The sequence below is a fragment of the Aegilops tauschii genome, chromosome 7 (genome assembly GCF_002575655.3).
Source record: "Aegilops tauschii subsp. strangulata cultivar AL8/78 chromosome 7, Aet v6.0, whole genome shotgun sequence".
In the NCBI taxonomy this organism is placed as follows: domain Eukaryota; kingdom Viridiplantae; phylum Streptophyta; class Magnoliopsida; order Poales; family Poaceae; genus Aegilops; species Aegilops tauschii.
The window spans coordinates 575976193-576048281 of NC_053041.3; the positions used below are offsets into that span (position 1 = coordinate 575976193).

Consider the following 72089-nt stretch of genomic DNA (forward strand, 5'->3'; position numbering starts at 1 on the left):
TCCTAACTACTCCTGGTCGTCGTCAGCGGGCCGCACGTAGTAGTACGCACCTCCAGTGTCGTAGGAGTCGTCGTCGACGGTGGCGTCTGGCTCCTGGACTCCAGCATCTGGTTGCGACAACCAGGTAGAAAGGAAAGGGGGAAAAGAGGGAGAGAAGCAACCGTGAGTACTCATCCAAAGTACTCGCAAGCAAGGAGCTACACTACATATGCAGGGGTATATGTGTAAAGGGCCATATCAGTGGACTGAACTGCAGAATGCCAGAATAAGAGGGGGATAGCTAGTCCTGTCGAAGACTACGCTTCTGGCCATCTCCATCTTGCAGCATGTAGAAGAGAGTAGATTGAAGTCCTCCAAGTAGCATCGCATAGCATAATCCTACCCGGCGATCCCCTCCTCGTCGCCCTGTTAGAGAGCGATCACCGGGTTGTATCTGGCACTTGGAAGGGTGTATTTTAATAAGTATCCGGTTCTAGTTGTCATAAGGTCAAGGTACAACTCCGGGTCGTCCTTTTACCGAGGGACACGGCTATTCGAATAGATAAACTTCCTTGAGGGGTGCACCACATAACCCAACACGCTCGATCCCATTTGGCCGGACACACTTTTCTGGGTCATGCCCGGCCTCGGAAGATCAACACGTCGCAGCCCCACCTAGGCTCAACAGAGAGGTCAACACGCCGGTCTAAATCCTATGCGCGCAGGGGTCTGGGCCCATCGCCCATTGCACACCTGCACGTTGCGAGGGCGGCCGGAAGCAGACCTAGCCTAGTGGCATTCCAGTCCAATCCGGCACGCGCCGCTTCGTCGCTGACGTCAAGAAGAGCTTCTGTTGATACCACGACGTCGAGTGCCCATAACTGTTCCCGCGTAGCTGGTTAGTGCGTATAGACCAAATGGCCAGACTCAGATCAAATACCAAGAACTCGTTAAGCGTGTTATGTTGAAGTAACCGCGGACGCCGTCCAGGGCCAGGCCCACCTCTCACCTAGGCCATCTCAACCTGCCCTGTCGCTCCGCCACAAAGATCCACTTGCGGGTACTCCTACGGGCCGACCCGACTTTAGTCACCACAGGTATCATGTATAGAGTATATAAGTATATACCCGTGATCACCGCCCAAGTGATCACGGCCCGATAGTATAGCACAGCAGACGGACAAGAATGTAGGGCCACTGATGGAAAACTAGCATCCTATACTAAGCATGTAGGATTGCAGGTAAAAGTAACAACAGTAGTAGCAAGGACATGCTATGCATCAGGATAGGATTAATGAAAAGCAGTAACATGCTACACTACTCTAATGCAAGCAGTATAGAGAAGAATAGGCGATATCTGGTGATCAAGGGGGGGGGGCTTGCCTGATTGCTCTGGCAAGTAGGAGGGGTCGTCAACTCCGTAGTCGAACTGGACAACAGCAGCGTCGGTCTCGTAGTCTACCGGAGAGAAAAGGGGGAAGAAACAGTAAATACAATGCAAACATAAGCATGATGATGCGTGACATGACAATGAGCGGTGCTAGGTGTGTCCTAACGCGGCAGTAGGTGGTATCGGCGAAGGGGGGGAACATCCGGGAAAGTATTCCCGATGTTTCGCATTTTCGGACAGGTGAAACGGAGGGGGAAAGTTGCGAGTTCGGTATGTTAGGGATGTGTGGCGGACGAACGGACTACGTATTCGGATTCGTCTCGTCGTTCTGAGGAACTTTCATGTACAAATTTTTCCATCGAGCTACAGTTTATTTTATATTAAATTTGATAGATTTAAATCATTTTTAGAATTTAATAAATTAATTTAATTCGAAATTTAATTAATGCATCAGCATGACGTCAGCATGACGTCAGCAGTCAACGTTGACCGTTGACTTGGTCAACCTGACAGGTGGGTCCCACCTGTCAGGGGCTGTTAGCTAATTAACAGTAGTTAATTAGGTTAATTAATCTTAATTAGTTAATATTAACAGGATTAATTAAGTTAATTAATTATCTTTATTATTTATTTATTTTTATTAATTTAAATTTTTTATATCATTTTTTTATTAAAACGTTCTCTGGGCGGGGGGCCCACCTGTCTGTGGCCCAGGGGGTTCGGGCCCAGGGGCAGTGGCTCAGGGGCGCGGGGCCCCACCTGGCAGTGGCCTAGGGGCCACAGGCGAGCGCGGGCGCGGGCGCACGAGCGTGGGCGTGGGCGACGGGCGCCCGTAGCCTGCCCGGGGCAGGGCGGGGCCGTGGCCATGGCGGGGGGTTGCCGCAGCGGGGCACGAGGGCCACAGCGGGCGGAGGTGGGGCGAGCGGCGAGCGCCGTGCGGGGCGGAGGAAGTGGCCGAGCGCGGCCACGGCGGGCGCGCGTGGTCGCTGGGGGAGCCGGGGGAGGGGGTGCGCCGCCCGCAGCGACGACACCGCGCGGTGAGCGCGGACGGGACGAGGGAGCAGCGGGACGGTGCGGCGACGAGCGTGGTTGTGGCCGCGCCGGCGCGCGCGTGCACGACTGCGCGAGGAGCTGACGCGGGCAGGGGGAGAGAGGAGGAGAGGCCGGGGCCTCACCGGCGGTCGTGGGGACAAGGCAGTGGGGCGTGAGGGAGAGACGGGGACGACGCCGTCGGTGGTGAAGCAGGCCGGCGGGGGAGCGCTCCGGCGACGGCGTCCAGGCGCGTGGCGCGGCTCGATCCGTCGGCTTCGGGGTCGGTGACGAGGCGAGGCGCCGGTGTCAAGGAGTGGGGCGGCGCGGTCGCCGGGGAGAGGTGGCGGGGTCGGGACGAGGCCGACGGGGGGGGCGCGGGGCGTTGGGGACGAGCGGGGCGACGGGGTCGTCGGGGCGGCGTCGCCCCAATTGGATCGAAGGAGTGGGGAGGGGAAGAGAGAGCGAGAGGGGGTGGGGGAGTGGGGGGTGGATCGGGCTAGGGTTTGCTGGGGGGTGGATAAGGGGAGAGTGGGGGTGGGCCGGCCGGCTGGGCCTTTGCCCAGTTGGGCTGGCCAGCTGGGCCACAGTTGGCCCAGTGGGGGGGGGCTTCTCTTTTCTTTTCTTCTGTTTTCTGTTTTGCATTTCTTTTATTTATTTCTCTTTTCTATTTTATTTTATTTTAAATTATCTAGGCATTTTATAAAAATGTGTTTATTACACCACATTTACTTATCCAAAATATGGCACCTCCCGAACATTTTGTTTTAAATTTTGAAAAACTTTTATTGTTGACATTAATTGAATTTAAATTATGAAATGGTTTTGAATCATCGCACGGTTAACAACAGTAACCAAAGTGACGTGGCATGATTAGCGTGGGATTACTGTAGCATGATTATCCGGGCGTTACATGCACAAGCAGTATTCCCGCTTAGTACAAGTGAAGGCTAGAAAAAGACTGAGAAGCGACCAACTAGAGAGCAACAACAGTCATAAACATGCATTGAGATTAACCAACATTGAATGCAAGCATGAGTAGGATATAAATCACCATGAACATAAATATCGTGGAGGCTATGTTGATTTTGTTTCAACTACATGTGTGAACATGTGCCAAGTCAAGCCACTCGAATCATTCAAAGGAGGATACCATCCTATCATACTACATCACAACCATTTTAAAAGCATGTTGGCACGCAAGGTAAACCATTATAAACTCCTAGCTAATTAAGCATGGCATGAATAACTATAATCCCTAATTGTCATTGCAAACATGTTTCATTCATAATAGGCTGAATCAAGAACGATGAACTAATCATATTTACAAAAACAAGATAGGTCGAGTTCATACCAGCTTTTCCTCATCTCAATCATTTCATCATATATTGTCATAATTTCCTTTCACTTGCACGACCGAACGGTGTGGATAATAATAATAGTGCACGTGCATTGGACTAAGCTAGAATCTGCAAACATTTATTTCAAGGGAGAAGAGAAGGTAATATGGGCTCTATGTTAGATCAACAATAATGCATATAAGGGCCACTCAACATTTTCATCGTGGTCTTCTCCTCTCGACCCCCCCCCCCCCAAAAAAAGAAAAGAATTTCAAAGAAACACACTGAAATGTTTTTGGAGTTTTTGTTTTTCTGAAGAAAGTAAAACAAGAACGAGAAAAACTATTTACACGGGAAATCTCCCAACAAGCAAAAGAAGAACAAGAAATCTTTTTGGGTTTTCTTTAATACTATTACTAAGCGTGGAAAGAAATAAGCTACAAATAATATTTTGGTTTTCTTAAGGTTTTTCAAACACACAAGAAGAAAGTGAGAAAAAGAAGTAAACTAACATGGATAATACAATGAAAAAGTATGATCACCGACAACTGGAATGAGTGTGTGAACATGAATGTAATGTCGGTGAAAAATACATACTCCCCCAAGCTTAGGCTTTTGACCTAAGTTGGTCTACGCCCATGGATCAAAGTAGCCTCTCCGGTGTATTGAGGAGGATCCCGGGGTTCCACTGGTTAGCGAGCTCATGTGGCTCCCACTGATAAATAGACTCCTGATATGGATCAGGTGATGGCTCTGGCTTAGGAACTGGGGATCGTGTCCCCTCCAAGTATGCATGAATGTCCGCGGGGCGAGGAAGATTGTACTTGGGCTTTTCCTTCTCTTCATTTTCTTTTTCCTTCGAACCCCGGCTCGAAGAGCCTCTCAACAATCTCCTCATCATTTTCTTCCTCTCAACGGGAATATGCATGTCCCCAACAATAAGAATATCATATTTCTTTTTGACACTAGGAAGAGGGAATTCGAAACCTCCAACAGTAATAGTTGAAAATTTTCCAATAGAATTGATACTATGAACTTGAGGTTGTTTCTTCGGAAAGTGTACCGTATTCTCATTACCATTAACATGAAAAGTGACATTGCCTTTGTTGCAATCAACAACTGCCCCCGCAGTATTCAAAAAGGGCCTACCAAGGATAATCGACATACTGTCGTCCTCGGGAATATCAAGAATAAGAAAGTCTGTTAAACTAGTAACGTTTGCAACCACAACAGGCACATCCTCACAAATACCGATGGGTATAGCAGTTGATTTATCAGCCATTTGCAAAGAAATTTTAGTGGGTGTCAACTTATTCAATTCAAGTCTACGATATAAAGAGAAAGGCATAACACTAACACCGGCTCCAAGATCACATAAAGCAGTTTCAACATAGTTTCTTTTAATGGAGCATGATATAGTTGGTACTCCTGGATCTCCAAGTTTCTTTGGTATTCCACCCTTAAAAGTATAATTAGCAAGCATGTTGGAAATTTCAGCTTACGGTATCTTTCTTTTATTTCTAACAATATCTTTCATATACTTAGCATAAGGAGACATTTTCAGCATATCAGTCAAACACATACGCAAAAAGATAGGCCTAATCACTTCAGCAAAGCGCTCAAAATCCACATCATCCTTTTTCTTGGATGGTTTAGGAGGAAAGGGCATGGGTTTCTAAACCCATGGTTCTCTTTCTCTACCATGTTATCTAGCAATGAAGTCCTTTGATTGTGGGTTATCAAGATCAACAGCAGGTTCAATCTCTACATCATTATCATTACTAGGTTGAGCATCAACATGAACATCATTATTAACATTATCACTAGGTTCATGTTCATCACCAGATTGTGTCTCAGCATCAGAAATAGAAATATCATTAGGATTCTCAGGTGTGTCTATAACAGGTTAACTAGAAGCATGCAAAGTCCTATCAGTTTTCTTTTTCTTTTTATTACTAGGACTAGGTGTATCAGTATTAATTCCCTGAGAATCTTGCTCAACTTTCTTAGGATGTCCCTCAGGATACAAAGGTTCCTGGGCCATTTTACCACCTCTAGTCATAACCCTAACAACATTATCATTATTCTTACTATTCAACCCATTAAGCAAATCATCCTGTGCCTTAAGTAATTGTTCTACTTGAGTTGTAACCATGGAAGCATGTTTACTAATAAGCTTAAGGTCATTAACAGCTCTACTCATATAATCACCCAAGTGGTCAAGCATGTAAGCATTACGTTTCAATTGTCTACTAACATAAGCATTGAAGTTTTCTTGTTTAACAATGAAATTATCAAACTCATCCAAGCGTTGACTAGCAGACTTATTATGAGGAATATCACATTCATCAAATCTATGGAGAGAGTTTACCTCTACTACCCATGTTGGGTTATCAAGACCATGTATTTCTTCAATAGGCGGTAGATTCTTAACATCTTCAGCTTTAATACCTTTTTCTTTCATAGATTTCTTTGCCTCTTGCATATCTTCAGCGCTGAGAAATAGAATACCCCTTTTCTTCGGAGTTGGCTTAGGAGTTGGTTCAGGAAGTGCCCAATCATTATCATTACTCAATATATTATTCAATAGCAATTCAGCTTGCTCAACAGTTCTTTCCCTGAAAACACAACCAACACAACTATCCGGGTGGTCTCTGGAAGCATCGGTTAGTCCATTATAAAAGATATCAAGTATTTCATTTTTCTTGAGAGGATGACCAGGCAAAGTATTAAGTAATTGGAGAAGTCTCCCCCAAGCTTGTGGGAGACTCTCTTCTTCAATTTGCACAAAGTTAAATATTTCCCTTAGGGCAGCTTGTTTCTTATGAGCGGGGAAATATTTTTCAGAGAAGTAGTAAATCATATCATGGGGACTACGCACACAACTAGGAGCAAGAGAATTAAACCACAACTTAGCATCACCCTTTAATGAGAAAGGAAACAACTTAAGAATATAGTAATAGCGAATTTTTTCCTCATGAGCAAATAGGGTGGCTATATCATTCAATTTAGTAAGATGTGCCACAACAGTTTCAGATTCATAACCATAGAAAGGATCAGATTCTACCAAAGTAATTAACTCAGGATCGACAGAGAATTCATAATCCTTATCAGTAACAAAGATAGGTGAAGTAGCAAACATAGGGTCATATTGCATTCTAGCATTCAAAGACTTTTCTTTCAGCTTAGCTAACAGTTTCTTAAGATCATCTCTATCATTACAAGCAAGAAAGTCTCTAGCAGTTTCCTCATCCATAATATAACCCTCAGGTACAACATGCAATTCATATTAGGGGGAGAATCATAATCTTTAGTTTCAATAATATCATCAGTTTTAGTAATTTCATTCTCTCTAACCCTAGCAAGTTGTTCATCAAGAAATTCGCCTAGTGGCACAGTATAATCAAGCACAGAAGTAGTATCATCATAAGCATCGTGCATAGCAGAAGTGCCATCATCAATAACATGCGACATATCAGAATCAATAGCAGGTGTAGGTGTCGCAAGTTTACTCAAAACAGAAGGTGAATCAAGTGCAGAGCTAGATGGCAGTTCCTTACCTCCCTTCGTAGTTGAGGGAAAAATCTTGGTTCTTTGATCTTTCAAATTCCTCATAGTCAACAGATATAAATCCCAAGTGTCTCAGAGAATAGAGTTATGCTCCCCGGCAACGGCGCCAGAAAAAGGTCTTGATAACCCACAAGTATAGGGGATCGCAACAGTTTTCGAGGGTAGAGTATTCAACCCAAATTTATTGATTCGACACAAGGGGAGTCAAAGAATATTCTCAAGTATTAGTAGTTGAGTTGTCAATTCAACCACACCTGAAAGACTTAATATCTACAGCAAAATATTTAGTAGCAAAGTAGTATGGAAGTAACGATAACAGTGGCAAAAGTAACAGTAGTAGTTTTGTAGCAATCGTAACAGTGACAACGGAAAAGTAACTTAGCAAAGATCAATATGAAACGAGCTCGTAGGCAATGGATCAATGCTGGATAATTATGTTGGATGGCATTCATCATGCAACAGTTATAACATAGGGTGACACAGAACTAGCTCCAATTCATCAATATAATCTAGGCATGTATTCCGTATATAGTCATACGTGCTTATGGAAAAGAACCCGCATGACATCTTTTGTCCTACCCTCCCGTGGTAGTGGGGTCCTATTGGAAACTAAGGGATATTAAGGCCTCCTTTTAATAGAGTACCGGACCAAAGCATTAACACTTAGTGAATACATGAACTCCTCAAACTACGGTCATCACCGGGAAGTGTCCCGACTATTGTCACTCCGGGGTTGCTGGATCATAACACGTAGTAGGGGACTATAACTTGCAAGATAGGATCAAGAACACAAATATATTCATGAAAACATAATAGGTTTAGATCTGAAATCATGGCACTCGGGCCCTAGTGACAAGCATTAAGCATAGCAAAGTCATAGAAACAACAATCTTAGAACATAGTGGATACTAGGGATCAAACCCTAACAAAACTAACTCGATTACATGGTAAATCTCATCCAACCCTTCACCGTCCAGTAAGCCTACGATGGGATTACTCACGCACGGCGGTGAGCATCATGAAATTGGTGATGGAGGATGGTTGATGACGATGGCGATGATTTTCCCTCTCCGGAGCCCAAAACAGACTCCAGATCTGCCCTTCGAAGGAAGAACAGGAGGTGGCGGCGACTCCATATCGTAAAATGCGACGAATTCTTCTCTTTGGTTTTTTTTCTCCCCGAACATGAATATATGAAGTTGGCGTTGAGGTCGGTGGAGGTCTGTGGGACCCACAAGACCAGAGGGCACCCCAGGGGGGTGGGCACGCCCTCCACCCTTGTGGACAGGGTGTGGGTCCCCTCTGGTTGATTCTTTCACCAATAATTTTTATTTATTCCAAAAGTAATCTTCGTGAAGTTTCAGGTCATTCCGAGAACTTTTATTTCTGCACAAAAAAAACACCATGGCAATTCTGCTGAAACAACGTCACTCCGGGTTAGTTCCATTCAAATCATGCCAATTAGAGTCCAAAACAAGGGCAAAAGAGTTTGCAAAAGTAGATACGATTGAGACGTATCACCCACCACCTCTCCCACCGGTTTTGTTTCACGTCCCGCACAACAACAACAAAAAGTACACCCTGACACCTCCTCACCCTTCTCTCTTCCTCCCAACCCGATCAGGTTTCCCATCCCTCTCCTCCGCAATCGTTCCCTCCACCATGTTGTTTCCAAAGAGTCGCTGCCATGAGTTATGTCGTCGTTTGCCTCTCCTACCCAATCACTTGCAGCGATGGGTCAAGCCGCTTCCCCCTTCCCCGCGAGGCACGCCCAGATCCGTCCACAAACCGCTGGTGACGAGGCGTTGGCGATGCTATGGCCATGCTCGAGCGCCTCCAGGAACCCGCAGAGGAGAATCGAGACGAGGTGCCTCCTAGGCTCCGTCCATCGCTGCTTTGCCGATAACTCCACCACCGGGCAGGAGGTGTTCTTCCACGCCTTCAACCTCCATGTCCGCGATATCATACTCGACGCCCACTTGCAAGGTCACCCCCTCCCATCCCCCTGGTCCTTCCCAACACATCAATTTCGTAAGATTCGAATATTGATCTGGCCTTCAATGATGATTTAAAACTCCTGGGCTGTAGGAACTTTTTTGCTACCGAACTTTGTAATCGGTTTGTTACTGAACTTCGTAATTGGTCTGCATTGATTCTGACCACGGTCTAGCTCTTAGGTTTGTCATCCTCTCTAGCTCTTTGATTCGGACCAGCTGCCACGGTATGTAATCAGGCCTCCACGATTTGCGATAATATTGAAAGTGGGTTTGTTAATCCCACTATTTTGGAAGAGTGTCAACTTTGCATGCATGTGGATCGTGTTGAAAATATTTTATGTGATAGCTATTTTGTTGAATTTGCTTATGATCCCACATGTAATTATTATGAGAGAGGAAAATATGGTTGTAGAAATTTTCATGATAAGAAATTACCTCTCGTTATGTTGAGATTGCTATTGTTTCTTTCCGCTTCCTTGCATATGCTAGTTTTTGCTTGCTATGATAATTTGTTTGCCTATAATATGCCTATGCATAGGAAGTATTTTAGACTTAGATGTGTTTGTCACGTGTTTCATGATGCTCTCTTTGCGCTTCAATTCTTGTCTTTCATGTGAGCATCATCGAAATCTCAATGCCTAGCTAGGGGCGTTAAACGATAGCGCTTGTTGGGAGGCAACCCAATTTTATTTTTGTTTCTTTCTTTTTGGTTCTGTTTAGTATTAAGTTTTTGATCTAGCCTCTGGTTAGATTCATTTTTGTGTTTTAATTAGTGTTTGTGCCAGGTAAAACCGTTAGGATAATCTACGGTAATAGTTATTTGATCCTGCTGTAAAAAACAGAAACTTTGCGCGCACGAGATTAGTTTTCATAATTCACAGGAACGTGCTTTTCAGTTGATTCTTTTTGCAGTAGTTCAATAAACAAATTATCTAGGACTTCCTAATTTGTTAGAATTTTTTAGGTTCCAGAAGCTTGCGTTAGATACAGATTACTACAGACTGTTCTGTTTTTTGACAGATTCTGTTTTCCGTGTGTTGTTTGCTTATTTTGATGAATCTATGGCTAGTAAAAGAGCTTATAAACCATAGAGAAGTTGGAATACAGTAGTTTTAACACCAATATAAATAAAGAATGAGTTCATTACAGTACCTTAAAGTGGTGGTTTGTTTTATTTCGCTAACGGAGCTTATGAGATTTTCTGTTGAGTTTTGTGTTGTGAAGTTTTCAAGTTTTGGGTAAGGATTTGATGGATTATGGAACAAAGAGTGGCAAGAGCCTAAGCTTGGGGATGACCATGGCACCCCAAGGTAAAATTCAAGGACAACCAAAGGCCTAAGCTTAGCATGGAAGATACTAACTACCTCTTGTCGCTCTATGAACAATCCAGGCACACAAAAGGATATTTATTTGAAGTTTTTAGAGGTGGCACATGCAAATTTACTTAGGACGACAGGGTAATACCGTATATAGGTAGGTATGGTGGACTCATCTGGATTAACTTGGGTTTAAGGTTTTTGATGCACAAGCAGAGTTCCCGCTTAGTACAGGTGAAGGCTAGCAAATAGGTTGAGAAGCGGTCAGCTAGAGAGCAACAACGGTCATGAACATGCATTATGCATAAGTAATATTGGGCACTAGCATGAGTAGGATATGAACACCATGAACATAAATATCATAGAGGCTATGTTGGTTTTGATTCAACTACATGCATGAACATGTGCCAAGTCATGCCACTCGAACATTCAGAGGAGGATACCATATCATCATACTACATCACAAATCATTTTAACGCAATGTTAACATCCAAGATAAATCATTATCCACTCCTACCTACTTATGCATGGCATGAGAAACTATAATCTCTAATTGCCATTGCAAACATGTTTGATCATAATAGGATGAATCATGGATACTAGTTTAAACATATTTACAAAAACAGAACATGTTGAGTTCATACCCGTTTCTCTCTGCCACGACCAGTTCATCAAATATCGTCATTATTGCCTTTCACTTGCACGACCGAATGATATGAAAATAATAATAGTGCAAGAGTGCTGTGGACTAAGCTAGAATCTGCAAACATTTTATTCAAGAGGAGAAGACAAGGTAATATGAGCTCTCTGTTAGATCGACAATAATGCATATGAGAGCCACTCAACGTTTTCATCATGGTCTTCTCCTCAGCAAGACTCTATAAAAAGAAAAGAAATTCTGAGAAACACACTGAAATATTTTTGGAGTTTTTGGTTTTTCTTGGACAAGCAAATAAAAAGGGAAAAACAAAAACGAGAAAAACTGCTTACACGCGAAAGCTCCCAACAAGCAAAAGAAGAACAAGGAAATCTTTTTGGGTTTTCTTATTAGTGCTACAACAATTTAAACTAGGAAGAAAAATCAAAAAGAAGTAGGAAATATTTTTATATTTTCTCAAAGTTTTTTAATCACACAAGAAGAAAGCGATAAAATAAATCTAGCATGGATAATACAATGAAAGAGTGTGGACACCGACAACTGGAATGAAATATGTGAACATGAATGTAATGTCGGTGGAAATACATACTCCCCCAAGCTTAGGCTTTTGGCCTAACTTGGTAATCAGTCAGTAGCCTGCATAATGGTTGGAGTGATAACTCACGGAGGCTCTCGGTGCGGATGCCTAAACCCGTCGTGCAGCCACAACTGCCGTGTTATGAGCTCGGGCCTCGCTCTCAAGAACATAATATCTTCCCCTACTTTGAACATCAAAGAGAGCAGGTGCAGGCAAATATGTGTCCACAATGGAACTTTTATTAAACAACAGGTTATAAGTAAAATTATGAGGTTCACCACTAAGGATCTTATGACGTTTCATAGCATCAAAGTCTAAGTACTGCGTGGGTAAAATAGGGTCATAAGGCAAAGGTGAAACACCCAGCTCTCTTGCTAAGCATGTGGCATAGATTCCACCATAAAAATATCCACTACCAGCATTGTGTTGTAACCTGTATGCAACAATCGCTCCAAGATTTTAACTTTTGTCACCGGTGAGAGTGGTGTGTATGAGGCTCAAGTCTGGAGCACAAAGTGCACTACAATCTTGTTTACCCACAATACATTTTCCATTAAATAAGGCAAAGTACTGTATTGAGGGAAAATGAATGCTCTTTATTCTACCTTGCTTCACTCCCCTAGTCTCACCATAGCAAAGACTAGTCAAGAATATCTCAAACTCAGACCTTGGTGGTTTGTTAAGCGAACCCCAGAATGGGATTTTGCAGTGGTGAGCAAATCTCTCTAAAGATATGGTAAATGGATTTTCATACAATTTAAATGACACCCTAGACTCACGGGGATGGAATTTAAATCCTTTGGTAAATGATTTAGTGAGAGTGAGGTGTTGGTTGCACTTATCTGAAATGTAGGGACCGAGCTCGGCATTGTGAACATATTGCTCAAATTCTTCCTTAATGCCCACACTCACCATATAATCGTCGCATGGCCATAAGCATGTTTTGGTGGCAGCATCTAGTATGGAACTTTCACCTGGTTCAACATAAGACCGACGAGCGGAGCTGCTACTAGAAGATGCCTCCGAGGATCTCCTCCTCGAAGAACTCCTTCCAAAGAGGTTCATCATATTCACGTACAATTTTCTGAAATTTTTTGGCCACAAAAATTTGTTAAATAAATGCACAGAGGCCATAGCAAGCATTCAAACTAATTAGAACTCTAAGAATTCCACATGGAAGCTCATCTATATTAGCACCAAGAGTAGCTAATTATTCAAAATATAAACCACCAAAGCACAAACTAATTGGACCAACGGTGGAGTCACATACGAAGCAACAATCCCCTGAAACAGTTTCAAAAACGGAGCTTCGAGCAAAGAGATCGAAATCCGCGGGTTTGAGAGCAAGAACACGAGAGAGAGAGCAATGGAGAATTTTTTCTGGAGGTAGGTGGTGGTGTGGGATGAAGAGATAATTGAGGGGGCCCACGTGGGGACCACAACCCAGCAGGGCGCGTGTGGGGGTCCTGGCGCGCCCAGGTGCGTTGTGCCCACCTGGTGCACCTCCCTCTGATGTTATTTGCACCAAAAACTCTTAAATATTCAGAAAAAAACAGTATTGAATTTTCAGAGCATTCTGAGAACTTTTATTTTTGGGTCATTTTTATTGCACGGGAAATTCAGAAAACAGACAAAACAAGGCATTTTATTTTATTTAACTAATAAAAATGGAAACAAAAGGTAGGGATAGAAAGTAGTTCTCACTAAATTCATCACCTTCATACCTCTAAAAAATGACCCATTAATAAGGTTGATCAAGTCTTATTAACAACCACTTTCGATTAGCATGAAACCGAAGAACTTTCGTAAATCACTAAGCTACCTCAACGGGGATATGAATGTCCCCAACAACAAGCATTTGATATTTATTTTTAACAGTATGCAGAGGTAGTTGAAAACTTCCAATAGTGATTGTCGGAGATTTTTCAATAACATTAATACCATTCACTTGGAATTGTTTCTTCAGAAAGCGCACCGTATGCTCATTACCATTGTTATGAAAAGTGACCTTGCTTTTATTGCAATCAATAACAGCCCCTGCAGTATTCAAGAAGGGTCTACCAAGGATAATCGACATGTTGTCGTCCTCGCGCATCTCAAGTATAACAAAGTCAGTCAAAATAGTAACATTAGCAACAACAACGGGCACATCCTCACAAATACCGATTGGTATGGCAGTTGATTTGTCAGCCATTTACAAAGATATTTCAGTAGGTGTGAGTTTATTCAAATCAAGCCTTTTATATAAAGAGAAAGGCATAACACTAACACCAGCTCCCAAATCACATAAAGCAGTTTTCACATAGTTTCTTTTGATGGAGCAAGGTATAGTTGGAATTCCCAGATCTCCAAGTTTTTTAGGTACTCCATCTTTAAAAGTATAATTAGCAAGCATGGTGGATATTTCAGCTTCCGGTATTTTTCTCTTGTTGGTGATGATGTCTTTCATGTACTTTGCATAAGGAGGCATTTTTAAGATATCAGTCAAGCGAGTACGCAAAAAGACTGGCCTCAGCATTTCAGCAAAACGTTCAAATTATTCATCATCTTTCTTTTTAGCTGACTTAGGTGGAAAGGGCATAGGTTTTTGAACCCATGGTTCTCTTTCCTTACCGTGTTTTCTAGCAACAAAGTCTCTTTTATCATATCTTTTATTCTCGGGTTGTGGGTTATCAAGATCAACTGTTGATTCTATCTCAACATCATTGTCCGGTTCTTTATTATTTGTTTGAGTATCTTCATGAACCTCATCATTATCTTTTTCATTATCAGAAGGTGAGTGTTCACTACCAGATTGAGTTTCAGCATCAGAGATAGAAACTTCATTATCATTATCAGGAGTTTTTTCTACTTTAGGTTCACTAGAGGCATGCAAAGTCCTATCATTTTTCTTCTTCTTTTTCTTTTTAGAAGGACTAGGTGCATCAGTGTTAACTCTTTGAGAGTCTTGTTCAATTCTTTTGGGGTGTCCCTCAGGATAAAGTGGTTCCTGAGTCATTCTACCTCCTCTAGTCATTACTCTAACAACATGATCATTGATATTATTATTCATTTCATCAAGCAACTCTCTTTGAGATTTAGCAACTTGTTATAACTGGGTTTGAACCATAGAAGCATGCTTCCCCACACCTCTAACATCATTTGAGATCTAAATAACAAACCACTCAAGCGAGCAATCATATCAGAATCGTATTTCAATTGTTTCATAACATTTGCATTGAAGTGATCTTGCTTTCTAATGTAATTTTCAAAATCATAAAGGCATTGACTAGGATGCATATTGTGAGGATTATCATTATCATTGAATTTCATTAGAGAATTTACCTCTACCACCTTAGGTGGTGGTGGTGTATCAAGCCCATGTATTTCTTCCATAGGAGGAATTTTTGACATCCTCAGCTTTAATACCTTTTTTCTCTCATAGATTTCTTTGCCTCTTGCATATCTTCAGGACTGAGATATAAGATACCCCTCTTCTTCAGAGTGGGTTTAAGCGGTGGCTCATGAAGAGTCCAATCATCATAATTTTTCAATATGTTATTCAATAATTCTTCAACTTGCCCAATAGTTCGTTCCCTGAAAACACAACCAGCACAACTATCTAGGAAATCCCTAGAAGCATCGGTTAGTCCATTATAGAAGATATCAAGTATTTCATTTTTCATAAGAGGATGATCAGGCAAAGCATTAAGCAATTGGAGAAGCCTCCCCCAAGCTTGTGGGAGACTCTCTTCTTCAATTTGCACAAAGTTAAATATTTCCTGTAAGGCAGCTTGTTTCTTATGAGCAGGAAAATATTTTTCAGAGAAGTAATAAATCATATCCTGTGGACTACGCACACAACCAGGAGCAAGAGTATTGTACCAAGCTTTAGCATCACCCTTTAATGAGAACGGAAATAATTTGAGAATATAATAATAGCAAATTTTCTCATCATGAGCAAAAAGGGTGGCTATGTCATTCAACTTAGTAAGATGTGCCACAACAGTTTTAGTTTCATAACCATGGAAAGGATCAGATTCAACCAAAGTAATCAACTTTGGGTCGACAGAGAATTCATAATCCTTATCATCAACAAAGAAAGGTGAAGTATCAAACTGAGGAGCATATTTCATTTTAGCATTCAAAGTCTTTTCTTTATACTTGCATAATAAATTTTCTAGATCATCTCTATCCTTACAAGCAAGAATATCTCTAGTTGTCTCCTCATTCATAACATAGCCTTCTGGTACCTTTGGAAATTCATATCTAGGAGGGCTAGTTCTAATAGGTGTTTCAAGATTTTCAGCTCCAAGCTCTTCATCAGTTTCAACAATTTCATCAGTTTCAACATTCTCAAAAGCTTTAGTTCTAGCAATTTGTTCATCGAGAAATTCACCTAGTGGCACATTATTGTCAAGCAAGGTACTAGCATCATCATAAATATCATTCATAGCAGAAGTTGCATCATCAATAACTTGCGACATATCAGGATTAATAGCATGTGGTGGTGTTGCAAGTTTACTTATAACAGAAGGTGAATCTAAAGCGGAGCTGGATGGCAGTTCCTTACCTCCCCTCGTCTTAGAGGAAAAAATCTTAGTCTTAGCATCCTTCAGATTCTTCATAGGGATAAATTGATAATAATCCCAAGTGACTCAACAAATATAGCTATGCTCCCCGACAATGACGCCAGAAAAAGGTCTTGATAACCCACAAGTATAGGGGATCACAACAGTGTCGAGGGTAGAGTATTTAACCCAAATTTATAGATTCGACACACGGGGAGCCAAAGAATATTTGTAAGTATTAGCAGTTGAGTTGTAAATTCAACCACACTTGGAGATTAATTATCTGCAGCAAAGTGATCAGTAGCAAAGTAGTATGGTAGTTTTGATAGTAGTAGCAACAACAATAATAACGACAACAGTGATAGCAATGATTTTGTAGCAAGTGCAACAGTAACAATAGTGAAAGCACAAGTGCTCCCTAGGTGATTTTGGTAATTAATGTCAACATATCTCTTGTTGGACTAATACTTCTACCTAGTATGTTTCAGATAAGTTCAACAGTGGAGTGGCATGGACAAGAGGATGTGGAACCCCTTCAAGATGCTAAGGACAAAAGATTGGCTCAAGCTCAAAGCTCAGGACTCTACATTTTCTATTTTAGTGATCCAAGATCACATTGAGTCCATAGGAAAGCCAATACTATGAAAAGGGGATGAGGTGTTGCTTAATGGCTTGCTTGCTCAAAGTGCTTAGTGACATGCTCCAAAGCCCTCAACCACTTTCTCATATCCACATATGTCCCAAACCAAAAGTCAAACTCGGCCCCACCGATTTGATCTATCCGGCGCCACCGGGTACAATAGACATAGCCACTGCCAGAAACCCTAATCAATTCAGTCTCATCGATGGGATCTCCGTCTCACCGAGATGGGCTTGCAAACTCTCTGTTGCCTATTGCAATAATTTCGGTCTCACCGAGATATGCAATCGGTTCCACTGAGTTTGCTTGGCTAACTCTCTGTTTCGCTTATTACCCAAATCGGTCCCACCGAGTTTGTGTAATCGGTCAAACCGAGATGAGGCTTTACCCTAACCCTAGCACATCGGTCCCACAAAAATGCCTAACAGTCACATTATGAACTAAATCGGTCTGACCGAGTTTTCTGATTCGGTCCCACCAAGTTTGGTAAATTGTGTGTAACGGTTAGATTTTGTGTGGAGGCTATATATACGCCTCCACCCTCTCTTCATTCGTCGAGAAAGACATCAGAACATGCCTACACTTCCAACATTCATTGTCTGGGAGAGAACCACCTACTCATGTGTTGAGACCAAGATATTCCATTCCAACCACATAAATCTTGATCTCTAGCCTTCCCCAAGTTGCTTTCCACTCAAATCATCTTTTCACCAAATCCAAATCTGTGAGAGAGAGTTGAGTGTTGTGGAGACTATCATTTGAAGCACAAGAGCAAGGAGTTCATCATCAACACACCATCTATTACCTTTTGGAGAGTGGTGTCTCCTAGATTGGTTAGGTGTCACTTGGGAGCCTCCGTCAAGATTGTGGAGTTGAACCAAGGAGTTTGTACGGGCAAGGAGATCGCCTACTTCGTGAAGATCTACCCTAGTGAGGCAAGTCCTTCGTGGGCGATGGCCATGGTGAGATAAACAAGGTTGCTTCTTCGTGGACCCTTCGTGGGTGGAGCCCTTCGTGGACTCGCGCAGCCGTTACCCTTCCTGGGTTGAAGTCTCCATCAACGTGGATGTACGATAGCACCACCTATCGGAACCACGGATAAAAATCACCGTGTCCCCAATTGCGTTTGCACACTCCAATCCCATCCCTTTACATTCTTGCAATTTGCATGCTTTACTTTCCGCTGCTCATATACTCTTGTCATGCTTGCTTGATATGTATTGTGAATGTTTAAACTTGTGCTAAAACTCCACCTCAACTTGAAGAAATTAAAAACTGCCACTTTTCTTGCTAAGAGTCTATTCACCCCCCTCTAGACACCTCTTCTCGATCCTTTCAATTGGTATCAGAGCATTGGTCTCCATTGCTTTGGTTTAATGACCATTAGAGGAAGATGGATGAGTCTACGTTGGGGAGTCTTAGACATAGAGTGCCTATACTTGATGGAGAGTTCTTTCATGAGTGAAAAAATGAGATGCTGGACATTTTCAATGAATATCACTTGAACAAGTACATTACCACCCCTTGTGCTCGCCTTGTTGACCCCTTGCATCCTACCCTTGATGAGTCTATTGACATGTTCCGCAATCTTAGAACTATAGATCTTATCACTAGAGGATTACCTAGAAACTTGATTGCTAGCTTTCCTGCTCTTGATTGTGCCTACACCATATGGAGATTTCTTGAGGAAAGATTTCCAAACTATTCCTTGCAAAATCTAGATGAAATTCTTCATAAGTCAACTGCCTTGAATAAGATGAGTACTAGTGATCCTAAGTTTGATGATTGCCTATTTGAGCTTCATGACCTCATGCATGCCAAAGGAGATGTAGGAATCATTAGCAATATCATCTCCGAAGCCATTAGATTTCATAAAGATGACTATTGTGATGATCATTTATCTAATGAATCACTCTCTCTAGGGATTGATCCATCATATGATGATGTTGAACATGGATACTATGATGAGGACGATGATAGTGACTTTATCTCGATGAGTCTATGAGACAGTTTGGTCTTATGGCTAATCTTCGCGGCTACATGGCTGGAGGAAAGGAATGGGTTCTTGATAGTGGATGTACCGATCACATGATCGGAGACAAGGATATGTTTCGTGAGCTTGCTGAAAACGACGGCCCTCGAAAGTATGTCACCTTTGGTGATAACTCAAAGGGTAAGGTGGTTGGCCTTGGTAAGGTGGCCATCTCACATGATAGCTCCATACAAAATGTGATGCTCGTTGAATCTCTTGGCTATAATTTACTTTCCGTATCTAGACTTGCTAACTTTGGCTTCAATGTCCTGTTTACTGAAGTAGATTGCCAAGTGTTTCGTAGAGATAATCATAAAATGGTCTTTACTGGTATACGTAGAGGTGATCTATATATTGTTGATTTCACTAAAAAGGCTCAACCTAGAACTTGGTTAATTGCTAAATCCTCTAAAGGCTGGTTGTGGCATAGAAGGTTAGGTCATGTGGGCATGCGAAATCTTGATAAGCTTATTAAAGGTGATCATATCCTTGGAGTAAAAGATGTTATATTTGACAAGGATAGACTTTGTAGTGCTTGTCAAGCAGGAAAACAAGTTGGAGGAAGCCACCCCGTGAAGAACATCATGACCACGAGAAGACCGCTCGAGCTACTTCATATGGATCTCTTTGGTCCCAATGCCTACAAAAGTCTCGGTGGAAACTCATTTGGTCTAGTTATAGTCGATGATTTTTCAAGATTTACGTGGGTGTTCTTTCTTGATGATAAATCGCAGGTCCAAAAGATCTTCAAAAACTTCGCTAGGAAGGCCCAAAATCAATTTGAAGTGAAGATCAAGAAGGTTCGCAGCGACAAAGGAACAGAGTTCAAGAACGCAAATGTGGATACCTTTCTTGATGAAGAAGGGATTTCACATGAGTTCTCGGCCACGTACACGCCTCAACAAAATGGAGTTGTTGAGAGGAAGAACCAGACTCTTATTGAGATGGCAAGAATGATGCTTGATGAGTACAAGACTCCAAAACACTTTTGGGCGGAAGCGGTTGAGACAGCTTGTCATGCAACAAATCGCTTGTATCTTCACAAGCTACTCGGCAAGACGGCATATGAGCTACTCACAGGTAACAAACCCCAAGTTGGATACTTTCGAGTATTCTGCTCAAAATGCTACATTCTTGATAAGCATCGTCGTTCTAAATTTGCTCCTAAATCTCATGAAGGTCTCCTACTTGGTTATGGCTCAAACTCTCACACTTACCGTGTCTACAACAATTTCACCCGAAAGGTTGAAGAGACTGTAGATGTGAAGTTTGATGAATCTAACGGCTCGCAAGTAGAGGAATTGCCAATTGATGTAGGAGATAAAGATCCTTCGGAAGCAATCCAAGACTTGTCTATTGGCAAGATCCGTCCAACAGGGGTGAAGGAGAGTACCTCGTCTGTCCAAGTGGAAGCTTCTACCTCACGACAAGGTGAACCAAGAGTTGATATGGAAGCATCCAAAAGTGGGACACACCAAATTGAAGAAAACGAGGAAGTACACCAAGATGAACCGCATCAACCTCCTTCTCCACCACGACAAGAGAACGACAACGTCAACAATGAAGAAGGCCAAGAAGAAGAACAAGATGATGAAGAAGATGTTCCACCCCGACCAAAACAAAAGCTCTCACGAGTTCGAGCAAGAGTCGCCAGAGACCATCCCGTCGAGCAAATCTACAATGATATCCAAACCGGGAGAATCACTCACTCTAAAACTCGTTTGGCTAATTTTTGTGAACATTATTCATTCATATCTAGCATTGAACCTATGAAGGTTGAAGAAGCATTGGAAGATCCGGATTGGATAAATGCCATGCATGAAGAGCTACAGAACTTTGAGAGAAACCAAGTGTGGACATTGGTCGAGAAGCCCGACAACAACCACAACATCATTGGTACCAAATGGGTGTTTCGCAACAAGCAAGATGAAGATGGACAAGTAGTTCGCAACAAAGCACGTCTCGTCGCCCAAGGCTACACTCAAGTCGAAGGTATGGACTATGGGGAGACATATGCCCCCGTTGCTAGACTTGAGTCCATCCGCATCTTACTTGCCTATGCAAATCACCATGATATCACCTTGTACCAAATGGACATTAAAAGTGCTTTTCTAAATGGTGAAATTGAGGAGGAGGTTTATGTTAAACAACCTCCCGGCTTTGTTAATCCTAAGAAACCCAATCATGTTTACAAACTTCACAAAGCTCTTTATGGTCTTAAACAAGCTCCTAGAGCGTGGTATAAATGCTTGACCAAGTTCCTTATTGAAAAAGGCTTTGAAATTAGAAAAATAGATTATACTCTTTTCACTAAAAGGGTTAATGGTGAATTATTTGTGTGCCAAATTTATGTTGATGATATAATATTTGGTTCGACTAACCCTCATTTTAGTGAGAAGTTTGGAAAGCTAATGTCGGAGAAGTTTGAGATGTCTATGCTGAGTGAACTCAAATTCTTTCTTGGTTTGCAAATCAAGCAAACTAAGGAAGATACCTTTGTCTCTCAAACAAAGTACACCAAGGACTTATTCAAGAAGTTCAATATGCAAGAATGCAAAGGTATGAATACACCCATGCCTACTAGTGGACATCTTGATTTGACTAAATATGGTGAACCGGTTGATCAAAAAGTTTACCGCTCTATGATTGGTTCATTGTTATATCTATGTGCCTCCCGTCCCGATATTATGCTAAGTGTGTGCATGTGTGCACGATATCAAGCGGCCCCCAAAGAATGTCATCTTAAGGTTGTGAAAAGGATAGTGAGATACTTAATACATACACCAAATTTTGGCATTTGGTATCCTAAGAGGTCTTCTTTTGATCTTGTTTTTGGCTACTCTGATTCGTACTACGCCGGAGACAAGGTTGATAGAAAGTCCACTTCGGGTACTTGTCAATTTCTTGGTAGATGTCTTGTGTTTTGGTCCTCCAAGAAACAAAAATCGGTATCCTTATCCACCGCCGAAGCGGAATACATTGCCGCTGGTTCATGTTGTGCTCAATTACTTTGGATGACCCAAACTCTTAAAGATTATGAGATATATGTGAAACATGTTCCATTGCTGTGTGACAATGAAAGTGCTATTAAGATTGCTCACAATCCCGTGCAACATTCTCGAACTAAGCATATTGAGGTTCGTCATCATTTCATTCGAGATCACGTTGCTAAAGGTGATATTGATCTTAAGCATGTTCGTACTGATAAGCAATTGGCGGATATATTCACCAAACCGCTTGATGAGAAAGTATTTTGCCGGTTGAGAGGTGAATTGAACATCATTGATGCTTCAAACTTGGAGTAGGAACTCCATGTGGATACATGCAAGGCTGCCTTTGACTAATTCTTGATATTTCTCCTATGATGGTAATCATAAGTCTTGGATATATTTGCACCCTTGCATACTATGTAACTCTTGTAGGTACTTGGATGAATCTAAATCCATGAGAATACAACTCACTCACATCTTGAGCAATCTCTACATCACCAAGTCTCTACAATACGGTGGTCAAAGACAAGGAAGCATGAAATCCTTCAAACATATCCTTTGACAATTTGTGTATATCAATTTTTTTGGTATCATATTCCATGATTGTCATTTTGGATACACAAGTGCCCTTCCTTGCAAAACTAACCCATGTAGGTAGATGAACTCCAATTACAAGTGGTGCTCCCAATTCTTGATGAGCTACATCAACCTTGAGCAACCCACACAAGTTCGACTACATGATCAAGATCAACACCACCACCCAAGGTATGTTATTCCATCTTAGAGAATCTTTATCCCAAGTCATGGGTCAAAACAGCTCAACAAGATTTGAATACATCAAAATGCTTAAACGAAAAATGGTAACCTCATTTTGAGCTTAAACGATGAGTATGACCTATGATCAAGTGCCTTCACTTGACTCCTAAGTCAATATACTCTAACATAGGTGACTTTGTCGCCGACCAATTCTAGATGAAGTTCTCTAGTGTTTCTCTGTGCTCTTGCATTTGTCTCATGCATATTTGTTTCCCCTTTCAAAAAAAACCTTCATCTAGATCTCTTTTCTTTCTGTTTTGTTCTGCATTCCCTGCATCCAATTCATTGCAAATCCTTCAGTTAATTCCTTGCAAATCTTCGTGAGATCTTATTTGCCTAGTGAGCTGAGGTGACTATTGCTCCTTCTCTATGATAAACTCTGTCACGCCGGTTTGAGACTTTCGGTCAAACCGAACCTGTTCGGTGCAACCGAAGAACACAACTCGGTGTCACCGATTTCACTGCAGAGAAGACAATTTGCCACTTGTTCCTGTAATTTTGTTCCAGCTCCACTCAATGATTCTTGTCCTCTACCAGCATCACATTCTATATGCTGCTTTGCTCTGTGACTCAAGGACCAAACCTATTTTGACTCACACTCCAGAAGATCCCTTCTTGGAAATTGATGTCAAAGGGGGAGAGAGATATCACATCAAAGCTTAATCACCTCAAGAGGGGGAGAGAGGAATCACATCAAAGGCCCCAGATGCTTGGTATTCAAAGAGGAGAGAAGTCACATGTCTTTAGAGGGGAAAGACATGTTCATGTTTGTTTGGTTGTTTGCATTTGCTCTGATTTTCTTTTCCCTATCTTCTCCCAGTATCCCATACAAGACATCTAAGGGAAGGAAATCTTCGAATTCATTGCATATCTTTACCTTTCGGGGACATGTCTATATCCAATAGAGTACCCAGTACTCACACTCTACATGTCATCCTAATCTTGGTACTCTTGTGGTTTGTAGTTCTTGCTCTTCTTAGTAGGTGTTTCTGTGTTATCTAACCTTGTTTACTCAGGTTCATCTCTTCCAAAGCCAGCTCAAGACCACAAGGTAAGTATATGCATCACACTCATGTGCTTGAGGATCTCTTGCTGATGTTCATATTGTTTGCAAGGACTTATGATCATGAAGGTACATTTCCTAAATTCACACCACTTTCTCTGATGCATATAGCCAAGAAACATGTAACTCATTACTTGCTCTATCATGATCATGCATTCACATGCTCTTATATTCATATTTACATGAATGCATACATATAGGGGGAGCCTATGCATGTTACATGTCCTTCCAAATCTTTACCTGCCTTTCTCTATATCTTTATCTAAAGCTTTGATGTATGTTGTCATCAATTACCAAAAAGGGGGAGATTGAAAGCACAAGTGCTCCCTGGGTGATTTTGGTAATTAATGTCAAAATATCTCTTGTTGGACTAATACTTCTACCTAGTATGTTTTAGATAAGTTCAACAGTGGAGTGGCATGGACAAGAGGATGTGGAACCCCTTCAAGATGCTAGGGACAAAAGATTGGCTCAAGCTCAAAGCTCAAGACTCTACATTTTCTATGTTAGTGTTCCAAGATCACATTGAGTCAATAGGAAAGCCAATACTATTAAAAAGGGATGAGGTGTTGCTTAATGGCTTGCTTGCTCAAAGTGCTTAGTGATATGCTCCAAAGCCCTCAACCACTATCTCATATCCACATATGTCCCAAACCAAAAGTCAAACTCGGCCCCACCGATTTGATCTATCCGGCGCCACCGAGTTCAGTTGACATAGCCACTGCCAGAAACCCTAATCAATTCGGTCTCACCGATGGGATCTCGGTCTCACTGAGATGGGCTTGCAAACTCTCTGTTTCCTATTGCAATAATTTCGGTCTCACCGAGATATGCAATCGGTCCCACCGAGTTTGCTTGGCTAACTCTCTGTTTCGCTTAGTACCCAAATCAGTCCCACCGAGTTTGTGTAATCGGTCAAACCGAGATGAGGCTTTACCCTAACCCTAACACATCAGTCCCACCGAGTTTATCATATCGGTCCCACCGAAATGGCTAATGGTCACATTATGAACTAAATCGGCCTGACCGAGTTTTCTGATTCGGTCCCACCGAGTTTGGTAAATTATGTGTAACGCTTAGATTTTGTGTGGATGCTATATATACCCCTCCACCCTCTCTTCATTCGTCGAGAAAGCCATCAGAACATGCCTACACTTCCAGCATTCATTGTCTGAGAGAGCGAACCACCTACTCATGTGTTGAGACCAAGATATTCCATTCCACCACATAAATCTTGATCTCTAGCCTTCCCCAAGTTGCTTTGCACTCAAATCATCTTTCCACCAAATTCAAATCTGTGAGAGAGAGTTGAGTGTCGGGGAGACTATCATTTGAAGCACAAGAGCAAGGAGTTCATCATCAACACACCATCTATTACCTTTTGGAGAGTGGTGTCTCCTAGATTGGTTAGGTGTCACTTGGGAGCCTCTGTCAAGATTGTGGAGTTGAACCAAGGAGTTTGTACGGGCAAGGAGATCGCCTACTTCGTGAAGATCTACCCTAGTGAGGCAAGTCCTTCATGGACGATGGCCATGGTGGGATAGACAAGGTTGCTTCTTCGTGGACCCTTCGTGGGTGGAGCCCTCCGTGGACTCGCGCAGCCGTTACCCTTCGTGGGTTGAAGTCTCCATCAACGTGGCTGTACAATAGCACCACCTATCGGAACCACGGATAAAAATCTCCGTGTCTCCAATTGCGGTTGCACACTCCAATCCCATCCCTTTACACTCTTGCAATTTGCATGCTTTACTTTCCGCTGCTCATATACTCTTGTCATGCTTGCTTGATATGTATTGTGAATGTTTAAGCTTGTGCTAAAACTCCACCTCAACTTGAAGAAATTAAAAACTGCCACTTTTCTTGCTAAGAGTTGACACGTCTCCAACATATCTATAATTTTTGATTGTTCCATGCTGTTATATTATCTGTTTTGGATGTTTAATGGGCTTTAATATACTCTTTTATATGATTTTTGGGACTAACCTATTAACCTAGAGCCTAGTGACAGTTTCTGTTTTTTCCTTGTTTTTGAGTATCGCAGAAAAGGAAAACCAAACGGAGTCCAATTGACCTGAAATTTGACGGAGATTGTTTTTGGACTAGAAGAAGCCCATGGAGCATCGGAGATGGACCAGAAGAGTCCCGGGCTGCCCACGAGGGTAGGGGGTGCGCCCACCCCCTGGGCGCGCCCCCTGCCTCATGACAGCCCGGAGACCCCCCTGACTTGTTCCCGACGCCAATAACTCTCATATATACCCAAACTTCCAGAAAGAAACCTTGATCGGGAGTTCCGCCGCTGCAAACCTCCAGAGCCACGAAAAACCAATCGGGACCCTGTTCCGGCACCCTGCCGGAGGGGGATCCCTTACCGGTGGCCATCTTCATCATCCCGGCGCTCTCCATGACGAGGAAGGAGTAGTTCACCCTCGGGGCTGAGGGTATGTACCAGTAGCTATGTGTTTGATCTCTCTCTCTCTCGTGTTCTTGATTTGGCACGATCTTGATGTATCACGAGCTTTGCTATTATAGTTGGATCATATGATGTTTCTCCCCCTCTACTCACTTGTAATGGATTGAGTTTTCCCTTTGAAGTTATCTTATCGGATTGAGTCTTTAAGGATTTGAGAACACTTGATGTATGTTTTGCATGTGCTTATCTGTGGTGACAATGGGATATTCACGTGATCTACTTGATGTATGTTTCGGTGATCAACTTGCGGGTTCCGTAATCTCGTGAACTTATGCATAGGGGTGGGCACATGTTTTCATCTTGACTCTTCGGTAGAAACTTTGGGGCACTCTTTGAAGTTCTTTGTGTTGGTTGAATAGATGAATCTGAGATTGTGTGATGCATATCGTATAATCATACCCACGGATACTTGAGGTGACATTGGAGTATCTAGGTGACATTAGGGTTTTGGTTGATTTGTGTCTTAAGGTGTTATTCTAGTATGAACTCTATGACAGATCGAACAGAAAGAATAGCTTCGTGTTATTTTACTACGGACTCTTGAATAGATCGATCAGAAAGAATAACTTTGAGGTGGTTTCGTACCCTACAATAATCTCTTGGTTTGTTCTCTGCTATTAGTGACTTTGGAGTGACTCTTTGTTGCATGTTGAGGGATAGTTATATGATCCAGTTATGTTATTATTGTTGAGAGAACTTGCACTAGTGAAAGTATGAACCCTAGGCCTTGTTTCCTAGCATTGCAATACCATTTACGCTCACTTTTATCACTTGCTAGCTTGCTGTTTTTATATTTTCAGATTACAAAAACCTATATCTACCATCCATATTGCACTTGTATCACCATCTCTTCGCCGAACTAGTGCACCTATACAATTTACCATTGTATTGGGTGTGTTGGGGACACAAGAGACTCTTTGTTATTTGGTTGCAGGGTTGTTTGACAGAGACCATCTTCATCCACTTGAGGGAAATTTGCTACTGTCCTACAAACCTCTGCACTTGGATGCCCAACAAAGTCTACAAGAAGAAGGTTGTGTAGTAGACATCAAGCTCTTTTCTGGCGCCGTTGTCGGGGAGGTGAGTGCTTGAAGGTATATCTTTAGATCTTGCAATCGAATATTTTAGTTTCTTGTTTTATCGCTAGTTTAGTCTATAAAAGAAAATTACAAAAAAATGGAATTGAGGGTGCCTCATATGCTTCATCTTTTTAATGTCTTCCGTGAAAATAAGGATTCCGATAATTGTGCTCAATTGCTAGAGGAAGAATGCATTAAAATGTTTGGCACTAAATCTTTGAATGATGAGCATGATTGCAATGTTGTTAGTATGAGTTCTTTGAATACCCATGATGCTAATGATATGCAAAGCCACAAGCTTGGGGATGCTATGTTTGATGAAGATGATATGTTTAGTCCCCCAAGTTTTGATGAGCAAATTTATTATGATGAAAGCATGCCCTCTATTTATGATGATTATTGTGATGACACGTATGCTATAAATAATAAATATAACCATGAAACTTGTCATCATGATTTTAATTTTCAATTGGATTATGCTTCACATGATAGTTATTTTGTTGAGTTTGCTCCCACTACCATTGATGAGAATAAATTTGCTTATGTGGAGAGCAATAAAATTTCTATGCTTGTGCATCATGAAAATAATGCTTTATGTGATAGTTATATTGTTTAATTCATTCGTGATGCTACTGAAAATTACTATGAGGGAGGAACATATGCTTGTAGGAATTGCAATAATATCAAGTTTCCTCTCTATGTGTTGAAAATCTTGAAGCTATGCTTGTTTTACCTTCCTATGCTAGTTGATTCTTGTTCCCATAAGTTGTTTGCTCACAAAATCCCTATGCATAGGAAGTGGGTTAGGCTTAAATGTGCTAGTCATATGCTTCATGATGCTCCCGTTGTGTTTCAATTCTTATCTTTTATGTGAGCATCATTGTCACCATCATGCCTAGCTAAAAAGGCAATAAAGAAAAGCGCTTGTTGGGAGACAAACCAATATTTACCTTTAATGTTTTTGTGTGTTCACATGATTATGCTACTGTAGTAATCATGTTTTATAGCTTTTGTTTCAATAAAGTGCCAAGTAAGACCTTTAGGATAGCTTACGGTGATAGTTGTGTTGATTTTACTGAAAAACAGAAACTTTTGCGCGCACGAGATTACTTTTCATAAATCACAGGAACGTGATTTTTAGTTGATTCTTTTTGCATAATATTAATAAACAAATTGCTTAGGACTTCCTAATTTGGTAGAATTTTTGGAGTTCCAGAAGTATATGTTTGATACAGATTACTACAGACTGTTCTGTTTTTGACAGATTCTGTTTTCTATGTGTTGTTTGCTTATTTTGATGAATCTATGAGTAGTATCGGAGGGTATGAACCATAGAGATGGTAGAATACAGTAGATATTACACAAATATGAATTTATAATTAGTTCACAACAGTACCAAAAGTGGTGATTTATTTTCTTATACTAACGGAGCTCATAAGATTTTCTGTTGAGTTTTGTGTTGTGAAGTTTTCAAGTTTTGGGTGAAGTTTCGATGGACTATGGAATAAGGAGTGGCAAGAGCCTAATCTTGGGGATGCCCAAGGCACCCCAAGGTAAAATTCAAGGACAACCAAGATCTTAAGCTTGGGGATGCCCCGGATGGCATCCCCTCTTTCGTGTTCGTTCATCGGTAACTTTACTTGGAGCTATATTTTTATTCACCACATGATATGTGTTTTGCTTGAAGCGTCACTTTTATTTGTTTTGTTTTGCTTGCTGTTTGAATAATATCCCAAGATCTGAAATTCTTAAATGTTAGAGAGTCTTCACATAGTTGCATAATTAGTCGACTACTCATTGATCTTCACTTATATCTGTTGGAGTAGTTTGTCATTTGCTCTAGTGCTTCACTTATATCTTTTAGAGCACGATGGTGGTTTTATTTTGAAGAAATAGATGAACTCTCATGCTTCACTTATATTATTTTGAGAGTCTTTTAGAACAGCATGGTAATTTGCTTTGGTTATGAATTTAGTCCTAATATGATAGGCATCCAAGAGGGATATAATAAAAACTTTCATATAAAGTGCATTGAATACTATGTGAAGTTTGATGCTTGATGATCTTTTTGAGATATTAGGATGGTGATATTATAGTCATGCTAGTAGATTAGTTGTGAATTTGAGAAATACTTGTGTTGAGGTTTGCAAGTCCCGTAGCATGCACGTATGGTAACCGTTGTGTGACAAATTTGAAGCATGAGGTATTTCTTTGATTGTCTTCCTTTGTGTGGAGGTCGGGGGCGCGCGATGGTTAACTCCTACCAACCTCCCCCCTAGGAGAATGCGTGTAGTGCTTGGTTTTGATGACACGTAGATTTTTGCAATAAATATGTGAGTTCTTTATGACTAATGTTGAGTCCATGGATTATACACACTCTCACCCTTCCATCATTGCTAGCCTCTTCGGTACCGTGCATTGCCCTTTCTCACCTCGAGAGTTGGTGCGAACTTCACCGGTGCATCCAAACCCCGTGATACGATACACTCTATCACACATAAACCTCCTTATATCTTCCTCAAAACAGCCACTATACCTACCTATTATGGCATTTCCATAGCCATTCCGAGATATATTGCCATGCAACTTTCCACCGTTTCGTTTACTATGACACGCATCATCATTGTCATATTTCCTTGCATGATCATGTAGTTGACATCGTATTTGTGGCAAAGACACCATGCATATTATTTCATACATGTCACTCTTGATTCATCGCCCATCCCGGTACACCACCGGAGGCATTCATATAGAGTCATATTTTGTTCTAGTATCGAGTTGTAATCATTGAGTTGTAAATAAATAGAAGTGTGATGATCATCATTCATAGAGCATTGTCCCAAAAAAAAGAGAAAGGCCAAAAAAAAAGGCCCAAAAAAAGAGAAAAAATAAATAAAAAGGGACAATGCTACTATCCTTTTTCCACACTTGTGCTTCAAAGTAGCACCATGATCTTTATGATAGAGAGTCTCTTGCTTTGTCACTTTCATATACTAGTGGGAATTTTTCATTATAGAACTTGGCTTGTATATTCCAACGATGGGCTTCCTCAAATTGCCCTAGGTCTTCGTGAGCAAGCAAGTTGGATGCACACCCACTTAGTTTCTTTTGTCGAGCTTTCATACACTTATAGCTCTAGTGCATCTGTTGCATGGCAATCCCTACTCACTCACATTGATATCTATTGATGGGCATCTCCATACCCCGTTGATACGCCTAGTTGATGTGAGACTATCTTCTCCCTTTTTTGTCTTCTCCACAACCACGTTCTATTCCACATATAGTGTTATGTCCATGGCTCACGCTCATGTATTGCATGAAAGTTGAAAAAGTTTGAAAATACTAAAGTATGAAACAATTGCTTGGCTGGAACCGAGGTTGTGCATGATTTAAATATTTTGTGTGATGAAGATAGAGCATAGCCAGACTATATGATTTTGTAGGGATAACTTTCTTTGGCCATGTTATTTTGAGAAGACATAATTGCTTTGTTAGTATGCTCGAAGTATTATTGTTTTTATGTCAATATTAAACTTTTGTCTTGAATCTTATGGATCTGAATATTCTTGCCACAATAGAAAAGATAAATATGGTAGGTAGCATTCCACATCAAAAATTCTGTTTTTATCATTTACCTACTCGAGGGCGAGCAGGAATTAAGCTTGGGGATGCTTGATACGTCTCCAACGTATCTATAATTTTTTATTGTTCCATACTATTATATTATCTGTTTTGGATGTTTAATGGGCTTTAATATACTCTTTTAAATGATTTTTGGGACTAACCTATTAACCTAGAGCCCAATGCCAGTTTCTCTCTCGTGTTCTTGATTTGGCACGATCTTGATGTATCGCGAGCTTTGCTATTATAGTTGGATCATATGATGTTTCTCCCCCTCTACTCTCTTGTAATGGATTGAGTTTTCCCTTTGAAGTTATCTTCTCGGATTGAGTCTTTAAGGATTTGAGAACACTTGATGTATGTTTTGCATGCGCTTATTTGTGGTGACAATGGGATATTCACATGATCTACTTCATGTATGTTTCGGTGATCAACTTGCGAGTTCCGTAATCTCGTGAACTTATGCATAGGGGTTGGCACACGTTTTCATCTTGACTCTCCGGTAGAAACTTTGGGGCACTCTTTGAAGTTCTTTGTGTTGGTTGAATAGATGAATCTGAGATTGTGTGATGCATATCGTATAATCATACCCACGGATACTTGAGGTGACATTGGAGTATCTAGGTGACATTAGGGTTTTGGTTGATTTGTGTGTTAAGGTGTTATTCTAGTATGAACTCTATGATAGATCGAACGGAAAGAATAGCTTCGTGTTATTTTACTACGGACTCTTGAATAGATCGATCAGAAAGAATAACTTTGAGGTGGTTTCATACCCTACAATAATCTCTTGGTTTGTTCTCTGCTATTAGTGACTTTGGAGTGACTCTTTGTTGCATGTTGAAGGATAGTTATATGATCCAGTTATGTTATTATTGTTGAGAGAACTTGCACTAGTGAAAGTATGAACCCTAGGCCTTGTTTCCTAGCATTGCAATAGCGTTTACGCTCACTTTTATCGCTTTCTACCTTGCTGTTTTTATATTTTCAGATTACAAAAACTTATATCTACCATCCATATTGCACGTGTATCACCATCTCTTCGCCGAACTAGTGCACCTATACAATTTACCATTGTATTGGGTGTGTTGGGGACACAAGACACTCTTTGTTATTTGGTTGCAGGGTTGTTTGAGAGAGACCATCTTCATCCTATGCCTCCCACGGATTGATAAACCTTAGGTCATCCACTTGAGGGGAATTTGCTACTGTCCTACAAACCTCTACACTTGGAGGCCCAACAACGTCTACAAGAAGAAGGTTGTGTAGTAGACATCAAGAGTCTATTCACCCCCGTCTAGACACCTCTTCTCGATCCTTTCAAATAGTAGTAGTAACTTAGCAAGAACAATATGTAGGAAAATCGTAGGCATTGGATCGGCAATTTGTTGGATGATATTCATCATGTGACAGTTATAACCTAGGGCGATACAGCACTAGCTCCAGTTCTTAAATATAATGTAGGCATGTATTCCATAAATAGTCATACGTGCTTATGGAAAAAACTTGCATGACATCTTTTGTCCTACCCTCCCGTGGTAGCGGGGTCCTATTGGAAACTAAGGGATATTAAGGCCTCCTTTTAATAGAGAACCGGAACAAAGCATTAACACACGGTGAATACATGAACTCCTCAAACTACGGTCATCACCAGGAAGTGTCCCGACTATTGTCACTCCGGGGTTGCCGGATCATAACACATAGTAGGTGACTATAACTTGCAAGATCGGATCTAGAATATAGATATAATGGTGATAACATAAACGGTTCAGATCTAAAATCATGGCACCCAGGCCCAAAGTGACAAGCATTAAGCATGGCAAAGTCATAGCAACATCAATATCAGAACATAATGGATACTAGGGATCAAGCCCTAACAAAACTAACTCGATTACATGATGAATCTCATCCAACTCCTCACCGACCAGCGAGCCTACGAAGGAATTACTCACTACCGGTGGGGAGCATCATGGAATTGGCGATGGAGAAGGGTTGGTGATGACGAAGATCAAAGATCCCCCTCTCTAGAGCCCCAAACAGACTCCAGATCTGGCCTCCCAATGAAGAACAGGAGGCGGCGGCGGCTCCGTCTCGTGAAACGCGATAATTCTTTCTCCCTGATTTTTTTCTGAAAAATAGGATTTTATAGCGCCGGTTTCAGGGTATGTGGGGCCACCAGGTGGGGACAACCCACCTGGGCGCACCTGGAGGGGGTGGCGTGCCCTGGTGGGTTGTGCCCACCCAGGTGCCCCCTCCAGTAGTTCTTGGCTCAATAAATTATATTTATTCATATAAAAAGTCCTCGCAAAGTTTTGTTCCAATCCGAGAACTTTTATTTCTGCACAAAAAACAACACCATGGTAGTTCTGTTGAAAACAACGTCAGTCCGGGTTAGTTTCATTCAAATCACGCAAATTAGAGTCCAAAACAAGAGGAAAAGAGTTAGGAAAAGTAGATACGATGGAGACATATCATGGTGCCAGATAAAAGGTTAATTGAGCTCTCATCTCCAATATGTTTGCATTCTAACTATCCTTGTTGATTCGGTGGTTCCATGATGCTACAGTTCACTTGTTTTTCACCTCTTGATGCTACTATGGACAGAAGGCGTTTGCTAAGTTGCATATTTTTTTCTTCTGATAAACTGTACCTATATCACGTGCATTATGCTATTTTTAATTATTAATCTGTGCTATAATGTAACGTGCTCACATAACAAGCTATTCCGCAATCTTCACAAGCATGTATTTGTTTGTCTAACTATGGGTGGAAGAATAAGATCCACTGTGTGTGCAACGACAACCATAAATACCATGTCATTATTGAGACTTCTGATAATTCCACTCTGCAATTTTTTTGGCTTTAGTAGAAGTGTTTTGCCGCATTATTCAACCATGTGGATTGAACAATTGATTCAGGTTTTTTGTCAAGCGGGGATGCGGATTGGGCGTCGGGGTGTACGATAGAGGATGACAAACGATTATGTTCTGCACCTTAGTCCGCGTACAACTTAAAAGTTGATTGGTACTTTTCATTTTATATTGATGTGCTCTCCAGCGAGAACAATTTTTTGACTAGATGTGTTTCATTAGATAGGCTCTTTTATTTGTGTGAAGTTGTTCAAACTTTTCTTTGATTCATTATTTCAGCTGCGTAAAAAATGAGTATGAGTAATGTTTGGTTCCATGGAGGACCAAGGAAGGAAGAGAAGCAAATCACAACTCTTCAGTTCATGGTCTACGAGCAGGAAGGTACACATCCATCTTTGTGATATTCTGATATGAACAAGCATAGTACTACGTACAGAATCTCTCAATGTTTAGATAGGTCATCAAGTGATGGTTAGTAATTCATACTTCTGCTTCACCTTTCAGTTAACTATCCGCTTTCAAGTATTTGTTGTCGAAGTGAGCACCAAGTTGCAGGAATTCTGTGAGGTAACCATCTCAATCTTTTTGTCACAAGGCTCTTGCGCGGTAGAGATTTTTGCTTGGTCATAAATGAATTAGTCCCATTCTCTGGCAGTAAGAGAATGGAGCCAGATGGAGGAACATCAACATTGATGCCAAAATCATCTGACAGTTCCATTCTCTTGTTGTAGTAGTGTCTCAATTGGAACAATATTTTGATGATGTTGATTGCTTTCTGTTCTCAACTTTCCATCATTTTAGCTCACTTTCTGGATAGTTCAATACTATATTTTTGGGATTAACTGTAACATTATGTGAATATACATTTACAATTCTAAAATCAATGTTCATCAGCAATAAGCCTTCTAACTAAATAATATTTTCGCAAGGGTTTCTCTGCACCAGTACGCGATGTCGTCTTCGATCGCGGCTATAACTTATGAGGAGAACGAGGTTATTTATGTTATGCTTGGCAGACTACCCCGTGTTAGCAAGTCATTATTGCCGCCCTCGCTTCCCAGATTGCCTCGGCTTGCTGTTGGTGTGTGCTGCTTCTGCAGCCCCTGTCGGTCGCCTCTTAGGTTGGGTATTGCTATCACTGCTGAAGTTTCCGTTGTCTCGGCAAGGTATCGCCGTCTTATTTGCAAGGCACACATTGCACCGCGGGCAACATCTTGCTATGCATGGCCACTGATGTCAAAGCTGGGTTCCAGTTTGATGACCTCTCTACCAAGTCTCCATCTTTTTTCCTGTACTTTCTCCATCTGCTGTTATACTCACTTGCAAGTACGGCTTATCCAGTTTGGTGTCATGTTGCTTCGGCAGTTGTGTATTGCTCCTAACTGTGGCATATCCTACATCCATCTGTTGATTTGGTTTTGGATGATTCCTGTCATAGATAAACTCTATTTCTTTTCTGATGTGCCAAGATGATTTACTAATTTTAGTTCCGAATGTCATGTTCCATTGATTTTATGGTGCTTTGCTACCACTTGAGCACTGTGTTGGTTTTCCCTCGAAGAGGAAAGGGTGATGCAGCAAAGTAGCGTAAGTATTTCCCTCAGTTTTTGAGAACCAAGGTATCAATCCAGTAGGAGGCCACGCACGAGTCCCTCGCACCTACACAAACAAATAAATCCTGGTAACCAGCGCGATAAGGGGTTGTCAATTCCTACACGGTCACTTACGAGAGTGAGATCTGATAGATATGATAAGATAATATTTTTGGTATTTTTATGATAAAGATGCAAAGTAAAGAAAGTAAAACAAAAACGGCGACAGAAATAGCTTATTGTCGGGAGATTAATATGATGGAAAATAGACCCGGGGGCCATAGGTTTCACTAGTGGCTTCTCTCAAGAGCATACGTATTTACGGTGGGTGCACAAATTACTGTTGAGCAATTGACAGAACTGAGCATAGTTATGAGAATATCTAGGTATGATCATGTATATAGGCATCACGCCCAAGACAAGTAGACCGACTCCTGCCTGCATCTACTACTATTACTCCACACATCGACCGCTATCCAACATGCATCTAGAGTATTAAGTTCATAAGAACAGAGTAACGCTTTAAGCAAGATGACATGATGTAGAGGGATAAACTCATGCAATATGATATAAACCCCATCTTGTTATCCTCGATGGCAACAATACAATACGTGCCTTGCTGCCCCTACTGTCACTGGGAAAGGACACCGCAAGATTGAACCCAAAGCTAAGCACTTCTCCCATTGCAAGAAAGATCAATCTAGTAGGCCAAACCTAACTGATAATTCGAAGAGACTTGCAAAGATAACCAATCATACATAAAAGAATTCAGAAGATTCAAATATTGTTCATAGGTAAACTTGATCATAAACCCACAATTCATCGGTCTCAACAAACACACCGCAAAATAAGATTACATCGAATAGATCTCCACGAGAGAGGGGGAGAACATTGTATTGAGATCCAAAAAGAGAGAAGAAGCCATCTAGCTAATAACTATGGACCCGAAGGTCTGAAGTAAACTACTCACACATCATCGGAGAGGCTATGGTGTTGATGTAGAAGCCCTCCATGATCGATGCCCCTTCCGGCGGAGCTCCGGAACAGGCCCCAAGATGGGATCTCACGGGTACAGAAGGTTGCGGCGGTGGAATTAGGTTTTTGGCTCCGTATCTGATAGTTTGGGGGTACGTAGGTATATATAGGAGGAAGGAGTACGTCGGTGGAGCAACGTGGGGCCCATGAGGGTGGAGGGCGCGCCCAGGGGGTAGGCGCACCCCCCTACCTCGTGGCTTCCTGGTAGCTTTCTTTACGTAGGGTCCAAGTCCTCTGGATCATGTTCGTTCCGAAAATCACGTTCCCGAAGGTTTCATTTCGTTTGGACTCCGTTTGATATTCTTTTTCCGCGAAACTCTGAAATAGGCAAAAAACAACAATTCTGGGCTGGGCCTCCGGTTAATAGGTTAGTCCCAAAAATAATATAAAAGTGTATAATAAAGCCCAATAATGTCCAAAACAGAATATAATATAGCATGGAACAATCAAAATTTATAGATACGTTGGAGACGTATCTTGCTTTCACAGGGGTTAATTGGCAGACTCTTGTATACGGGAAGCTAGAAATTTTTTGATCCATTCTTGTGCCTAATGGCTGGCAAGTGTGCACTCAAAAGTGGATAAATTGAATGAACTATTGAGAGAAGCCGATGTGTGGATATGGGGGGTTTTTCTTGCCTATTCGCCCGATTGTTCAATCGAATGGATAATTGTGTCCTCAACATTGTTTTAAATCAACTGAATTAGTTCTCTAAATCAGTTGATATTTTGCGAAGCTTTAAGCTTTATTTCTTGCGCTTCATGACATCAATTATTTGTGCAGATTCAAGATTTATTTCTTGTACTGGATGATAGCAGGGATTAGTGGATTACTGCCACACGCTGATGTGATCATCCATGTCTACTGAGGTGCCTTAGGTTTGTGATGCGAAAGTTGTCGTGCATATGCAAATTGTTCTATTCTTTCACCAAAATGTTATTAACCACGCGAAACATTTGGCTTCTCTTTTATTTGATTCTATTTAAAGACCAAGTGATTTATTTATGATAGTGAATTTCTGGTGTATATGTGAATATCTCATGTTTATATAGTTAGTACACTTCCCTGAACAAGATCAGAGTATTATATGATCTACTTATCGTTAGTTTATGATACCTAGATGGCTAGATGCATGATATCCAGTCTGCTAATGTGGTCGTAGAACTAGCTATTTGTAATCTCGTAATGAAATGTTATGATTTATGGTATAGGAAAAAAATACTTCAAAGAACTTCCAAAGCATCTAACTATACTCTCAAAAACCATATCAATATTCATTCTAGTAAATTGCCAAAATACTGTTTTCAGTATAAAATGTCATCTTAAAAGATGGAATGTGTCTTTTTAGCTGACTTTTGGGTTGACTGATTGTTCACTAAATCATTCTTCAAGGGATTCCTTGACGCGCCACACTTATCCTTGCCTCCCAACATGTCACTTTCCAGTGAGGGTGTGATCCTCGTCATGGGCATCATCACCGCTGCCATGCAGGAGAACTCCCCACCGTTGATAGGCTCAATGGCAGTGACATTCCCTAAGTAGTGCATAACATCGCGGGAGAAGTCACAATTTGTGGGGCGTTGCAGCTTCCCGCCACCAAGACGAGCCTCCCCATTTTGTAATACTCCTGTCCATACCTGTCCTACCTCGCGTCTTGTCTTCAGATCTGTTAGGATTTGTCACTACCGCTGCCACCGAGACGTTCCGACCCCTTGGTCATGCAGAAGCCGCGGAAGTGTTTTTACAAAATCTTGCTAATAATCATATGACCTGGCTCCCAGATAAGTGTTATGACCTAGAGGTGTATTTGTGTGTGCAGAATTAAGTCTACCCATGTAATTGTTTGTTTATTCATTACAACCAGTATGTTTGCTTATTCTAGGTTTACATTTTTGTGCTCTTTTGTTCTCTAGAATTGTAAATTTTTTTTTTCATCTTCCTACTGCAGTATTCACACAAAGGCTAAACAACATTTGTCATTCGTTCTTTTACAATGGTAGTGTTTCTGATTCATTTATTTAAATATTATGCATCTTTTCCAATCTGTGTGGACTGAGCACGGGCTGTTCCATTTACATATACCTGCATGGTTGCTCGTAGGAATGCACGAGCATGACCTCGATAAGCCCATCGTCGCACCGCCCCGCGTTGTCAAGTTCGAGGTTGGTACCTGAGCGGGCACAACCTCGACTTATCTCCGTTGTCGTCATATTTGTTCAAGATCAAATATGCTGCACCTAGAAATCCAGTGCTAGTTTGGTCACCGTGGATTCAATTTTCATCATATTATGATTATTTGGCAGACAAATTAATAGGAGTGTCTCATTTGCTATCCACAAAAAAAATGGGGTGGGGAGGGGAGGGTAGGGTGTCCCATTTATACATGGATTTGGTGATGGGAAGCCATAAGTTACGCAGTATTCTTGCGGTATGTTTTTCGTATGTTTTAGTTCACAATTAGCTTGGCGATCTGCATTAGTCATGGTTTGCTACTGATTCTTTTTTTCGGTTGTGTATCTTTGATTGTCCAACTCCATGAATGAATCCATGTACATGTCTTTGTTTTCCTGTTCTGTCTTGAGATTGAGGGCACACATATTGAGTTGTGCGGGACATGTTGAGCTGTACAGGGAGTATACCTATTGAGTTGTGCAAGTTAATATCTATCTATATGCATTGTAGCCCGTAGCAAAGCACGGGCGTTCTACTAGTAAATGTGTAGGGTGCGGCTCATGATGTGCAGAAAGAGGAATTCCTTGCAGAAATGGCCAGTTTGTATAGTCATTTATCTACCCCTTACATTATTGGGGGGGGGGGGGGGGGGCTTTAATATTTTGAGGCACTGTGGTGAGAAAAACAAGAAAATGCCCCATTCCCAGTATGTTGACAGATTTAACTCTGTGATTAATATTTTGTGTTTGAGAGAGATTCATACAGAGGGAGGGGTGTATACCTGGTAAAATAACCAAGCTCATCCTACCTTGGAGAAATTAGATAGGATTCTGATGAGCTGTGACCGGGAGGATTTATTTCCTATGGTTAATGTGAGGAAGTTGGTAAAAGACGTCTCTGACCACAACCCCCTTCTTTTGGTCGTTGATTCTTGGCATCCTCATGCCCCCAAACCTCGAGAGTTCAGGTTTGAAATGAGCTGGATGATCAATTATGATTTCTTCTGTTGGTGGAGAAAATTTGGCGTAGACTCGTGCATTCTTCTAACCCCATTGATGTCCTCAACATTAAATGATAACGTTTCAAAAAGTTTTTTTAAGGGTTGGGGCTCTAACAAGTTTGGTCATGAGAGAAAAAGAAAGGAGGAGATCAAAAATGACTTGGCTAACTTTGAACTTATGGAAGAACAAACCCCCTGGCTCATGAACTTCTCGATAGACGAGCAATCTTATGTAATGAGCTTAACACAATTCTGGCTAACGAGGAGCTGTTTTGGCTTCAACAGTCCCATGAAACATGACTACTGAAAGGGGACCAAAACACTTTTATTTTCCATAGAATTGCCAATGGAAAAAAGAGGAAAAACACTATCCATTCCTTTACTAGTGAGGGGGCCTCGATTGAGGGTACGGACAATTTGTTACAGCATGTGACATCTTTCTTAATAGAAACCTCTTTGGTCCTACACCTGGTAATATGTTTCATATGGACCCGGACATGTGGGGAGAGGAAGAAAGACTCAATGTTGAGGATAACGCTTTCTTGACTAGGCCGTTTAGTGAAGAGGAGGTTAAGACTTCCATATTTGCTATGGACAGCAATCGGGCGCCAGGCCCTGATAATATTTCTGCTAAATTTTATCGGCTATGCTGGCACATTGTTCGTATTGATATCATGAATCTGTTTAGTGCGCTTCATGAGGGAAAATTGGACGTTGAAAGGCTGAACTATGGGATTATAACACTAATACCCAAACTTAGTGGAGCTAAGAAAATTCAAGAGTTCTGACCCATTTGCCTGCTCTGATGCCCTTATAAGTTGATCACCAAAGTTCTCGATAATAGATCGGCAGTCTTTGCTGACAAGCTCATTAGTCGCCATCAAAACACTTTTATCAAAAAGCAACACATCATGGACGGCATTTTGGCCTTACATGATATTCTTCATCATATGCATGTTAAGAAAAAAACTGGGATCGTTCTCAAATTGGTTTTTTAGAAAGCATATGATAAAGTCAACTGGGAATTCCTACTAGATTGTCATAAAATTTTGGGGTTTTGATGAAAAGTGGTGTGGTTGGATTAAGCAGATTCTTCACAATGGTACAGTTAGTGTTAAGATTAACGACATTGTTGGGCCGTACTTTGAGAGTCACAAAAGGGTGTGACAGGGGGATCCCCACTCCCCATTTATTTTCAATCTAGCGGTCGAGTGCTTAACTAGGATGGTCCTGAACGCTCAGAAAACAAACTATTGACGAGCCTAGCGTCGGACCTTATCCCAATACGTTGTTGATACGGTGTTGTGCATTGAGGATGACATTGACAAGGCTGATAACCTTAAGCTTTTGTTATACTTGTTTGAGCTTATGTCCGGACTAAAAATCAATTTTATGGAAAGAGAGGTTCTCTGTGTGGTGCGTGATGATTCCACTCTCCAAAAATATGTTGATCCATTTGGGTGTTAGATTGGTCACTTTCCCATGAAATACCTGAGGGTGCCGGTGAGTTATTCTACGTTGAGGAACATTGATTGGAATTTGTGGATGTACGGTACTCGAAGAGATGTGATGCCTGGATTGGCAGATCGGCATCCACGCGGGGGAGGCTGATCCTCCTAAATTCCTCGTTGTCTAGTCTTGTATACTACCACATGTCGATGTTTATCCTTTCCAAAACCTTTATTGAAAGGTTGGATAAATACCGCATAAATTATTTTGGTGTGGGGCAAGAACAAGAGAAGATACCACCTTGTCAAGTGGTCTCATGTGTGTAGATCCAAAAAGAAAGGGGGTATTGGTGTTAAAGATCTTCAGAAACAGAATATTTCCCTCCTGTCCAAGTGGTGGTGGCAATTAGGCATTGGAAAAGCGCTGTGGCAAGATATCGTGAAGGACAAATATCTAAAGAGAAGTTCTACCGCCTATTTGAAACAGAAATTCAACAAATCCTCGGTCTGGAAGTCACTTCTTAAAGTGAAAGAATATTATATGACCAGAAGGGGGATATATATTCGTGTAGGGGACGTAGCTAGGCTTTGGCATGACTCCATTGCTACGCACCCACCCCTGCGTGTTACATACCCAGATTTATTTAGCATTGCAAACTTCCCTGATGATACGGTGTCTCAGTTCCAGGGGCGCACGGGGGGGGGGGGGGGGGGGGTGGATCGCTGTTTTTTTTGCGGGAGAAGGAACTTTCATTAATCAAACGAGATGATTACATTCAGACTTAACTATGCTAGCTATCTCTTCGGGGAAGTTTCGAAGCCAACATGCAGTTCGCTGTTGCACCCGTCCCATAAAAGCAAGGGTGTGGCTAGCAGCATTAGCATGTCGACTGATCTTAGCTAGACTAATGTTCCTCTCATGAGCCAGAATCATTTTGATCTCACTAACTCGATACGTGTAATGTGATCTATGTACATCCCTCGACTGAATCAACTGGAGCAGTTTAGCACAATCTGTTTCCACCACCAGTGGTAGGTTCGACCAGTGGAGAGCCAACCGGAGTCCTTCGTCCATCGCAGCCATCTCAGCTTCCAGGGCATCAGCACAATTAAAGAGCACACGCGTCGCAGCAAAAATAACCGCACCTTCGTGGTCACGGAGAATCATCCCCGCACCAGCCGAGCCATCCTCCTTGACAAAAGCACCTCAATATTCAGCTTAGCATGAGCAACATCAGGAGCATCCCATCGTGGCTTCGGCGTCATCTCATGTATGGTCTGAGGCACATAATTCGCAGCCACGATCACCTGTTTACCTTTGACATGATCAGCATCCGGGTGGTGCTTAATGGCGAGTAGAGAAGTGATGTAGCTGGACAAGAACCGGCGAGATGCTTCGATCGAAACTGGGGGTTTTTTATGAGTGATTTCATTTCGTGCGTACCAAATCCTCCATATAATCATCAGCGTGTCTAGTTTCTGTGTTTCGGAAATCTTGTCCAGCAAGCGAAATAGCCACTCCGGCTCAGCATCATGTAGATCGTACAGCGTAGGCAACTCCCAGGCTCCACTCATGGCGTCCCAAAGTGCCACTGCATGTGGGCATAGAATAAGTGCATGATGTATAGTTTCCTCTGCAGTTCCACACAATGTACATGTATTATCTGTAACAAGGTGCCGTTTCTTCTGTGTAGATTCTGTGGCAAGGGCTTCATGAGCGGCCTTCCATGCGAAAATACGAACTTTTGCTGGTGCACCATTCTTCCATATCAAGTCCCAAGCTGGTCGGCGACCGTCAGGCCGCACACTGGATGCTCCAGAATCATGCGCGGCCATCTGTTCCTGTAGCCCAAGGTAGTAGGCACTGCGGACCGAGAAACAACCCATCTTATCTGGATGCCATGCTATGAAATCGGCCTCAAGCCTCTTCGATGCCTTGATCTGAAGCATTTAGACGCAGGTTGTCGGGGGATCTTACCCAGGAGCTTGGCAACATAAAAAACCATTAACGAGCTCAATCTGTCTAGTGGTAGTGAGAAGATTGAATGGTTGTCTGGGTCGAAAGGCAAATACACAACCAAGTCAATGTATTCATACCTGGAGAGAAACTTAGGTGGCTGCGACTACATGTGGATTTGGAAGGCCAAATTACCTGCTAAAATCCAGATCTTTTTGTGGCAGCTCTTTCAGGACGCGGTACTAACTAGAGATGTGATGAAACCTAGAAACTGGGCCGGAAACCCTCGATGTTCTTTCTGCAATTGCAGAGAAACTTACCGCACTTGTTCTTTTTATGCCCGATCACTAGGATTGCCTGGCGAACAGTGGGGTCAGTACTAGGCACTGATTTGTGCTCGAGTAATCTTTGTCAATTTTACTCTTGGTTTTATGCATATTGTCCCAGGGGAGCGGTTCTACACCACTGGATTGGCAGCTGTGTGCCGGGCCATCTGGAACTGTAGAAACAGAGCCACCTTCGAGTTCAACAAACCTGCATCTCCTTTTGAGATTGTTTTTACAACGAGCATTCACTTATCTTATTGGGCAGGGCTTCTGAAGGGCGGGGACCGGCTGGACCTAGAGAGAGGAGCGACCCTTCTGAAGGAGAACACTAAAAGCATGATGAGGATCTGTGCGTCGGTTTGCCCAGATGAGTCCCTGGAGTGAAGATCTCGGCGCATCCCGTGGTAGTCCCTTTTGGTGTTTGTGGTTTCCCTGTGCCTTTGCTTAGGCTTATCATAATCCTGTAATATGTGGCTATCTTGCTCTTGAACCTATCTAATTAGCGTGTTAGCGGCGGTCCAGGGTTTTCGCCCCATTGTGGCCGTTTCGAGTCGAGCGACTGCAGTGGGTGTCCCTAGACTGCCCTGAACTCGCTTTTCCCCTTTCCCTTTTGCTTTTGAACACTCTTGGATTCGGCTGTATTTCTGTTATCTTGGTAATGGAAAGGGGATTAGCCCAGTTAAAAAAAGCATATATGGGAAAAATGTTAAAATCAAACCAAGTCAACAAAAAGGCAATCAAATTGACATTATCAACAACCCATACATAATTGAAAAATCAATGTAGAATGTTCACTAAGAAAGAAGCCCCTGATCTGTGCTACGATATCCCTACCTTTTGACAAGACGCACTCCTTCGATTTGACCAAAAAGTGACCTTGACGACCCGACAACACTAGACACTTAGACAGTGTGTGTCGGCAATTGTTAAACCAATCTCCTCTTTGTTACCCACGATGCAGATAGTCAGTTTGAGGGCGAAGGTCAAATCACTGCGTGCAATCAAGAACAAGCAAGAATCATGAATATTGCGAATATGGATGAAGATTGATTAAGTTAGGATTCGGAAAAAAGTTCATCAAAAGTCAATGAACATGACAATTTACAAAAAGTTGCAACAATGGCTAACTTATTTTAAACTAAATAAAACCTAAACGACACCCTAAGATATTTAAGGAGGGACATATATATCGAGTGGGAGGGGGGGGGGGGGGGGGGGCAGCAAACCCAACGAGGTGGGGATGAATCCATCCCTAGGCCGGTTTCCTCCCTAAGTACAAACTCTAAAAATCTGCATATTGCTTTAATTCTGAATGATAGGGTTATGTCATGCATGTCGATGGCAATGATTTAGCCTGTGTTTCCTGATTTCCTTCTATCTAATAGGGATGGTTTGTAGGGAGCTAAACATTCATTAGAATGTGTACCCTTTTTTGCTTTTGTATTGTTGGCATATCTTTTTACAAAAATATTATTTACCTGCTTATTTGGCGAGGAACTATTCTCCCTCCCTAGTTCATTCGCGTTTTTTTGTTTTGCCTTCTGTTTTAATGCACAATTTGATAAACTCACGGTGGATAATAAGAACTTATGCTATAAAATAGAATAATGCAAAGAGCATAGATACCAGATATTTCAAGCATTATATGCTTAGAAGACACTTCTTTGTCGTTCCTTATGTTTTGTCGATAAAATGTCAGGGTGCAGCAAAGTGCACGCTATGCTTATAGTAATCCGACGATGTTAGGATAGGAAAAGGTTGTGAAAATTTACTGCAATGGCAAGCGCTTGATATGGTTGTGTGGAAAAGTAGGTGAATAAGCTTCCGCTATCCAATACTTTCATCGGTCTCACACCAAGTGACCGTCCACCGAAATACAAGCCTGCTGAGCCATGCGAGTAACGATTCGTGGAAATGCCACTAATAATTATAAATGAGAGAATCTGGTCACAAGTATCAGAAAAAATCAAAGTGAAATAGTAGGAAATTGAGAAGGTACAGGTAAAAAATAGTAACATTTTTTTTTGAGGAATAAAAAAAATAGTAACTCGAATAAGCGTAGTATATGGGACGGTTGTTGGGCCAGGCCCAATGAGGCAAAGGTGGGGACCCGAGTTTCCGGAAAAAGGCGGGAAACAGAAATCGCGCGGGAAGCTCATCGACTGCTCTGCTCCGGTTCCGTCTCCAGGCCGGGGGAAAACTAAACTTGGAAATCCATGTCCGACTTCCGCTTGGGACGATGAGGCGAATCCGATTTCAGACAGGAGCGCGTCGTCTCCACACCATATAATCCCCACCGATCAATCCAATCCCTCCTCAAACACAAACACAGCTAGCTAGGAAACCATGGCCGTCACGAAAGCGAGGAAAGCAACCAAGAGATCAACTCCCGCCACCGCCGACGCCGGAGCCGGAGCCAGCAGCTCCATGTCCATGGCGCCTCCGCCCGGTCCCGGCGGGTTGAGCGAGCTCCAGCAGCCGCCGCCGTTGCCTCCCGGCGTCTACTTCAACCCGACGAACGCGGAGAGCATAGGGTTCCTCAACCGGTGGATCGCCGGCGACGACAAGATGCCCGACGCGCGGGGGTTCATCTTGCACGCCGACATGTACGACAACGACCCCTACGCGCTGCAGCGGCTGCACCCGCCGGCCAGCGCCCGCGCGGGCGAGCACACGTGGTGGTTCCTCGGCGAGAGCAAGTTCCAGAGCCCGTGCAGCGCGGCCGAGAACAAGCGCGCCGACCGCAGCGTCCGGACCGGCGGGTTCTGGCGGGTGGAGCAGAGCAAGGAGGAGCTTCCCGAAGAGGGCGGGCTCAAGAACTGCTTCGGGTTCTACTACGTCCCCCCGCCCCCGGCCAAGAAGCTCAAGACGCCGTGGCTCATGCAGGAGTTCACCAGCGACATGGACAGGGGCGCCGGCAGGAGGGGGGTGCCCGCGCTCCACAAGCTCTATGTCACGCCGCGCCCCGAGGGCCTGAGGGAAATCTACGGGGAGGACGGCCTGACGGCGGGGAACAAGAAGCCTGTCCCGGCAGACTATTTCGCCGCCGCCGCCGCGCTGATGCCGCCGGGGAGTGTCCGTGGTCTCCGGCAAGAACACGTTGAGCCGCCACAGCCACAGGCGTCGGAGCTGCCGCCTTCGCCCCCGCCCCTTCTTGATTACGGCGACGACGACGACGGCCAAAACTTCATGGATGGCATAATGTCGTCGGTGGGTCCTCTTCACTACGACGACAGCCAGAAGGGGCAGAACTCCATGGGGGCAGCCAATGTTCTTGGTCAGTACCAGCAGCAGCATGATGAGGACGGGCCTGAGGATAATTTCAGTATCCCAATGGACCAATTCATGAAAATATTTGACAAGCCAGCGGAGACGGAGGGGGAAGAACCGGCGTGGGACTCTTTGCCGGACATAGTTGATCAGGATGAGTTCCTGAAATTCAACAAGGATGCTTAGATTGCAGTTCCAGTTAGACTGGGAGATCCAAGTTCCACTTAGACAGATAAATCGATTGATCTGCTAGCTAGAGACTATTCTTTGGTTGATTAATTTGGTTTGGGGGTTAATTTGTGAGGGCTTCTGGTCTATCTATGCCAGTAGTTGTTCTCCATGTACTGTGTGTTTGTATTATATCATGTGATGTGGTTGGTTTCAAGACTGTTTATATTCACAGTTACATGGAAAGAAATGTTGATTTAGTAGGCTGTTTTCAATTTCCTGCCCTAGTAATTTTACTTGATTCGATCATACAAAAATGGCCCGAGTGTCATAGAAGATTTGCACGAGAGGCATGAAGTTTGAACATAGGTAGAGCATCTTTCGCCGATCCCCTAAAACCGGTTAGAGAAGTAAAATCATGGTTTACTCCTCTAACTTGCACCTAACCGAAGTCCTAAAGTCTATAGTAATTTTGGCGGCTGCTGCAAATCAGGCGGCTGATTTTATCCAATTTTAAGCCGCCTAGCCAGCCGTCCAATTTTCTCAACTAGGATGTATTAGAGCCGCTCGATTCCCCCTCAATCATCGCTCCTGTCCATGGGTCACGCATCATAGCTTGTCGCCGGCGAGCAGCACCGCCGTACTCGACTTGTCGCGCCGCCAGTAGCAATGCCCCACCCCATTGCAGCGCCGGCGAGTAGTGGCGAGCACTCCCCATTGTAGCGCCACACGACCCCGTTGCAGCACTCCCTACAGCAGAAAAAAGCAGCGAGCAGCGGCCGTTCCCTTTTTGCTCTGCAGCAGCGAAGGGGGAGCAGAGCTTGCGGCAGCAGGGGCAGGTGTTGACCTTGATCTAGAGGAAGGCGAAGATGACGATGCGGCGGGAAACATGTGTGGTTGTGGTTTCCTGCATGAGGGGATAAGGCGGATGCTAAGCGGTGCGTGGGGCCCATCCAGAGATGTGGTATGTGGGCTGGGCAGTTGACCGAGCAATGCATAACGTGGATGCACGCATGGCAGGAAGACGACGCGGCTGGTTTCTCCATAAATCAGCCAGATGGGTTTAAGAGTTTTCCATCAATTTTACGAGCAGCCGCCGAGGAGTAAAAACACTTGCCCACTCGCCATTGAGTAAAATAAGCGACTCACCATCGTCCCACCGCCCAAATCGACCCCGCTGCCCAAATGCACCACACCGCGCCGCCTCCTATGGCTGGATCCAGCCGGCACCGCTCGCCGTTGCCCATCCGCAGCGCTTGGTCGGCAGATCGACGCCGCCTCCTCCCGCGTCGGCGGCGGATCCTCCTCCCGCCCCTCCTAATCCCGCACCGCACAAGCGTTCTCCAACCTCCAACCGTCGCCGCCATCGAGGCCAAACTGAAAGCTGAATAAAACTGTTGCTTATTGATGATTTGGTGCGGCATACAAGAGTATATAAGAGGGTACAAACCGACTTGGGGTAGGGATACAAAACTGACTTGGACTAGAAGTCGTATACCATAATGACTACTCTAACATCCTCCGCAGTATCAACGGCAGGCTCGACGACGTTGAGACTGAAACAGATATCTTGAAACGGTTTAGTAGGCAGTGGCTTGGTGAAAATGTCAGCAAACTGAGCCGTAGAGGGAAGCACCCGAACCTGACCAAGAGCAACCTTTTCACGAACAAAATGAATATCAATCTCAATATGCTTTGTGCGTCGGTGTTGAACTGGATTGCTGGTCATGTAGACTGCTGATATGTTGTCACAGTAGACAATAGTGGCCTGCTCAATAGGCCTGTGTAGCTCGGAGAGTAACTGCCGAATCCAGATTGTATCTGCAACGGCATGTGCCACAGCGCGATACTCAGCCTCGGCCGACGAACGTGAGACTGTAACCTGTCTTTTCGAAGACCAAGAAATCAAATTGTTACCAAGAAAAACACAAAAACCGGAAGTGGACCTTCGAGTGTCAGGACAACCAGCCCAGTCTGCATCAGAGTATGCGGTAAGCGAGTTTGGAGAAGAATTATTGAGGTGGAGACCATGATTGAGAGTTCCTTTTAAATACCGAAGAATGCGTTTAACATGATAACCCGGGGATCATGCATATAGAGACATGCTTGTTGAACAGCAAAAGAGATTTCAGAACGAGTAATGGTGAGATATTGGAGAGCACCTGTTAGGCTACGATAGAGAGTAGGATCGGAAAAGGGTTCACCGGTAGCCGAAAGTTTAAAACTAGTATCGACAGGAGTGCAAGATGATTGACAGTCAAGCATACCAGCACGATTAAGAAGATCAAGAATATACTGGCGTTGGGAAAGAAAAAGGCTGGAGGAATCTCGAACAACAGCAATGCCTAAAAAATGATGAAGGAGTCCTAGGTCAGTCATAGAAAATTCAGATCTAAGAAGAGAGACAATATGATCTAAGAACTTTTGAGAGGAGGCGGTAAGAATGATATCATCTACATAGAGAAGTAAATAGGCAGTGTCAGGAGTTTGATGATACACAAAAAGAGAGGTGTCGGAGAGAGATGGAGTGAAGCCTATTGTTTGAACGAAGGAGGAGAAGCGTTGAAACCAAGCTCGTGGGGCCTGTTTAAGACCGTAGAGAGATTTCTGAAGAAGACATACATGAGTTGGAAAGGATGGATTTTCAAAACCCAGAGGTTGCTGGCAGTAGACAGTTTCTTGAAGGGAACCATGGAGGAAAGCATTTTTAACATTAAGTTGGTGAATGGGCCATGAAGAGGAGACAACAACACTAAGAACGGTGCGAATGGTGCTAGGTTTAACAACAAGAGAGAAGGTTTCTTCGTAATCAATTCCTTGTTGCTGAGAAAAGCCACGACAAACCCACCTGGCTTTATATCGTGAGAGGCTCCCATCGGAGTGGAACTTTTGGCGAAAAATCCATTTGCCAGAAACAATATTTGTATTGGGAGGACGAGGAACAAGTTGCCAGGTGTTGTTTTGAAGTAAAGCATTATATTCTTCTTGCATGGCAGTGGCCCAATTGGGATCAAGGAGAGCAGTTTTGTAATTCTTTGGAAGAGAAGTGAGAGATATGGAGGTATGAAGGTTTAGGCGGTCTTGGGGTTGATGAAATCCTGATTTGGCCCTAGTACGCATGCGATGATCATTAATCGGGGCTGCTGTAGGAATAGCACGAGGGGGTAAGGTGGGTACTGGTGAGTCCGGCGCAGCGGAAGAGTCGGACGAAGGAGTAGGGCTGGGTAGTGGAGTGGGAGCAGGGCTGGGTGGTGGAGTGGGAGTAGGGGCCGGGGGTGTTGGAGAGGGAGCAGGGGTCGGGGGTGTTGGGGACGTCTCGGGTGGGGTGAGTGTATGGTTGGGATTGGCTATGGTGGGTGTTAATGGTGGTGGTGATAAGTTGTGTTCGGCAGGTAGGGGAGTATATAGTTGGAAAGGACGGGGAGAGGGGGTGTTTGCGGAGCTAGGGGTGTTGGATGGTGTAGTAGTGCGTTGTGAGAAAGGAAAAATGTGCTCAGCAAACGTGACATGACGAGAGACATGAACGTGTCCGGTGTGAAGGTCGAGACAGCGATAGCCTTTGTGCTCGTCAGAGAAGCCGAGAAAAGCACATGGGATAGAGCGCGGTGACAATTTATTTGCAGAAGTGGCGTAGGCATTGGGAAAACAGAGACAACCGAAAACACGAACCGCGGAGTAGTCGGGGTGGGACAGAAAGAGGGAATAATAGGGAGTAGTGTTGGGTTTAGTTTTGGAAGGTCGAATATTTAGAAGGAAGGTGGCCATGTGTAGGGCTTCAGCCCAAAACTTGGGAGGCATAGATGATTGAATGAGGAGAGTGCGAACTATATCATTGAGGGTGCGAAGAGAGCGTTCTGCTTTACCATTTTGAGGGGAGGTGTAGGGACATGAGAACCGAAGCAGGATGCCATGTTGTAAGAAGAAAGTACGATTTTTAATGTTATCAAACTCGCGACCATTGTCACATTGGATAAAGCGAATTGGGAGGAAGAAGTGAACAGACACATAGCGTTGAAAATTAAGGAAAAGAGAATGGACCTCGGATTTGTTGCGTAGAGGAAAAGTCCAGACAAAGTGGGTGAAATCATCTAAGATAAAAAGGTAGTATTTAAAACCCGAAACACTTGCAATGGGAGAGGTCCATAAATCACAATGTATTAATTCAAAGGGTTAAGTGCTACAAGAACTAGAGGAACTAAAGGGAAGACGCACATGTTTGCCTAATTGACAAGACTCGCAAAACACAGAATTATGAGAGTCCCTATTACATGGTATGGTAAATTCACTAAGCATAGAAGCTAAGACGGCGGGGTTGGGATGGCCCAAGCGACGATGCCAGAGATCGACGGAGGCCAGCATGGATGTTGGAGGGGTGGCGGCAGGAACTCCATTAAGAGAATAAAGATCACCGGAGCTATTGAAGCGAGCGATCTCGGCCTTGGTCAGGTAATCCTTCACAGATAAACCAAAAGGGTCAAATTCAGCCGAAACTAGATTGTCGCAAGTAAATTGGCGAACAGAGATAAGATTTTTAATGAGGGCGGGTGCAACTAGAACATCGCGAAGTAAAAGAGGTTTGGTGGAAGAGGGAAGTTGAGCCTAACCAACACAAGATATGGGAATAGATGATCCATCTCCAAGAATAATGGAAGGGAAAGGAGATTTAGTGCAAGAAGATAACCAATTACTAGATGCAGACATATGACTAGAGGCCCCTGAATCAAAGATCCAATCCGTACCTGAGTTTCCTTGTGCAGCAAAGTTATTCATGGCCTGGAGAAAGGCAGCTTGATCCCAGCTCGGCGTCGCAGGTGAGGGTGGCGTTGGAAGCAGTGCCGGCGGATACGATGGTGAAGGCAGTAGGGCCGGCTGGGGAGTGTAGTAGGCATTGGCCGGCTGTGGTGGGGGTGGCGTCGGGAGCACGGCCGGCTGAGGTGTGTAGTGGGCGCCGCCGTCGGTGCAGTAATGACCATAAGGAGCATACGTCGGGGCGGCGTGATAGGCATTGGCCGGCTGTCGGGGGTTGAGAACCCCGGGAGCACCAGTAGGCGGCCGAAGGCCGGGTTGCCAGGCACCTGAGTATGCCGGCGGAGCACCGAGGGTGGACGGAGCGGACCAGGGCATGGGCCATGCTTGAACAAGCCCCGTCCAAGGATCATGAGGAGGCCGCCATGCAACCGCAGATGGAGCACTGGTGGGTGGTGCAGGACTCGGTGCTGGTGATGTCGTAGGCGGAACCGAACGAGTCGACGGCGGCCTGTAGATAGGGTTTTTGCCGCGGTAGTTCGGACTAGGACGCCAGCCTGGGGGCGGTTGAACAGATGACGATGCGGACGGCCCGGCGGCAGGAGCCGGCCTGGAAGGCGGCGCTGGTGTAGACGGCAGAGGAGGATGAGCCGCAGCATGAAAGACCTTGGGGCGAGAGTCCTTGCGAGCTTGTGTTTCCGCCGCGAGTTGTAGCAAGGAACGAACGTCAGCGAAGGTAGGAGGGGGCCGTATCATCGGTATGAATGAGGCTTGCTTGTCAAAGTCTTCGCTGAGGCCGACGACGACGATATTGATTAGCTGTGAGTCGCTAACTGTATCGACGAGTTCGCGGAGCTCATCACCAATGGTCTTAACGCGCTGGCAGAACAGGTTCACCGGGGCGTCTCCTTGCACCATATTGCGAAGCTCGGTGTGGAGAGCGTTTTTCCGAGCGTCGGTGTTGCTTTGGAAGAGCTGACGGAGGGAGTGCCAGATGTTGGCAGCGGTGGCGCCGTCGTGATCGAGCATGTTGAAGATTTCGGTGGTGATGCGGGTGTAGAACCGCTGGACGATCGCGAGATCGTCTTTCAACCATTGCGGATCGTCGGGGCGGGGAAGACAGTTGGCGGCGACATGCGAGCGCAGGTTGCAGCGGCCGAGGTGGAGATCGAAGAGATGTCTCCAATGATAGTAGTTGTGGGCGGCGAGATCAAGAACTATGGGGATGTAGGGGCTGACGTCGGAGATTGTGTCAGCAAGAGATATTGGTGCGGCGAGGATGGGTGCAGGGTAGTTTTGTGGAGCTATGGTAAGGGCCGAGAGAGAAGCGGCCGCGGCGTTGGCAGCCTTGGCGATGAGTGCGGCCCGGCGCTCGAAGTAGCCGGGCGGCGGCGGCGGTGGCGTTGGCGGAGCCATAACCTAAACCCTGGGACCAGTATCTGATACCATGAAAGCTGAATAAAACTGTTGCTTATTGATGATTTGGTGCGGCATACAAGAGTATATAAGAGAGTACAAACCGACTTGGGGTAGGGGTACAAAACTGACTTGGACTAGAAGTCGTATACCATAATGACTACTCTAACACAAACTACCACGGCGTGCGACAACGCAAAATAGGGACCTGGATCGCCGAGGTCTATGATCGAGACACCGGGACTGGATCGCAAATGATGAAGAAGGCTATGGCGACGTCGGTAGTGGAGGCGGAAACGTCGGCAGCGGCAGGACCAACATCTTCGACGGCCCAGACCCGGTGATCGGTGGGTTGTCTAGAGCCGAGTGGAAAGAGGCCGCAGAAAATAGCGGCTCTCGGTAGCAAAAAAATATGTTTTTTTCTTTCTGAGAGGCATACACGTGCCTCTCGCGGAAGCAAACCACATGAAGCAAATTTGTGCCTCTCGTGAAAAAAAACATGTTTTTCCCTTTTCGAGATGCACAATTGTGCCTCTTGCAGAAGCGAATCTATGCCTCACGTGACAGGAAAAAAAACACGCATTTTTTCACACAATTTTTTCCCCAAACTTTTCCACAAATACCAGGGGAAAAGCTAAAAAACCCCGAAACAACCATCAAACACCCGAAAACCTGTACAGAAATATAAAATAAAATTCAGAGAGAGCGCCAACACGGGACATGTGGCGAAGACTGTTGTTGGGTTAAGTCTGACAGTATAGAGCAGTGATCGATTCCAGGATAGACTGGTTAATGTGTAACCCGCTAGCAACTGCGTCTCCTATCAGGCTTGTGTTTTGTAAGTTGGGTGGGGCCTACTTGAATAAAAAGAGGCAGTTTACCACTGGTTTTTCGTGTTTTTTGTTTTTACTCGTTGTTTCTTTTCTCTTTGTTTTCTTTGCTTTTTGCTCGGTTTTCATTCTTTTTTATTTTCTTTCTTTTTTGTTGATTTTCTTTATTTCATTCTCAGTTTTCACTGCTTTTTCTCATTTTTTTTTCATTTTATCAGTTTTGTTTGCTTCTTTTACTAATTTTCATCGGTTTTCTTTTGTTTTCTCTCAGGTTTTCATAGTTTTTTTACGCATTTTTGGTACATACCAATACATGTTTAACATTTTTAAAATACTATATTAACATTTATTAAAATAGATAGTCAACTTTTTTTTCTATACACATTTAACATTTTTAAAATACAAGATTGCCATTTTTTTCAATGGGAATAAACATTTTTTGAATACATGGTCAACTTTTTTCTATAGACACTTAATATTTTTTTCAAATGCTTGATTAACCTTTTCTAAATATAAGTTAATTTTTTTGAATACATGCTCAATTTTTTCTATACACATTTATTTTTTTCAAATGCTTGATTAACATTTTTTAAATACCAAAATAATATATTTTTAATATATGGTCAATATTTTTATATACACATTTAATATATTATAAATTATTGATTAACATTTTTCAAATACAAGTTTAACATTTTTAGTACTTGATTCATATACTTGGATCAACATTATTCATATTGTTGATTAATGTTAATCAAGATTAACAATTTTCATATTATTGATTAATGTTTTGCAAACTTTTTTCTATAGACAATTAACATTTTTCATATTATTGATTAATGTTTCACATATTTTTGTTAATAAGTTTTTTCAAATACTTGGATCAACATTTATTAAATACTTGATTAACTTTTTTCTCGCATATTGTATATTTTTGGTATACATTTTCATATAAACATTTCTCAATAGACATTTAACATTTTCCAAATGCTTAGCTAACATTCTTTTTTAGAAATGTTTTTCTAGTATATTTATTTAAAATAGTAGGAAGTATAAAAAAGTAAGAAAAAGCAATAAAATGAAAAATCGTCAAAAAAAGAGCCTTCGGCCTCCCGCCGGCTGGGCCGGTCCATCTCTCGCTCTACACGACGCGACGGTTCCCTAGGTCTCGCTATAAGCCAGACATAGGGGCGCCCCGAGAGGGCTGCTTCTCTCGCATGAAGAACTTCTTATCTCACATAGCCTTTTTGATCGCTGTTTTGAATCTGTCTTTTTTTCTCCCTTTTTTGTTTTTTTCTAAGTTTTTTCTTATGTTTTTCACCGGGTTTCTTCATTTTATTCAAGATCGTTTTTGGTTTTCATGTTTCCTTGGTTTTTCGATGGTTTTCTTTGTTTCTTTCTCGGTTTTTACTGATTTTGTTTTTGTTTTTTTATTTGTTTCTTTCTGGATTTTCATTGGTTTTCATTGCTTTCTTTTTTCTTTGTTTCTTTCTTGGTTTGCATTGGTTTTTTGTTTTTTCTTTCTTGGTTTTCATTGGTTTTTCTTTGTCTTTTTATTTTTTATTTTTATTAGGTTTCTTTTTTTCCTTTGTTTCTTTGTATATTTTCATTGGTTTCTTTTATGTTCAACACGTGTACACTTTTTCTCAGTACACAGTCAACATTCTTTTATACATCAGAAACATTTATTGTATACATGTTTGACATTTTAAAATGCATTATTAACATTTTTAGAAAACTTATATTTTGATATCTATTTTTCGTACACATTGTACATTTTTGGTCTATATATAATACATTCTTCTAATAGATGTTGAACATGTTTCAAATAGAAGTTTAATATTTTTTGAATACACGGTCAATATTTTCTCTATATACATTTATCATTTTTTTAAATGCTTTATTAATATTTTTCAACTACATGACTAACATTTTTTAATACACGGAAAACATTTTTCTATACACATTTAACATTTTTCAAAGTTAGATTAAAGATTTCGGATACAAGATTAACATTTTTTGAATACGCGGTCAACATTTTTATACACAATGAACATTTATCAAGTCCTTGATTTTTTCCAAATACTTTTTTAACATTTTAGTGAAATGCTTGATTAATATTTTTTAAGTACTTGAAGAACCTTTTTCACGCACGTTACTTTTTTGTAAACATGTATTGTATACACTAGTAAGCATGCATGTGCAACGCACGTATAATCGTATAAATATTGTCTGAGTCATCATACTTATTTTGAATCTTAATTGGGAAACGATTCCTCTCGACCGACTGATTTTGGGGCTCCTGTTCGCCGCCTCGCTTGCACAATTTGAACTAAATATAGCTTTTGCACATAATTTTTTCCCCATATGTGCACCATATCGCAATGGACTTCTCAACCATACAAACTTAGCAAAAACACATCACATACAACAGTACCTTGCCAATTTTGTCCCATAGCATGACACTTAAGTAACACACATATAGACAACATCTTGGTCATCATCTCTGGATCCATATACAACAAAATGTGAAAGTAAGTTAGACATTGAGCATATTTGATCTATTATCATAACACCACCCTTTACGGAAGCAACAAACCATGCGTATTTAACTTCCATATATAACCATTATTTCTCCTTATATCTTAAGCTTAATCATATCTTCGTTGATGCTATGGACCTTCAGTGTAAACCACTAAATTAGAAACCGTCAAAGTATCAATAAATAGGGTACACAATTAACCTTGCAAAATGCATCTCCATATATCACAATCTATAGATACAGTATTACCATGACTTTGTGTAATAAAGCAATAAAAGTAATCACGACAATGATATATTAAATATAGAAAAAAATACATAATCGTGAAGCTCCCCATGCCCTACAACCCACGAATCACCTCAAGTCCTTATAAGGCAGAAAAACTACATTAACAAAAATCAAAATGAAAATGAAAATGAAAATAGAATAACTGAAAGTAGCGTTCAACATGTGGTGAGACCTTGTACCTCCTGCACAAAGAGGAGATGTAAATCTGAAAGAAGAAATGCCAAACACATTAGATGGTAAGAACACAAGTAATAAATAGTTGTATATTTCACATATACTATAGTAGCCTCAAACATTTTTATCCCTCGGAAATGGAGTAGAATATTAAAGCCCATAGCAAAGCACATATGTCCCAAGCTCATGCATCTATGCACTATACTACTCATCCACATGCAAGCAGCGCCAACAAGCACACACGCGGTCATCAGCATTCCAACCAGAAGCAGTGGCATCTCCCGCGATTCATTCGCTCGACTTTGCAGGATAAGTAGATTAGGCCTCCTGAATCCTGACTCACCCATGGTAAGCACAAGTTGGAGGCATAATAATCCCCTCATTTAAATGGGGCACCACATTTCCGATCCTTTTATATAAATGCTTTAAATAAGAATGCAAGAACTGTTGGGGAACGTAGTAATTTCAAAAAAATTCCTACACACACGCAAGATCATGGTGATGCATAGCAACGAGAGGGGAGAGTGTTGTCCACGTACCCTCGTAGACCGAAAGCGGAAGCGTTATCACAACGCGGTTGATGTAGTCGTACGTCTTCACGATCCGACCGATCAAGTACTGAACGCACGGCACCTCCGAGTTCAGCACACGTTCAGCTCGATGACGTCCCTCGACCTCCGATCCAGCCGAGTGTTGAGGGAGAGTTTCGTCAGCACGACGGCGTGGTGACGATGATGATGTTCTACCGACGCAGGGCTTCGCCTAAGCTCCGCAACGATATTATCGAGGTGTAATATGGTGGAGGGGGGCACCGCACACGGCTAAAATATCGTATATCAATTGTGTGTCTAGAGGTGCCCCCCTGCCCCCGTATATAAAGGAGCAAGGGGGGAGGCCGGCTGCCCTTGGGCGCGCCAAGGAGAGGGGGGGGGGGGAATCCTCCTCCTAGTAGGAGTAGGACTCCCCTTTCCTAGTCCAACTAGGAAGAGAGAGGGGGAAGGAAAGAGAGGGAGAGGGAGAGGGAAAGAGGGGCCGCGCCCCCCTCCCCTAGTCCAATTCGGACTCCTCATGGGAGGGGGCGCGCCACCTCCTGGCTGCTGCCCTCTCTCTCCCCTCAAGGCCCACTAAGGCCCAATACTTCCCCGGGGGGTTCCGGTAACCCCTTCGGCACTCTGGTTTTATCCAAAACTTCTCCGGAACACTTCCGGTGTCCGAATATAGTCGTCCAATATATCAATCTTTATGTCTCAACCATTTCGAGACTCCTCGTCTTGTCCGTGATCACATCCGGGACTCCGAACAACCTTCGGTACATCAAAACATATAAACTCATAATATAACTGTCGTCGTAACTTTAAGCATGCGGACCCTACGGGTTCGAGAACTATGTAGACATGACCGAGACACCTCTCCGGTCAATAACCAATAGCAGAACCTGGATGCTCATATTGGTTCCTACATATTCTACGAAGATCTTTATCGGTCAGACCGCATAACAACATACGTTGTTCCCTTTGTCATCGGTATGTTACTTGCCCGAGATTCGATCGTCGGTATCTCGATACCTAGTTCAATCTCGTTACCGGCAAGTCTCTTTACTCGTTCCGTAATACATCATCCCGCAACTAACTCATTAGTTACAATGCTTGCAAGGCTTAAAGTGATGTGTATTACTAAGTGGGCCCAGAGATACCTCTCCGACAATCGGAGTGACAAATCCTAATCTCGAAATACGCCAACCCAACAAGTACCTTTGGAGACACCTGTAGAGCACCTTTATAATCACCCATTTACGTTGTGACGTTTGGTAGCACACAAAGTGTTCCTCCAGTAAACGGGAGTTGCATAATCTCATAGTCATAGGAACATGTATAAGTCATGAAGAAAGCAACAGCAACATACTAAACGATCGGGTGCTAAGCTAACGGAATGGGTCAAGTCAATCACGTCATTCTCCTAATGTGGTGATCCCGTTAATCAAATGACAACTCATGTCTATGGCTAGGAAACATAACCATCTTTGATTAACGAGCTAGTCAAGTAGAGGCATACTAGTGACACACTGTTTGTCTATGTATTCACACATGTATTATGTTTCCGGTTAATACAATTCTAGCATGAATAACAAACATTTATCATGATATATGGAAATAAATAATACTTTGTTATTGCCTCTAGGGCATATTTCCTTTAGTCTCATACTTGCACTAGAGTCAATAATCTAGATTACACAGTAATGATTCTTACACCCATGGAGTCTTGGTGCTGATCATGTTTTGCTCGTGGAAGAGGCTTAGTCAACGGGTCTGCAACATTCAGATCCGTGTGTATCTTGCAAATTTCTATGTCTCCCACCTGGACTAAATCCCGGATGGAATTGAAGCGTCTTTTGATGTGCTTGGTTCTCTTGTGAAATCTGGATTCCTTTGCTAAGTCAATTGCACCAGTATTGTCACAAAAGATTTTCATTGGTCCCGATGCACTAGGTATGACACCTAGATCGGATATGAACTCCTTCATCCAGACTCCTTCATTTGCTACTTCCGAAGCAGCTATGTACTCCGCTTCACACGTAGATCCCGCCATGACACTTTGCTTAGAACTGCACCAACTGACAGCTCCACCGTTCAATGTAAATACGTATCCGGTTTGCGATTTAGAATCGTCCGGATCAGTGTCAAAGCTTGCATCAACGTAACCACTTACGATGAGCTCTTTGTCACCTCCATAAACGAGAAACATATCCTTAGTCCTTTTCAGGTATTTCAGGATGTTCTTGACCGCTGTCCAGTGATCCACTCCTGGATTACTTTGGTACCTCCCTGCTAAACTTATAGAAAGGCACACATCAGGTCTGGTACACAGCATTGCATACATGATAGAGCCTATGGCTGAAGCATAGGGAACATCTTTCATCTTCTCTCTATCTTCTGCAGTGGTCGGGCATTGAGTCTTACTCAATCTCACACCTTGTAGTACAGGCAAGAACCCTTTCTTTGCTTGATCCATTTTGAATTTCTTCAAAACTTTGTCAAGGTATGTGCTTTGTGAAAGTCCAATTAAGCGTCTTGATCTATCTCTATAGATCTTAATGCCTAATATATATGCAGCTTCACCGAGGTCTTTCATTGAAAAACTCTTATTCAAGTATCCCTTTATGCTATCCAGAAATTCTATATCATTTCCAATCAGCAATATGTCATCCACATATAATATCAGAAATGCTATTGAGCTCCCACTCACTTTCTTGTAAATACAGGCTTCTCCAAAAGTCTGTATAAAACCAAATGCTTTGATCACACTATCAAAGCGTTTATTCCAACTCCGAGAGGCTTGCACCAGTCCATAAATGGATCGCTGGAGCTTGCACACTTTGTTAGCTCCCTTTGCATCGACAAAACCTTCCGGTTGCATCATATACAACTCTTCTTCCAGAAATCCATTCAGGAATGCAGTTTTGACATCCATTTGCCAAATTTCATAATCATAAAATGCGGCAATTGCTAACATGATTTGGACAGACTTAAGCATCGCTACGGGTGAGAAGGTCTCATCGTAGTCAACCCCTTGAACTTGTCGAAAACCTTTTGCAACAAGTCGAGCTTTATAGACAGTAACATTACCATCAGCGTCAGTCTTCTTCTTGAAGATCCATTTATTTTCAATGGCTTGCCGACCATCGGGCAGGTCAACCAAAGTCCATACTTTGTTCTCATACATGGATCCCATCTCGGATTTCATGGCTTCAAGCCATTTTGCGGAATCTGGGCTCACCATCGCTTCTTCATAGTTCGTAGGTTCGTCATGGTCTAGTAACATAACCTCCAGAACAGGATTACCGTACCACTCTGGTGCGGATCTTGATCTAGTTGACCTACGAGTTTTAGTAATAACTTGATCTGAAGTTTCATGATCATTATCATTAACTTCCTCACTAATTGGTGTAGGTGTCGCAGAAACTGATTTCTGTGATGATCTACTTTCCAATAAGGGAGCAGGTACAGTTACCTCATCAAGTTCTACTTTCCTCCCACTCACTTCTTTCAAGAGAAACTCCTTCTCTAGAAAGGATCCATTCTTAGCAACGAATATCTTGCCTTCGGATCTGTGATAGAAGGTGTACCCAACAGTTTCCTTTGGGTATCCTATGAAGACACATTTCTCCGATTTAGGTTCGAGCTTATCAGGTTGAAGTTTCTTCACATAAGCATCGCAACCCCAAACTTTAAGATACGACAACTTTGGTTTCTTGCCAAACCATAGTTCATAAGGCGTCGTCTCAACGGATTTCGATGGTGTCCTATTTAGAGTGAATGCAGCCGTCTCTAAAGCATAACCCCAAAACGATAGCGGTAAATCAGTAAGAGACATCATAGATCGCACCATATCTAATAAAGTACGATTACGACGTTCGGACACACCATTACGCTGTGGTGTTCCGGGTGGCGTGAGTTGCGAAACTATTCCGCATTGTTTCAAATGTAGGCCAAACTCGTAACTCAAATATTCTCCTCCACGATCAGATCGTAGAAATTTTATTTTCTTGTTACAATGATTTTCAACTTCACTCTGAAATTCTTTGAACTTATCAAATGTTTCAGACTTATGTTTCATTAAGTAGATATACCCATATCTGCTCAAATCATCTGTGAAGGTGAGAAAATAATGATATCCGCCACGAGCCTCAATATTCATCGGACCACATACATCTGTATGTATGATTTCCAACAAATCTATTGCTCTCTCCATAGTTCCGGAGAACGGTGTTTTGGTCATCTTGCCCATAAGGCACGGTTCGCAAGTACTAAGTGATTCATAATCAAGTGATTCCAAAAGTCCATCAGTATGGAGTTTCTTCATGCGCTTTACACCGATATGACCCAAACGGCAGTGCCACAAATAAGTTGCACTGTCATTATCAACTCTGCATCTTTTGGCTTCGATATTATGAATATGTGTATCACTACTATCGAGATTCATTAAAAAAAGACCACTCTTCAAGGGTGCATGACCATAAAAGATATTATTCATATAAATAGAACAACCATTATTCTCTGATTTAAATGAATAACCGTCTCGCATTAAACAAGATCCAGATATAATGTTCATGCTCAACGCTGGCACCAAATAACAATTATTTAGGTCTAAAACTAATACCGAAGGTAGATGTAGAGGCAGCGTGCCGACGGCGATCACATCGACTTTGGAACCATTTCCCACGCGCATCGTCACCTCGTCCTTAGCCAATCTTCGCTTAATCTGTAGCCCCTGTTTCGAGTTGCAAATATTAGCAACAGAACCAGTATCAAATACCCAGGTGCTACTGCGAGTATTAGTAAGGTACACATCAATAACATGTATATCATATATACCTTTGTTACCCTTGCCATCCTTCTTATCCGCCAAATACTTGGGGCAGTTCCGCTTCCAGTGACCAGTTTGCTTACAGTAGAAGCACTCAGTTTCAGGCTTAGGTCCAGACTTGGATTTCTTCTCCTGAACAGCAACTTGCTTGCTATTCTTCTTGAAGTTCCCCTTCTTCTTCCCTTTGCCCTTTTTCTTGAAACTAGTGGTTTTACTGACCATCAACACTTGATGCTCCTTTTTGATTTCTACCTCCGCTGCCTTTAGCATTGTGAAGAGCTCGGGAATTGTCTTATCCATCCCTTGCATGTTATAGTTCATCACGAAGCTCTTGTAGCTTGGTGGCAGTGATTGAAGAATTCTGTCAATGACGCTATCATCCGGAAGATTAACTCCTAGTTGAATCAAGTGATTATTATACCCAGACATTTTGAGTATATGCTCACTGACAGAACTATTCTCTTCCATCTTCCAGCTATAGAACTTATTGGAGACTTCATATCTCTCAATCCGGGCATTTGCTTGAAATATTAAATTCAACTCCTGGAGCATCTCATATGCTCCATGACGTTCAAAACGTCGTTGAAGACCCGGTTCTAAGCCGTAAAGCATGGCACACTGAACTATCGAGTAGTCATCAGCTTTGCTCTGCCAGACGTTCATAACTTCTGGCGTTGCTCTTGCAGGAGGCCTGGCACCTAGCGGTGCTTCTAGGACGTAATTCTTCTGTGCAGCAATGAGGATAATCCTCAAGTCACGGACCCAGTCCGTGTAATTGCTACCATCATCTTTCAACTTTGCTTTCTCAAGGAACGCATTAAAATTCAACGGAACAACAACACGAGCCATTTATCTACATTTAACATAGACAATCAAGATACTATCAGGTACTAAGTTCATGATAAATTCAAGTTCAATTAATCATATTACTTAAGAACTCCCACTTAGATAGACATCCCTCTAATCATCTAAGTGATTACGTGATCCAAATCAACTAAACCATGTCCGATCATCACGTGAGATGGAGTAGTTTCAATGGTGAACATCACTATGTTGATCATATCTACTATATGATTCACACTCGACCTTTCGGTCTCCGTGTTCCGAGGCCATATCTGCATATGCTAGGCTCGTCAAGTTTAACCTGAGTATTCCGCGTGTGCAACTGTTTTGCACCCGTTGTATTTGAACGTAGAGCCTATCACACCCGATCATCACGTGGTGTCTCAGCACGAAGAACTTTTGCAATGGTGCATACTCAGGGAGAACACTTTTATCTTGAAATTTTAGTGAGAGATCATCTTATAATGTGTCAATCAAAGCAAGATAAGATGCATAAAAGATTAACATCACATGCAATCAATATAAGTGATATGATATGGCCATCATCATCTTGTGCTTGTGATCTCCATCTCCGAAGCACCGTCATGATCACCATCGTCACCGGCGCGACACCTTGATCTCCATCGTAGTATCGTTGTCGTCTCGCCAACTTATTGCTTTTACGACTATCGCTACCGCTTAGTGATAAAGTAAAACAATTACATGGCGATTGCATTGCATACAATAAAGCGACAACCATATGGCTCCTGCCAGTTGCCGATAACTCGGTTACAAAACATGATCATCTCATACAATAAAATATAGCATCATGTCTTGACCATATCACATCACAACATGCCCTGCAAAAACAAGTTAGACGTCCTCTACTTTGTTGTTGCAAGTTTTACGTGGCTGCTACGGGCTTAGCAAGAACCGTCCTTACCTACGCATCAAAACCACAACGATAGTTTGTCAAGTTGGTGCTGTTTTAACCTTCGCAAGGACCTGGCGTAGCCACACTCGGTTCAACTAAAGTGAGAGAGACAGACACCCGCCAGTCACCTTTAAGCAACAAGTGCTCCCAACGGTGAAACCAGTCTCGCGTAAGCGTACGCGTAATGTCGGTCCGGGCCGCTTCATCTCACAATACCGCTGAACCAAAGTATGACATGCTGGTAAGCAGTATGACTTATATCGCCACAACTCACTTGTGTTCTACTCGTGCATAGCATCAACACATAAAACCTGGCTCTCATACCTCTGTTGGGGAACGTAGTAATTTCAAAATATTTCCTACGCACACGCAAGATCATGGTGATGCATAGCAACGAGAGGGGAGAGTGTTGTCCACGTACCCTCGTAGACCGAAAGCGGAAGCGTTATCACAACGCGGTTGATGTAGTCGTATGTCTTCACGATCCGACCGATCAAGTACCGAACGCACGGCACCTCCGAGTTCAGCACACGTTCAGCTCGATGACGTCCCTCGACCTCCGATCCAGCCGAGTGTTGAGGGAGAGTTTCGTCAGCACGACGGCGTGGTGACGATGATGATGTTCTACCGACGCAGGGCTTCGCCTAAGCTCCGCAACGATATTATCGAGGTGTAATATGGTGGAGGGGGGGCACCGCACACGGCTAAAATATCGTATATCAATTGTGTGTCTAGAGGTGCCCCCTGCCCCCGTATATAAAGGAGCAAGGGGGGAGGCCGCCTGCCCTTGGGTGCGCCAAGGAGAGGGGGGGAGTCCTCCTCCTAGTAGGAGTAGGACTCCCCTTTCCTAGTCCAACTAGGAAGAGAGAGGGGGAAGGAAAGAGAGGGAGAGGGAGAGGGAAAGAGGGGCCGCGCCCCCTTCCCCTAGTCCAATTCGGACTCCTCATGGGAGGGGGCGCGCCACCTCCTGGCTGCTGCCCTCTCTCTCCCCTCAAGGGCCACTAAGGCCCAATACTTCCCCGGGGGGTTCCGGTAACTCCTCCGGCACTCCGGTTTTATCCGAAACTTCTCCGGAACACTTCCGGTGTCCGAATATAGTCGTCCAATATATCAATCTTTATGTCTCGACCATTTCGAGACTCCTCGTCTTGTCCGTGATCACATCCGGGACTCCGAACAACCTTCGGTACATCAAAACATATAAACTCATAATATAACTGTCGTCGTAACTTTAAGCGTGCGGACCCTACGGGTTCGAGAACTATGTAGACATGACCGAGACACCTCTCCGGTCAATAACCAATAGTAGAACCTGGATGCTCATATTGGTTCCTACATATTCTACGAAGATCTTTATCGGTCAGACCGCATAACAACATACGTTGTTCCCTTTGTCATCGGTATGTTACTTGCCCGAGCTTCGATCGTCGGTATCTCGATACCTAGTTCAATCTCGTTACCGGCAAGTTTCTTTACTCGTTCCGTAATACATCATCCCGCAACTAACTCATTAGTTACAATGCTTGCAAGGCTTAAAGTGATGTGTATTACTGAGTGGGCCCAGAGATACCTCTCCGACAATCGGAGTGACAAATCCTAATCTCGAAATACGCCAACCCAACAAGTACCTTTGGAGACACCTGTAGAGCACCTTTATAATCACCCATTTACGTTGTGACGTTTGGTAGCACACAAATTGTTCCTCCGGTAAACGGGAGTTGCATAATCTCATAGTCATAGGAACATGTATAAGTGATGAAGAAAGCAAGATCAACATACTAAACGATCGGGTGCTAAGCTAACGGAATGGGTCAAGTCAATCACGTCACTCTCCTAATGAGGTGATCCCGTTAATCAAATGACAACTCATGTCTATGGCTAGGAAACATAACCATCTTTGATTAACAAGCTAGTCAAGTAGAGGCATACTAGTGACACACTGTTTGTCTATGTATTCACACATGTATTATGTTTCCGGTTAATACAATTCTAGCATGAATAATAAACATTTATCAGGATATAAGGAAATAAATAATACTTTATTATTGCCTCTAGGGCATATTTCCTTTAAGAACATGAACTAATTTCATTCTTGTATGGGTGCAGAGTACAATAGAGGCTACAAAAATGAAATATAAAGAGAACACTTAACATACTTTTTACTGGGACAATTAGTAGACAAAATCTGATGTAATAAGCAATAAGAATAATCAGGCATGTAGTACTTATATATAAAAAAACATTTAGCAAGCTCGGAGGACTCATTCTACTACCCCAATTGAGTTGAGCTAAACCTGACAGGTACGCACATTGTGCATCTCTACTGACATAATTCAATGAAAGCACATTATAAAGCCCATTAAAAGTAAATATCATTGTCAAGCTCAGGCCTGGAATAAAATTCGACAACTCAACTCATCCTAAGAAGACAATTTATATCCGCGACACTAATGATATTACTTAAAAATACACAAATAATTTTAACGATGAGCGTTTTTGTCTATTCTCAAAATTTCATATTTTTTTAAACCCACATACGATAGGTGCTAACTTCGATCTATAAGAATTATTCTGACTCACCAACAGATCATCACACTCAGGATCATCATCATATAGTTTTTCAATGCACCTCCTGTATAGAGCTTTGCGCAAGAAAAAACAACCAAACAATAGTTTGTTAACTGAATAAAGAGTTAAATGCTTGTTTATCTTCAAGCGGCCGCATAATGATGTTACCTATCAGAGATGAGTACATATATGAAGTTACTTGATCAGAAAAGAGTACATATATGAAGTTACTGATTCGGCTGCTGAATGATAGCATGACGATATTCATGTACTGATCAACAACTAGGAAGCAAGCAGTAAAAAATAAACAAATAATAGCTCAAGTTGTGGACTGCAAATTGCATTTTTGGGAGTAGTTCATACAAAAAGGATGGATATTTGCATCTGGTTACCATAGGTGAATGATGAAACAAAGAACATGGGAACTATTTGTATTCAAGGCAGGAGGGTAGAAAACTTCTGCGCACCTTCTTTCATATGGATGTACAATCCAAGTTGTGATTATCATATGCTTTAACCCTTAGAAAGGCCTACAAAGGAGAACCAAGGAGACCATCACGTCACACATGAATTCATAATAAACTAAATGTTGTTAACTTGTTGAGAAAAAGGTACTTTTAGGTCTGTAGGGAGATAATCATCCAAAAACTATTCCAACAACTTGACAGTTACTCATACATCTCTTCACCTACGAAGAAGGAATTATGAATCAGACAGCTCATTATTTCAAATCTTCCTTAGAGAAATCACTACAGAATTATTTAGCATAGTTTCAGAAGAACTAAAAGGCACATTTTTGTAAATTTCACGAGGGGTCGTGGTCCTGTCGCTGCAAAAATCTTGCATGGTTTGCAAAAAAGCAGAATAATCATCGTCGCTCATGTAAGGGTATGCCTGCAGTTATAAGGTAATCAAATATCAAGTTAGCAACCGCAGGCAAACACAAGGAGCAACCATGAGATTTTTTTCAGCACCTTCGTCTGGAAAGAAAATCCATTAGTTTTTGTAGCAAGGGGCTGACAACAAGGGCTTTGACATTAGCATCTACATTGCCATTGCCTTCGACGGGGCTACAACCTTCAGTAAAGTTCAGGAAGCTCTGTTTAACTATAGCCCAGCCCTGGGATAGTTTCAATGCCGCCTCTATGCAGTTTTCAGGCAGATGTTCCTGTTTTCAGCATCAAGGTCAGCACTGCATTTGGGAATCTGATCAACAAGGCAACCATACCGACACCTGATAGAGACAACTTATTCAGAACAAACATACCTGTTTTTTCAAATCTCGGTCATGGTCTTGATGAAGTCTTGGTACACGTCACCGGAGAGATTGTGTAGTCTCCAGCAACATTCTTTACCTTTCACAAAAAGGGGCAAAAGAATACAAGTCTTGATGAACTCATATGCTTGATGCCCTTGAACGCCTACTGGAGCAGTGGGAAGAGGTTCCGCCCACGCTTCACCAGGCTTTGTCGTCCTGTTGGTTGGCGAGCCAGGACCTCCTGACGGCCTTGTTGGTGTCGGAAATGCTGGAGAAGAGCTGCCTCCGAAGTCGCCTGCAACCGCAACCGCCGTCGTCGCCCCAGATCCGGTCGCCTCCGAATCTTCCCAGCACTGACAGAAGCACCGACGTCCTCCCCGAGCTCCTCCGTGTCGCCTCGCTCTGCCGCAAGTTGTTGTCGTCGTCACGTTCAATGGATCCGGCGAGATCCGCCGCCGACACCTGGATCCTCGCATCCCCGACCGCCTCGAGCCACGTGACCCGCACTCCCACACGGCCCAGCAGTCGCTGACTCCGCGCTCAAGGCGACGCTGCTGTGCGTTGGGCGGTGGCCGAGTGGAGGAGCGCCGGGCGAGCCGCTCCCAAGGACGACAGTGGGGCGCCTGATTGTAGTGCCTGGAATTTTTTAGATGATCCACGATGAGGCTTTTGTGCATGTGTCTGAGTTTAGAAGCGGCAGCAGGTAGGATATGATGCATAGAAGAAAATCGTTTGCATGATTTCAGGATCGAGATCATTGCCTTCCGTGATTGTAGGGGATGCGGGATTGCAGGGGGGCGCAGCCTCTCTGGTGGAGTACGGTCAGCCATTGAAAATTGCTAAATGCACATTATAGATGTAATTAGATTAATGATGGCGGTTAGATTTAGACTTGTGAGTCTAATCGTGTGGTGCGGATTGGCTCCCGCGGTGTTGTGGGACTAACTACGGTGTGTACGTAAGAAAGTTCTTATTTGATTGTTTAATAGTAGTTGAGATGAATCAGACAGCTCATTATTTCAAATCTTCCTCAGAGAAATCACTGCAGAATTATTTAGCACAGTTTCAGAAGAACTAAAAGGCACATTTTTGTAAATTTCTCGAGGGGTCATGGTCCTGTCGCTGCAAAAATCTTGCATGGTTTGCAAAAAAGCAGAATAATCATCGTCGTTCATGTAAGGGTATGCCTGCAGTTATGAGGTAATCAAATATCAAGTTAGCAACCGCAGGCAAACACAAGGAGCAACCATGAGAATTTTTCAGCACCTTCATCTGGAAAGAAAATCCATTAGTTTCTGTATCAAGGGGCTGACAACAAGGGCTTTGACATTAGCATCTACATTGTCATTGCCTTCGACGGGGCTACAACCTTCAGTAAAGTTCAGGAAGCTCTGTTTAACTATAGCCCAGCCCTGGGATAGTTTCAATGCCGCCTCTATGCAGTTTTCAGGCAGATGTTCCTGTTTTCAGCATCAAGGTCAGCACTGCATTTGGGAATATGATCAACAAGGAAACCATACCGACACCTGATAGAGACTACTTATTCAGAACATACATACCTGTTTTTTCAAATCTCGGTCATGGTCTTGATGAAGTCTTGGTACACGTCACCGGGGAGATTGTGTAGTCTCCAGCAACATTCTTTACCTTTCACAAAAAGGGGCAAAAGAATACAAGTCTTGACGAACTCATATGCCTGATGCCCTTGAATGCCTGCTGGAGCAGTGGGAAGAGGTTCCGCCCACGCTTCACCAGGCTTTGTCGTCCTGTTGGTTGGCGAGCCAGGACCTCCCGACGACCTTGTTGGTGTTGGAAACGCTGGAGAAGAGCTGCCACCGAAGTCGCCTGCAACCGCAACCGCCGCCGCCGCCCCAGATCCGGTCGCCTCCGAATCTTCCCAGCACTGACAGAAGCACCGACGTCCTCCCCGAGCTCCTCCATGCCGCCTCGCTCTGCCGCAAGTCGTTGCCGTCGTCGCGTTCAATGGATCCGGCGAGATCCACCGCCGACACCTGGATCCCTGATCCCCGACCGCCTCGAGCCACGTGACCCGCACTCCCGCATGGCCCAGCAGTCGCTGACTCCGCGCTCAAGGTGAGGCTGGTGTGCGTTGGGCGGTGGCCGAGTGGAGAAGCGCCGGGCGAGCCGCTCCCAAGGACGACAGGGGGGCACCTGATTTTAGTGCCTGGAATTTTTTAGATGATCCACGATGAGGCTTTTGTGCATGTGTCTGAGTTTAGAAGCGGTAGCAGGCAGGATATGATGCATAGAAGGAAATCGTTTGCGTGATTTCAGGATCGAGATCATTGCCTTCCGTGATTGTAGGGGACGCGGGATTGCAGCGGGGCGCAACCTCTCTGGTGGAGTACGGTCAGCCATTGAAAATTGCTAAATGCACATCATAGATGTAATTAGATTAATGATGGCGGTTAGATTTAGACTTGTGAGTCTAATCATGTGGTGCTGATTGGCTCCCGCGGTGTTGTGGGACTAATTACGGTGTGTACGTAAGAAAGTTCTTGTTTGATTGTTTAATAGTAGTGAAGATGAGAAATATTTTATCTATACATATTTATCATTTTTTCAAACGATTGGTTAACAGTGTTTCCAATATTTACATCTTCAATTATGTGAACACTTCCGAATGAAACGCTTGCACGAAGTTGGCAGAGGCAGGCACGAAGCTGAGCCATCTTCATGTGATTTGTTTTTCTTTTGCGAGAGAACTTCCGATCTATCCATCTTCAATCATGTTAGTACAATGAACAGCCCCAAAAAATTTACATCCAGATTCATAGACGAGCGACCGATGACTACAAGCACTGAAGCGAGCCGAAGCCATGCCGCCATCATCTCCCCTTCCTTCCCGGAGCCGAGCAAAACATGTTGTAGTAAACAGTCAGCAACTCATCGTGCTAGGGCCCCATAGGACTAGTGCACTAGAATAGCAACCGCCGCCGATGAAGAGACGCGTAGATCCGAAGTATCCAACCTACAGACACACAAACATAGATGAACAAAGACCGGACCCAAGTAGATCCAACAAAGACAACCACCGATCGAATCCCATGAGATCCGCCGGAGATAAACCTCCACACACCCTCCGACGATGCTAGATGCACCACTGCGATGGGGCCTAGGCGACGGGAACCTTATTCCATCTTCAGGGAGCCGCCATCGTTTCGCTTTTCCGAGAAGGACACAAACCCTAAAAAAACTCAAATAAACATCTCAAAATGGCCCGTCGGCAAGGGTTGGAATCCACCAGGCCTCCATGGCCCTAGGGCCACCAAAGACGAGGTGGACCGGTGGCGGCACCGGGGGGACGCAAAGAAACCCTAGGCTTTGTTTTTGGAGAGGCGGGTGCGGCTACGTTAAGAAAAAAGGAGCCTTGGAGGTACGTAGAAGCTAATGTCATGGATTGAAAATAAGAAATTGCGTAGAGGGATCCATCATGATCAAGGTCACATATATATTTTTGTTAAGTTTGTTGAAGAGATTGGTGTGTGTATAACAAGAACTGACGCATAAGGCTCAGATGAGTCTAGAGTGCGTTGTGTAGGATCATGCATGAACAGGGCATCAAGCAATGCACGGAGATATGCGGGGCAGACACAACGCGGGGTGAATCATGATTGCAACTGGACAAAGTCGGCTTGGTTGGACTAGATAGTTTGACGAATCGATGTGGATGTCGATCAATACAGAAGGCTGTGGTGGGATCGGCGACGACAATGTATGAGCGTAATGCTGATGGTGACCGACTTCTGGGGTGTGGAAACATGTGGTGAAGGCTTCAGGGCTTGTGCAACTTCGAGAAAACTACGGCGAGGTTGATTCAAGGTAGTGTATACATGAGAACTTGAAGTTGATGGGGTGCTGTGTAGCATGGCCAACTACTTTGAGTCATGTTGAAGGTGAAGTTGGATTCTTACGGAAGACTTCACTCTGTGCCGTGGAGGGGAAATGGCGTAAGAGCTAGGAGACGTTGGCATTGGAACACCCTCTACCTGAAGTATTAAATGACGAATCGTATAATCATTTTGTTGAACATGTAGCCACTAAGGTACATGAGTTGGATGATGAAAGGGAGAAAATCTATATGGTAAGCTACATGCCGAACGAGAGGATATTTTTGAACCCACCATTGAAATTGAGATTGGTTTGAATAAATTCAATGCTTGATGTGATC

General features: G+C 43.0%; 1 protein-coding gene across 1 annotated transcript; it reads left to right on the top strand.

Moving 5' to 3' along the window:
• Positions 1-45062: 45062 nt before the first annotated feature.
• Positions 45063-47215, top strand: LOC120969616 (uncharacterized). The gene has a single exon (XM_040396850.3). It carries the CDS (start codon positions 45864-45866, stop codon positions 46971-46973), a length of 1110 nt encoding a protein of 369 aa, XP_040252784.1. The 5' UTR covers positions 45063-45863; the 3' UTR covers positions 46974-47215.
• The last annotated feature ends 24874 nt before the right edge of the window (positions 47216-72089 follow it).

What these genes read in the sequence shown, in the direction of transcription:
- LOC120969616 (XM_040396850.3), top strand. Translation starts at nt 45,864, where the DNA reads ATGGCCGTCACGAAAGCGAGGAAAGCAACCAAGAGATCAACTCCCGCC.